Source organism: Lissotriton vulgaris, chromosome 6 (genome assembly GCF_964263255.1).
Source record: "Lissotriton vulgaris chromosome 6, aLisVul1.2, whole genome shotgun sequence".
NCBI classification, from domain to species: Eukaryota; Metazoa; Chordata; class Amphibia; order Caudata; family Salamandridae; genus Lissotriton; species Lissotriton vulgaris.
The window spans coordinates 1,871,456,635-1,871,528,723 of NC_141694.1; the positions used below are offsets into that span (position 1 = coordinate 1,871,456,635).

Here is a 72,089-nt window from a genome sequence, read left to right on the forward strand (position 1 = left end):
CATTTGCGCCATACGCACCAAAACTCCCCTTGATGATGGTCACCATTGGGCTCACGGGAGTTGGGAGGCCCGTAATATTCATGTTGCTTGAGAAGACTACTGACCCGGCATCTTTTAGGAAGGCAAATTTTGATTTTATCTTAGGTTGGTTACTTAGAAGTTCACAGGCCAACCTGTCGGGACCTCTCAAGGAGTGTTGGGTACTGCTGTCTGTTGTATTTTCGGAGTCACTCAGCAGCAGGTTTGATGTCTGGTCGGAGTCCGAAGTTGTCTTTGCAATTTTCCCTCTACTTTTCTTTTTCTTTTGTGGACCTGATATCCTCACCCTACCAGATCTCATCTCAGGTGGACTGGATAGGGCTTGAAGGCGAGAGAAAAGAATCTAATGTCTGCTGGCAAATGTTGAGAGCTGAGAAGATGATATACTAAGATTTACCAGTTGCTGTGCCGTGGATATTACCTTCTTTGCTCTTCCAACCACCCTTTGCCCTTACGGGCATGCCTGTAGACTCCTTGACTTCGCTGGTTTCGCTTCGGTGTGCCGTGCGGTGTTGAGGGTTTTGACAGCCCCACAGATTGTGAGTGTAAACCCCTCCTCTCACCTTGCTTCGCCTCCTGTAGCCAGGGAAGCACTGAAGAGCAGAAACTACGGCGGCGACCGTATCGGGGGCTATGGCTACCGCTTGGTTGGCTCTGTCGTCCAGTGTCCAGTGTGCGAGAAATGCACGGAAATGCACGGAAGCCACACCGCGCCGCGATAGTTTTGGTGGTTATATTGTTTTGTAGTTGACCGAACTGACCGAACTGGAAGCGCGGTAAAAAGCTGAACTCCGCTGTAGGCTGTTGGCTCCTCGCTACCCCCCCCCCCTTGCCTCTCAAAATCCTCTTGCAGAACTGGCGGCATGCTCCTAGCACTGGGCACCTACTAGGTGTGGGTATGGTAAGACGGGTATGTGCTCCTCGGTGTGTGCTGGTGAGAGCCGATACTTCTCACTGCAGCCGCCACCGCCGTGTGGGACCGACTTAAGTTGATTGAGTTGTTTAAATGTTTGTATGTTTGAATAAAGAGTTTTCTTGGTGCTGCTCGTGAATGCACAAACCAGCCCAGCGCCCCCACACCATCAGCGAGATCTACCTCTGCTTCAGCGGTGAACTCCCTCGCAGATCAGTTTGGCGTTGTTCCTCTCCTCTCCTCTCCTCTCCTCACGGCTCTCCACAGCTCCCGCTCTCGAGTCTCGGGTCGCGGCTCCGTCTGCTTTGTTTACTCGACAGCTCCGCCGTTTTCCGTTTTCCGTTCGCCGTTTCCCCCGCTAGTGTGGGCTGCCACCACCACCACACAACGACTCAGCTACTCGACTGCTCCACAAACAGCGGCACAGTAACTGCTCAACAGCGCCTTTCTCCAACTCCGGTACTGCAAAAGACTGCCGCTCCGGTACTGCAAACGACTCTCCAACTCCGGTACTTTTTTTAATGAGAATCAGGAATGCACCTGTAGCATCCCAGGTGCAGCTGAAAGGATCACTCAGGAGGCGTTTAGTGAAGAAAAGAACAGGTTTATTTCCAGGAGAAAGAAGGAACCTATCCAGTCACAAAGTCAGTCCAGGTAACAGTATGACCATTTGAACACTAACATTCCAACAGCAAGGATACCGGAATACAGTAGAACCATGTGGTACCCATAGCAAACAGACATCAGAATATATGCAGAATACCACACACCTTCCCTCTTTACACAAAATAAAACAACATGCACTTAAGATACATAGTCTTTAGATAATTTGATTTCTTGACCACCCTAGAAGAAGAACGTGAGGAGGCAAATGAATTATTTCCAACTTGAGAATTAGGAACAGAATTCTCACCCATCATAGGACCTGAATATACACATATTCTATTAAGATTCCAGATTCTGTGATCCTGAGTTCTTACCACATTCTTAAACACCTTTGCCACTTATATAAGAGAAGAGTACTTGACTTTGGACCCAGGAAGTCTGATAACAACTAAGTCACCAGTTTTGACCAATGTATTCTTCACAGACTTCTTGGAGTCAAAATGTAACTTCCTAGCCAAGCACTTAGCTTCTTCTCTTTTGCGCCAGTCTAGAGAAGTTTCCTCAGGACACGACTTGAAGACAGACTCTTCCAAGAGTCTAACCCAAAATTGTTCAACCAGAGCACAAGCTGTCCTTCCTCTGAAAAGAGCGAATGGGGACTTACAAGTGGAAGTTGGGGGAGTTACTCTATAACTTTCCACTTGCTTTAGAACCTTCTCTTTCCATTTAAGGCCAGAGGATTTGCCCCAAGAAATCGTCTCCTTCAACACCCTATTGAATCTTTCAATCATACCATTGGTCTCAGAGTGGTAAAGAGAACATTTCTTGTGCCTAGTTAATTCCTCTGTTCTTCAAGAATGTTTCCATTTCTTTATAAACCAAATTCACTCCATTATCAGTAAGGATGCATTCAGGGAACCCTTCCCTCGCTATAAGAGTCTCCAAAAACTTTATGACATGAGAGGTTTCTATGCTAGTCACTAAGTAAACTTCAGGCCATCTCTAAAAAAATAAGTCCAAGAGTCCAGAAATAAAGATCTTCTGACCATTAGAATGAACGGGGCCAACAATGATCAAAGCTATATCCTTCCATGGACCACGAGGAAGTTCTCTGACCACCATGGGTTGAACCCTGACTAACTTAGATTTTTCACTAGAGGCACACACCATACAGTCTCTTACAACTCTCTCTAAATGTATTTACATTCCAGGCCACCAGTAAGAAGATCGAAGCCTTTCTTTAGTTTTGGACATGTAAGAGAATGTGAACTGTGGGCCAAGTCGATCAACCCCTTACGGGGTTCAAAGGGAGGTTCAAGTCGTGTCCCACGCAAAAGTATATCATCAAAGACAGTCATCTCATCCTTCACACCCCAGAACTTGGAGGCTTCTTCAGAGTCTTGTTTTTTTGAGTGCCAACCTTTATGAATAAGGGCCACTACCTCAGACAGAACAGGATCTGAAATCAATTTAAGGCGTCATTGATCCTTATCGATAATTTCTTCACTCATTTACGAAACATGAATGTCACTGTCTTCCCAATTATCCACAATGTCATCATCAGGGGAATCCACAACCAACGTTGAAAAGGTATCAGCTACACTATTCTCAACTACAGGAATATATCTAATCTCAAATCCCATTTGGTTATTCTGCTCGAGACCTGATCCATCCCTTTCTTTGTAAAGGTTTCACATAGAGGTTTATGATCAGTTTTGACCAAAAATGTTGTTCCCCATAGAAATTTCTTAAACTTCCTAACTGACCAAAAGACAGCAAGAGCCTCACGTTCGATAACCGAATAGCGAGACTCTGGATCTAGGAGTCTACATGAGGCAAACCTGAAAGTCTCTAAACCATCCTCACCTTCTTGTTGGAGATCAGTTCCTAACCCCTTGAGACTCGCATCAGTGGTAATAATAGAAGTTTTGGAGGGATCAAAAATCTTGAGTTTAGGAGCATTACAAAGCTTACTCTTAAGTAAAATAAACTCTAGATCACAATCAGCACTCCACTTAAATTCTGCCACTTTTCTTAATGGATTCCTTGTATTAGTCAAAAGTTCAGTAAAACCCTCAACAAATTTGTTATAGTATTCAAGCGTGCCAAATAATTTCATAAGTTCCTCCCTACGCACAGGAGGTGGCATGCTAATTATAGTATCAACAAAATCAGATTTGGGAGTAATCCCTTCACCAGAGATTGTGTGACCTAAGTAGTGAATTGAGGAAGTACCAAACTTACATTTTCCAGATTTGATAGTAAGATGTGCTTCTTCAAGTTTCTCCAAGACGACATTAAGCCTGTTTTCGTGTTCCTTGTGATCCTTTCCAAAAACCAGAATGTCGTCCTGATACACATACACCCTTACACCCCTCAAGTATCCTCTCCATTACTCTCTGAAAAACAGAGGCTGCTGACACAAGGCTGAAAGGTATGCGAACAAATCTGAAGGTTCCAAATGGAGTAATGAAGGAGGTGTAATTCCTTGAGGCCTCATCCAGCTCAATCTGATGGTAGGCTGACGCTAATTCAATTGTACTAAACACATTAGCCTACCCCAACAAAGCTACAAACTCTGAGATTTTGGGAAGGAGATAATGGTCAACCACCACACATTTGTTGAGTTGTCTTAAGTTAACACATAAGCGAAGGGATCCATCGGATTTGCGACCTGCCACTACTGGGGCAAGCCAATCAGTACCAGTGACTTCTTCAATATTTCCACCATCCTTGAGTTTATTTAACTCTTTCTTCATTTCATCCCTACCTGCTAAAGGAGCATTCCTAACTTTACAAGAAGAGGGTTGAAATTAGGACAGACAGGAATCTTTAACTTAAAATCTTTGAGGACCCAAGCTAACTTCTCAGAACTTTGGGAAACTTTTGTTTGATACAACCTTCAATGGAAGACAAGAACAGTGCGAACAACCTCCTTTAATTTGATGGGAGAAGGGCTGCTGGGGTCAAGCATCATATCCAGGTCTCCTTGGAGGAACCAGCTAATGATGCTGTCACCCTTCTGTGAGACATAGATCTTTACAGAAACTTATCGACCCTTGTACTCAATAAGATCCATAAAGTAACCTCTCAGTGGTATGGGTTCACCTCCATAGGCCAAAGGGTGAATGTCCAGCTTGAGAAGAGATATTTTGTGAGCTAGTTTACTCTCAAAGAAGACTTTTGAGATAATCGTAATCTTAGCCCATAGTCAAAGAGCACTTTGGTAGATTCTCCCTCCACCTGGACAAAGTCTAGGGGGCAGGACTTAAGTTCTAAACAACAATTTGCCCGTAGACAAAATCCTCCTCCGGGATATCAGATTCTACACACTTCACATTAAAAGAGGGGTTTTTGGTCTTGCAGACAATGGAAAGATGACCTTTCCTTTTACATTTTGAACATATAAACATTTAAGGCAGGACATTTACTGTCATTGGCAAAATGCACACTTTTATCACATCTGAAACACTTTGGCACAACATTTTATTTTTTTAGGTTTGATAGAGCGATCAACTTTAGGCCTGGTATTCTCACATTCTTTTACCACATGAACAGAGATGTGTTTTTCTTTTTTTAAAGTATCCACACATTTTAAAGAATGTTCAACCATTTTTGCAACTTGTATGTCTTCATCTAATGAAGGTTCATCTCGCAGCCAGAGTTCTTCTCTGACTTTTTCTATATTACAGCCAAGCATGAATTGATCCCTATTCCTCTCAACTGTTAAGTCTCTGAATTTACAGGAAGAAGCTTACTTTCTTAACTGAGTAACATAACTTTCAGAAGTTTCACTCTCATTTTGTACATTTTTGGCAAACGATACCTTTCCAGTATCTTACTAACTTTGGGCAAGTTGTGCTTATCAAGTTTTTTTATACACATTTTAAATTCAGTAAGATCTTTGGCTTCATCATCAGAAAGTTCATGCAAATGGTCGAAAACATCTTGTCCCTCTGAGCCAAGACAGTGGAGAAGAAGAGAAGACCTGCGTTCAGCACTAAGACTTACACCGCAAACTCTTGCATAACGTTCAAAAATCTTTTTCCACTTTTGCCATTTTATAGTTGGCTCTCCATGTGACATTAAAAAAAAGGGAAGAGCTGTTACATTTTGCATGGTTGATGACTTATCAAAATTGATTAAAATGTGTTTGTGTCACAGAATTGGCACACAAAATTACAATGAATCCTTGACCCTTTTTTTTAAAACCCCAAAATACATACATTTGAACTGTATGCAAAACCTTAGAATAGCACACTATATTGAAATGCAATATAAAAACTCAAATTACCAATGAGCAATACCAAACAGGGTGGGGGTCACACAAACTGTCCAATTAACACTTATGTTGACGTGAAGTATGTGTGTGCGTGTCACAGATGTGGCACGCATAGCATAACAGCAAACAAAAGTGTTAACTGGCGTTGAAGTGTGGTATAGTCAGCAGTTACACACAAGCTGTAGTTTTCAAGAAAGTGTGCATGTCACTGAAGTGGCATGCAAGCCAAATAACTTGAATGTGAGTGTCACCGCTAACACGAGCACACTATAGTTATCGAAGAAAGTGTGTGTGTCACTGATGTGGAATGCAAAACGCTTAATTGAAAGAGTGTATGTGTCACTGAAGTGACACGCAAGCCGTCGTCTTCCTTGGCAATACGTTGCTAGGCAACCTCAAAATGGCTGACACGTAACGACGTGGAGAGCGCGATGAGAGCTCTTCGAAGAAAGAAGATGGAAAGCTGGAGCGAGAGAGTGCCAAGGTTCCAAGCGCCTGAAGCACGAGAATGCACTCCCCTGCAATCCAGAATGTAGAAGAGCAACGGACAACTAATTCAAACAATGCAATACTTTAGATGTGATCCATGTCACCCTTTAAGTACGATCCAAGTCAAAGGCAAAAGACAAAGTTCTCCGCTGGTCAAGTAAGCACAATAAAGTCAGGCTGACAGTGCGAGCACATCCCAAGACGAGAACACATGCCACTTCAGAAAGTCCACGAACAGAGCAGCAAGGTTCCACACACCAAAGTAGGCCCTGAGGCAGTAATAGATTACAATTACACTTGAGGGGAGAGATGACAGGGGACGAGCCTGCGTCGGCTATCAATCACCCGGGAAAACATCCAAATGAGAAACGCAGTGAAAGCTCCCAGTCTCAGGGTCATGCAAGTCAAGTCAAGTCAAGTCAAGAGATTTATATAGCGCGCTACATACCCATAGGGTCTCAAGGCGCTTGAGGCAGGGTGGGGGATTACTTGTCGAATATCCAAGTTTTAAGTTGCTTTCTGAATGCTAGGTGGTTCTGAGTAAGGCGAAGGTGAGTGGGAAGTGAGTTCCAGGTTTTAGCTGCCAGGTAGGAGAAGGATCTACCTCCCATGGTGGTTTTGTTGATGCGAGGTACAGTGGCAAGGGCTTGGTTGGAGGATCGCAGCTGACGGGAGGGGGTGTAGAAGGACAGTCGTGTGTTGAGGCATTCGGGTCCAAGTTCGTAAAGTGCTTTGTGTGCGTGGGTTAGGAGGCGGAAAGTGATCCTCTTATTAACGGGGAGCCAGTCTCAGAAACATGCAGTGAAACGCACAGCGATAAAGTTGGGAGAGAAGTGAATAAGGTAACGGCACAGTACCTTAGGTAGGAGAGTCCATTCACTACCTGTAACAAATTTGAAAGTTAAAGAAAGTAGAAGAGTTGCTGTTGGGTCCTTCTTTTTTTCCAGCTGCCAACTACGCCAGTGGAGGATCCTAGGTGCAGCTGAAAGGCTCACTCAGGAGGCGTTTAGTGAAGAAAAGAACAGGTTTATTTCCAAGAGAAAGAAGGAGCCCATCCAGTCTTAAAGTCAGTCCAGGTAACAGTCTGACCATTTGAACACTAATATTCCAACACCTAGGATACAGGAATACGGTAGAACGATGGGGTAACTATAGCAAAGAAACATTGTAAATTGTAAATTGATGCTTGTATAGCGCACTACTCACCCACAAGGGTCTCAAGGCACTTGTACGAATACCGCTGTGGAACCCATCCTGGCTTTCCCTGTGAGGCGTCCACTCCTGGGCACCCCCATGGTGGAGGCCAGGCATCCTTAGCGTTGTGGGGGCCGTTGTGGAGATTAAGCAAGCTATTGCCCAGAGTTGCAGAGTGGGACTCCATGATTGGAATAAGCACCGAGGCGAGAATTATCAGCTCCGTGGAATTTTTGAGCCCAAGACCCGCCGAGGCGGGGAATTGAACCCTGGTCCCGGGCTAGACCTCTGCATCAGGGTCTGCCGCTCCAACCATTGAGCCACACTTCTCCAGAATATAGGCAGAATACCACAGCACCCCAACACATTTGAGTGTTTAAACGGCATTCACGCTTTGCGGCTCGAACCCTGGCCGCTCGTACCCAGAGAGTTATATACTTGATTGGCAATTACTTTTATTTCTGTAATGGGCCGTTCTGGGTGACGCATAGACCTACAGTGCCTCATATGGCGTGTTTGTGTGGAGCTAAACATTGCTTTGTGTTGCTGCGTGGTGCAAGGGTGAGGGAGTGATAACGTGCAGGTGTTTGTCACTAGAGGCATACCCTTGAATACTAACTCTCATTACACAGATGACTGCCCAGGGGTCGTTTGCATATTATGTCTATGTTTTGTGGCAAAGACATGCATTCCATATGGGAGTCTCACTCCTGTTGTCATGCAATTCTCGCTGTTCTCATTTGGCTCTAGGACGCCACATAAATCAAAGCCTCCCTTCTTGCATGACTTTAGCTGGTTTGGCTTTGCGTCGAAAAGTTGGTGGTGTTTGTCCAGTTCTCATCCTGTTACACCCCCTTGATATGAACTATGAGGGGATCAGTGCTATGTGACGCAGTCAACCTTATGAAATCAACACCACGGTTGCGTCATCTCCTCTGCAGGATCAACAGTCTTTGCCTCCAGGGCAGAAGGAAGTGGGAATCAGTTGGAGACGTAAAAAGTAATTAGATGGCCTGGGAATGTCTCTAGTAAATGTATCTGACCTACTTTGTTGAATGTTCCAGTGGGAGATGTGTTTCGTAATGACCCAGTTGAGAAACCTTCTGGCAGCAGTTCTGGTTCATACCTACAAGGGGGCCAGGCCCCCTCCTTCCAGCTAAGGCAGAATGTGTCTGCCTATAAATCTGAGCCTCCCACTCCCTGGGCTTCAGATACAGGTCTGGGAGCCAAGATGAAGAGAGTCAATAACTACCTTTCCCTGGCACTTCTGCCTCTGTGCATGTGGCTACTTTGGGCGGCTGATAGCCCCTCAGTCTGTGATGACCCGAAGACAGCAGGTAAACAGTATTTCCTTACTTATGGCTGCTTACTAGGCCCAGCACCACTTGGCTTGACCCCTGACCTCTTGGCCCTTTTGTATACATCTGTTCATGTACCTACCCCATTCTATCTTTGCTCACTCCTTTCTCTTTCCAATACACTCCACCCTTAATCCCACATATATTAGTGTCAGCTCTCATGGCATTACCTGATTCCAGTAACCCAGTCCAGTTACCCCAGAATTCTGGCCCAGCCCCCCCTGCCTTGAATATACCCATCTCACTGGGATTCCAGTTCTTCAAATCTAACCAGTAACCACGTTTTCTGTAACAAAATAAGCCCTTCTGACCTGTATCCTCTTAATCTCCCATTACTCTCATGAGGAATCTGTGTTTACTTATTTCAAGCAATGCTCTGGGGAAAGCACAGTGAACATTCAAATGATTGAATAAATAAATATGTCTAAAGTCATCAGTCTGTCTGCACCCTGCTGTGGGGAGATAGCGCCTTCCTAAATGTGGCTTTTGATTTCCCATTCCCCTGTGACGGTTTATTTTTAAGATAGTATATCAACAAAATGTAAGGCAGTAGAGATATTAAAGACAGTTGTCTGGCTTTGGAAGGAGGCATCTGTTTGCTGACTCCTTCCCTCCAAGCAGAGGCAGAACAGTCCCACGGCCTGTGGTATCAGCGCGCCTGCACAAGAGATGGTGAGTTCTGAAAGACGGGAGCAGGAGCTGTGATCCAGACACACCACCATAATCAATGACTTTAGTTGGATTACAAGACTCTCTGGAAGTATTTGGGGGCAGATTTACAAGAAAGTGACGCATCTGTAGTGCGCCACCCTGAGAAACCCTTGCGCCACCATGGATGGGCTGTATTTACAATACGGCGCACCATGGCACAAGGATTGAGAGATGCTTCAGAAATTCTTACGCATCTGCTGGGGCAAAAGTCACGCATTGCTAGAATCGTGTCGGAAGCACAACGCAACTCCAGCAATGCATTTTGAGGCCTATTCCCACTACACTGCATCACTCCTTACGCCTGCTCCAGCGTGGCGTCATAGAAGTGCCGCAGTGAAATGTTGTAGATTTCCCTGCGTCACTTCTACGAGGCTTTGCTGCATGGGAACGCCCACCCTGCATACATTACACCTGACGCAGGTATAATGTAGGCAGGGCTTTACAACGTGACGCATCTTCCTAGATGCGTCACATTGTACATTGGCCGTATCTATTACGCCACCGCTGCGTCACAAAAGTGATGCATCGGTGGCGCAAAAGTGTCGCAAGGGGCTTGTAAACCTGCTCCTTGGAATGTATTCATATCACGGACATCAGGTACTTATATATAAAGTGATTTGCCAAAGATCAGACAGCTCCACACAGGTGGGGGAAGTAGCCTTGGAAATCAAGTGTGTGTGGTGTCTTATGAGCAACAGAATCAGTATACCCTCATCTCTGTGACCCCTGTGGGGACAACAAAGATGGCGGCTGCAAAGGATGACTGTGTCAGTAGGTGGTTCCCTTCCATTAGTGTAAAGGGATTCACAGCGCTATGTGTCAAGTGTGTGGTTATCTGTCGTTCCTGTCTTTGTATGTGTGTGTCTTGCCCAGTTTCTATCATCGGAATGCTGCAGTGGGTAATGATCATACTTTACAAGTTACAGAAGTAAAAGTGATGGCCAAAGTCAAAGGGAACATGTTTAATCAATGTCCAGGAGTGTTTCTAAGCAAACCACGGTGCATGCATAATGCAGTAAAAAGGAATAGCCATGTTCGTGTACGAACCTTATGTCCAGAGTTCAGCTTGGAGTTTCATGCTGCACAGACCTGCACGGCCAGCTTGATTCCAGTGACACAGCGAGCACGGAGCCCCCGTCTGGGCACCCCCTTCCCACTCAGAGCGAATGTATGGTGGAGGCTGGGCTTCAGTGTGCCTGGAAGCCGGGCAGCATGTGCTGGCACTGAGTCACGCAACAGTAGGGTCGCAGGACAGCAGCTTACCCTGGGGGGCCGGTGCTGGCCTGACCAGTCACAGGGACGTTTTCTTGAATTCCATTCCAAACACAAGCGCTTCGGATAGAACTAAGATGCCACGCCTTACAGCGCTATTAGGTACATTAAACCTACAAACTGCAACAACATTTTAGGAATTCAGTGCATTCCACAGTGAGTGATACTTGCAACCAAAGCTCCAAGCCAGGGTAACTCCGGTGGGAAGGTTTTTAAGGGTCTTGCAGCATGGTCAGGAATATTTGGTGCACCGCTGATCTGAGATATAAAGCACACCCCAACCACAGGGATACCAAGGGGTGTCCCACAATTCTCCCCAGCAACCCACCAAACCGCCTGCTGTGGGGGCGGTGGAGCCCTGGAGGCTCCGAGGGCAGCCCTCATGCAGTAGTGGTCAAAGGGAGTATAAAGGCTTCGCCTCCACAACTGCTGGGAAATGTTATGTTTGTTCTTCGCTGCCCTGTGAGGTCCCTATGGACCATTACATGCTATGTTTATTACAAACTTGCTGCTAGACTCTTGTTAAGACTGATGGTGATGATGACGATGATTCTGGTCATCTTCAGGCTGTGAATGACACATCAGTTGAATTCTCAACCTGCTATCTTCTTATTCACAGACCGACGCGGTGAATGCGCTTATAAAGGACCTCAATGCCTACCGATGACCGTGCCAACTTTTTGCAAGTGCGATGGTGTATGCCCAATAGGACAGAAGTGCTGTCGGATGCTTTGCAACATCAGCTGCACAGATCAAGTGACTCTAGGTATAGTATCCATGTCTGAATTACACACTGTATCACCTTAACCTACACTGGCCCTCCAAGACGCGAGTCTTCCGGACGGCTGGCTCAGGGGGATATTTACAAAGATATGGTGCAGCACCGAGCTGTGTCGTTTAAAAAATGCAGGGATGTGTCGCATTCAAAGGAATAAGTGGCACCCCTGTGCTCTCCCCTGCACCAGTGCTAAAACAGCAACCATGCACCCACACAGGCACCCTTACACCATGGTGCAAGGGTGCCCGCGTTGCAGAGATGATTGTCTTGGTGCAGGAGGGGATACCTTCCTCCACAAAAACAACCATCAATGGTGTTTTGCTCCTTGTCTGTTCGCTGCTGAATGCAGCACAGATAGAAAGAGCGAAACATGATGAGAAATAAAAGTATTTCTCCTCGCTGCGCCACTTTAACGCCTCCCCTTGAAAGTTCCCGGCGCTGCCTCAGATTTGAAAATCCTTTTATATCTGGGACAGAGTCAAGAAGCCATGGGCGTTGCGTGCAAACACCCACAGCATCACCCGTGACACCTCCCTTTAACACAGAATACTGTGTGAAGCAGTGCCACATTTACAAGGCTGGGTAAAGCCACGTAAAGTAGCTTTGTGTGGCCTTGTAAATATGATTCAGTACACAGCGCCACCAGAGCATCACAAAAGTAACGGTCTAGTGGTGCTAGGGGGTTGTAAATTTGCCCCTAAGTCTGAAAAAACAAAAAACAAATGTCTAAAAGAGATTCATTAGCAGATATGGCATGATAAGAAAAATAGGTAAACTGTGGAAATCAATAGTTAAAAGAATATTTAGGAACCACCATACTTGAGAGACTTGGAAATATGAGCTGCTTTGCTGTAAAAAACAATAACCCTAAATAATTTAGTGGCACAATGGAGGGAAAGAGCTCGCCGAGCAATGAGAGATTTTTGCCCCAGAGAAACATGCATTCCTTTTTCGGAGGCACTGGAGGCCTTTGGTGTCTCCCTGGAGCCATTTCTACTATGTGCCAGATTAAAGAAAACCAGCCTGGGTGATTGCATGAGTGCAAGAGTAATGTCTGGGTGGGTACATGAGTGTAGTGGTAGTGCTTGGGTGATTTCATGATTGCATGAGTAGTGCCTGGGTGATTGGAGTAGTGCAAGGGTGGTGCCTGGGTGAGTGGAGCAGTGGATAGTTAAAGTATTGGTGATTCCATGAGTGCAACAGTAATGTCTGGGTGGGTACATGAGTGTAGTGGTAGTGCTTGGGTGATTTCATGATTGCATGAGTAGTGCCTGGGTGATTGGAGTAGTGCAAGGGTGGTGCCTGGGTGAGTGGAGCAGTGGATAGTTAAAGTATTGGTGATTCCATGAGTGCAACGGTAATGTCTGGGTGGGTACATGAGTGTAGTGGTAGTGCTTGGGTGATTTCATGATTGCATTAGTAGTGCCTGGGTGATTGGAGTAGTGCAAGGGTGGTGCCTGGGTGAGTGGAGCAGTGGATAGTTAAAGTATTGGTGATTGCATGAGTGCAAGAGTAATGTCTGGGTGGGTACATGAGTGTAGTGGTAGTGCTTGGGTGATTTCATGATTGCATGAGTAGTGCCTGGGTGATTGGAGTAGTGCAAGGGTGGTGCCTGGGTGAGTGGAGCAGTGGATAGTTAAAGTATTGGTGATTCCATGAGTGCAACAGTAATGTCTGGGTGGGTACATGAGTGTAGTGGTAGTGCTTGGGTGATTTCATGATTGCATGAGTAGTGCCTGGGTGATTGGAGTAGTGCAAGGGTGGTGCCTGGGTGAGTGGAGCAGTGGATAGTTAAAGTATTGGTGATTCCATGAGTGCAACGGTAATGTCTGGGTGGGTACATGAGTGTAGTGGTAGTGCTTGGGTGATTTCATGATTGCATTAGTAGTGCCTGGGTGATTGGAGTAGTGCAAGGGTGGTGCCTGGGTGAGTGGAGCAGTGGATAGTTAAAGTATTGGTGATTCCATGAGTGCAACGGTAATGTCTGGGTGGGTACATGAGTGTAGTGGTAGTGCTTGGGTGATTTCATGATTGCATTAGTAGTGCCTGGGTGATTGGAGTAGTGCAAGGGTGGTGCCTGGGTGAGTGGAGCAGTGGATAGTTAAAGTATTGGTGATTCCATGAGTGAAACGGTAATGTCTGGGTGGGTACATGAGTGTAGTGGTAGTGCCTGGGTGATTTCTTGATTGCATTAGTAGTGCCTGGGTAATTGGAGTAGTGCAAGGGTGGTGCCTGGGTGAGTGGAGCAGTGGATAGTTAAAGTATTGGTGATTCCATGAGTGCAACGGTAATGTCTGGGTGGGTGCATGAGTGTAGTGGTAGTGCTTGGGTGATTTCATGATTGCATTAGTAGTGCCTGGGTGATTGGAGTAGTGCAAGGGTGGTGCCTGGGTGAGTGGAGCAGTGGATAGTTAAAGTATTGGTGATTCCATGAGTGCAACGGTAATGTCTGGGTGGGTACATGAGTGTAGTGGTAGTGCTTGGGTGATTTCATGATTGCATTAGTAGTGCCTGGGTGATTGGAGTAGTGCAAGGGTGGTGCCTGGGTGAGTGGAGCAGTGGATAGTTAAAGTATTGGTGATTCCATGAGTGCAACAGTAATGTCTGGGTGGGTACATGAGTGTAGTGGTAGTGCCTGGGTGATTTCTTGATTGCATGAGTAGTGCCTGGGTGATTGGAGTAGTGCAAGGGTGGAACCTGGGTGAGTGGAGCAGTGGAAAGTTAAAGTATTGGTGATTCCATGAGTGCAACAGTAATGTCTGGGTGGGTACATGAGTGTAGAGGTACTGCCTGGGTGATTTCATGATTGCATGAGTAGTGCCTGGGTGATTGGAGTAGTGCAAGGGTGGAACCTGGGTGAGTGGAGCAGTGGAAAGTTAAAGTATTGGTGATTCCATGAGTGCAACAGTAATGTCTGGGTGGGTACATGAGTGTAGAGGTACTGCCTGGGTGATTTCATGATTGCATGAGTAGTGCCTGGGTGATTGGAGTAGTGCAAGGGTGGAATCTGGGTGAGTGGAGCAGTGGAAAGTTAAAGTATTGGTGATTCCATGAGTGCAACAGTAATGTCTGGGTGGGTACATGAGTGTAGAGGTACTGCCTGGGTGATTTCATGATTGCATGAGTAGTGCCTGGGTGATTGGAGTAGTGCAAGGGTGGTGCCTGGGTGAGTGGATCAGTGGAAAGTTAAGGTATTGGTGATTCCATGAGTGCAACAGTAATGTCTGGGTGGGTACATGAGTGTAGTGGTAGTGCCTGGGTGATTTCATGATTGCATGAGTAGTGCCTGGGTGATTGGAGTAGTGCAAGGTTGGTGCCTGGGTGAGTGGAGCAGTGGAAAGTTAAAGTATTGGTGATTCCATGAGTGCAACAGTAATGTCTGGGTGGGTACATGAGTGTAGAGGTACTGCCTGGGTGATTTCATGATTGCATGAGTAGTGCCTGGGTGATTGGAGTAGTGCAAGGGTGGAACCTGGGTGAGTGGAGCAGTGGAAAGTTAAAGTATTGGTGATTCCATGAGTGCAACAGTAATGTCTGGGTGGGTACATGAGTGTAGAGGTACTGCCTGGGTGATTTCATGATTGCATGAGTAGTGCCTGGGTGATTGGAGTAGTGCAAGGGTGGAATCTGGGTGAGTGGAGCAGTGGAAAGTTAAAGTATTGGTGATTCCATGAGTGCAACAGTAATGTCTGGGTGGGTACATGAGTGTAGAGGTACTGCCTGGGTGATTTCATGATTGCATGAGTAGTGCCTGGGTGATTGGAGTAGTGCAAGGGTGGTGCCTGGGTGAGTGGATCAGTGGAAAGTTAAGGTATTGGTGATTCCATGAGTGCAACAGTAATGTCTGGGTGGGTACATGAGTGTAGTGGTAGTGCCTGGGTGATTTCATGATTGCATGAGTAGTGCCTGGGTGATTGGAGTAGTGCAAGGTTGGTGCCTGGGTGAGTGGAGCAGTGGAAAGTTAAAGTATTGGTGATTCCATGAGTGCAACAGTAATGTCTGGGTGGGTACATGAGTGTAGTGGTAGTGCCTGGGTGATTTCATGATTGCATGAGTAGTGCCTGGGTGATTGGAGTAGTGCAAGGGTGGTGCCTGGGTGAGTGGAGCAGTGGAAAGTTAAAGTATTGGTGATTCCATGAGTGCAACAGTAATGTCTGGGTGGGTACATGAGTGTAGTGGTAGTGCCTGGGTGATTTCATGATTGCATGAGTAGTGCCTGGGTGATTGGAGTAGTGCAAGGGTGGAACCTGGGTGATTGGTGCAGTGGATATTTAATACATTGGTGATTCCATGAGTGCAGGGGTAATGCCTGGGGGATTAGAGGAATCCGTGGGTAATGCATGGGTAATTGCATGAGTGTAGAGGTACTGCCTGGGTGATTTTATAAGTGCATGGGTATTGCTGAGTAATTATAGGAGTACAAGGGTAGTGCCTGAGTAATTGGAGGAGTGGAAGCATAGTGCCTGGGTGACTGAAGGAGTACATGGATAGTGCATGGCTGATTGGAGGTGTGCATGGGTAATACCTAGGTGCATTGAAGAGTGCATAAGTAGTGTGGGTTAATGGATGAGTACAAAGGAAGTACCTGGTTGATTTTATAAGTGCATGGGTACTGCCTGAGTGATTGAAACACTGCAAGGGTAATAGCTAGGTGATTGAATGAGTGCAGGGGTAATGTCTGGGTCAGTGGAGGAGTAAATGTGTGATGCCTAAATCATTGCATGAGTGCAGGGGTAATGTGTAGGTAATTGGAGGGGTGCATGAGTAATGTCTGGCTGATTGCATCAATGGAAGAGTAATGTCTGTGCATTGATACTGGCTGGGTGATTGGAGGAGTGCATGGATAGTGCCTGGATAATTGCAGCAGTGCAAGAGTTATTCTATGATTGTATAGCTAGTTCCTGGGTGATTGCATGAGTGCAAGAGTAATGTCTGGGTGGTTGCATGAGTGTAGTGGTAGTTCCGTGGGTGATTGCAGGAGTGCTTAAGTAGTGCCTGTGTTAATGCATGAGTGCCTATGTAGAGCCTGGATGATTTCATAAGTACATGTGTACTGCCTGAGTGATTAAAGGACTGCATCGGTAATACCTAGGTGATTTCATGAGTGCAGGGGTAATCTCTGCGTCATTGGAGGAATGCATAGGCAATGCATACAGGATTGCATGAGTGCAGGGGTAATGTGTAGGTAATTGCAGGAGTACATAGGTAATGCCTAAGTGATTGCATGAGTGCAGGGGTAATGTATGGGGGATTAGAAAAGTTTGTAGGTAATGCCTGGGTAATTACATGAGTGTATAGGTAATGTCTCGCAGAGTGCATGAATGTAGGGGTAGTGCCCGGGTGATTGGAGCAGTGCACAGATAGTGCCTGGGTGATTTTATAAGTACATGTGTGCTGCCTGAGTGATTAAAGGAGTGCATGTTTAATAACTATGTGATTGCATGAGTGCAGGGGTAATATCCAGGTGGTTGTATGAGTGTAGTAGTAGTGCCTGGATGATTGGAGTAGTGCAGGTAGTGTCTGGGTGATTTTATAAGTGCATGGAACTAGGCGAGTGATTAGAGGAGAGCATAGATACCGCCTGGGTGATTGAAAGAGTGCCAGGATAGTATGTGGGTCATTGCATGAGTGTAGAGGTAATGTTTGAGGGATTGAAGAAAAGTATAGGTAATACCTGGGTGATTGGAAGAGTGTACGGATAATGTGTAGCTGATTGCATGAGTGTACAGATAGTGCATTGGTGATTGGTGAAGTACAAAGGTAGTGTCTGGGTGATATTATAAGTGTATGGGTACTGGCTAAGTGATTGGATAGTGCGTGGGTGATTGCAAAACTGTGGGAATAGTAACTTTAGAGATGAGTGCATGGGATGATTGCAGTAAAAGTGACTGTAAACATTACTTCACATTATCATGCTTATTACATTATTTCACCTTAACTTTTTTATTAAAGAAGATACAAAACTCAGTGGAACTATTTTACAGTAGTTTTGTTGTAAACTGAATTTAAAATCTTTTCAAACTTCACCAGTACCTTTTGTAAAAAATAAGAAAAACTGTTATTGAATATAATATTATAGTTTTAGGAACAAAACTTAATTTTAGAATTTCATAACATTTTCAGTTTCCCTCTCTTGCTGTTCTCAGATTCTACTGAATTTCACCATACACAGTGATTTCAATGTAGTATCATCATACAACAGCGGGAAAAAAAATCAATCAACAAGATTGTAAAAAAAGAAAAGCATTGAGCATTATTTAGAACAAGTGTAACTATCTGTTTACTTGTCTACAGTTTTTAAATTACATTCTATAACTACATTAAGTCTTTTATGTCTCTCAAGTACATTTTCTAAAATATACACACTCATTTACATCGAGTATAATTTAAAGATCAAATATATAAACGACTTCTTTCAAACACAATTTTCCAAATGCAATATGAATTAGCACAAACAATAATATAATCCAAACACAAATTGTTCACATCTTCCCAATAGGCCGAATAATGTTTCCAAATTGTTATTTCGTGTTCAAATCTTACCAATAGAGATATGAATTTGGTAATTCGAAAGGCAACCTACATTTGAATTCCAAATGAGCATCCTTTATTGCACTTTAAATACACATTATAGTGTTCAGATGGTGTAGTAGGTCCATCATGGACAATAATAGCCACTGCTTTGAAAGTTCTTCTTGAAATTGAAACTTGACTTGCCACAACATGTTTTAATATTAATTTCGGTTTCCAATTTTGTTCCATTTGCTCTACAACGTTGTAGCGTTAAAATGATATATTTTTCATATCTTTCTATACATAATGTTGACAACATTTCTGATTTACAATGAAAACATTTCATATCCTGATTAGCTGTTTTTACTAATTTGTTAAAAGACACTGATTTGCAATCTGATATCGTCAAGTATATGAATTGTTCAGTGTCTATTTCAGTAGTAGAAGAAAATTAACACTCTTCACATTTATGATCCCATCTGTAACTTAGTCCCAACAAAATTTCAATTTATTTTTCTTCATCATCCAATACTGCAAGCATAAACATACGAAACATACGAAACTCTTGTGTATCTTGTTGTATATTCAATGTAAATTTCAATGAAGCATTACATATATCCAAAAGATGCCGAATGCCAGGAACAGTATGGATTTTAGTTCTATCAGTTACCAACGTTTGAAAAATATAATGCAGTAAAGAACAGAATATTTTTACTTGTTTTTCCATAATTTCATGATGAAGATCTTCTAGATAAAAGACAACATTTATAATGACATTAGTGTAAAAGCTGATACCTATACTATTTTCCCACTGGTATCCTACAATATCATCACCCGCGTCCATTTGCATTTTCTTTGCAGTTTCATCATTCTCTTGAATTGTTTTCTTTTTTTGAATCTCAGTAAAATATTTGTCATATTTTCATTTTGGACACACTACGTGTTTCTCATACACGGCCTATCCACCAGTTAGGAGCATAAAGTCTTCTTAACAGATTGCACTCTTTTACACAATTGGACTCCATCTATAACAACAATATATGTTTTGATGTGTATGACATCTACAGAAGTGATGGAGTACACTTCACAGAACCGTATTTACAAGTAGCTACAAAAAACTCATAATAAAAACAAGGGCTCTTTTTAGTGCCACATTATAACACAATATTGAATCTATATTTTTTGTTCAAATCTGTTTTTATTGTGAACACAGCGATAAGCCTACAACCCCATGTTGGGGCCGGCTGCGCAAAGTAGAGCTGGTGGGCGTAGGAAACCAGGGGGGGGAATGAAGTATTAACACAGCGCCCGCCTACAACCCCCGGAGGGGCCGGCCGCGTGGCTTAGGGGTAGTAATAGCAAGTGGCGGTCGTGTGCTGGTGCAGTATCGCTGTGCAGGGGGAGGTGCGCAAGGGTTGAAGAGCCGTAGTGTCACATTTTCCAAAGGCCCAACGGGGCCCAAACTGCCCCGTAGTGGGGCGGAAGCCAGGATGGCAAGTAGGAAGGAAGGAAAAGTCGGAAAGAGAGTGAGCGATAGCATGGTGGGGAATGGCAAGGGGGGGGAACTGCAGTCGCCAGTCGGGGGCCAAAAAGCGCAAGCTGGGAGAGCGGGGCGCTGGGGCGCGCTAGTGTCTGCGCCGGGGGGAGCAGCTAAGGGTCTAGTCTGTGCGGGTCAGCAGAGATAAGGGCGTCCTCGAATAGCTGCAGAGCGCGAAGCCTGGGGGGCATGTGGCGGGCGTAGCTGAAGGAGCACAGATGGCGCACGAGGGGTTCCCATATTGCCTTGAAGCGCACGCCTCGCATCTGTATCCGCGCTGTGAGCAACTCCATAGTCAGGACCTGCCAGAGGCGTACAAACCAGGAGGCGATCGGCGGCGCCTCAGTCCGCTTCCAGTACAGGGCAATGAGTTGTTTAGCAGCGCCTAACATGTGGAGGGTAAGAATCCAGTCGCTGCGCGTGAGGGCCCTAAGCGCAGGGGGGCGAACACCCAGCAGGAGCGTGCAAACCTCTTCAGGCAGAGGGAAACCCAACACCCTCTTGATGTGACTGAGGACCTCCTTCCAGAAGACAGCCAGAGTAGGGCACGACCACCAGATGTGTACAAAGTCGCCAGTCGCAGTGGCACACCTCCAGCATAGCGGTGATGAAGTAGGGAACATTTTGCTGAGTCTCAGGGGGGTATAGTACCATTGCGTTAGCATCTTGTACGCGTTTTCCCTCTGCGGGATGCTACGGTAGGTTTTAGGGATGTCAGCCCATAGTCGGGCCCATTGAGAAGGCGTGATTTCAGCGCCGATCGCCGACTGCCATTGTTTCTGATAGGGATGTGCAGGTGGTGCGGTGGGGTGTTGCAAGATGTTATAAATCTGAGAGATAAGTCTTTTCAGCCCCCGAGGGAGCGGGCCAGTTTCTCGAATGGTGTATACGCCCTGGTGGCCGCCCGATACATATCGTCCCCCATAGTCCAATGACGCAGTTGCGCATACTGTAGGCTGGCAGTCGAGGGGAGACCGAATTCTTCCCTGCAGTCCGACCAGGATTTAGGCGCCCCTCCGAGGAAGAGGTCCCCTACAACTCTGCAGTCCCCCTGTGTCCAGCTCTCGAAAGCATGGGTCCGAGCCGCAGGGGGGAAGTGTGGGTTGCCGGCGATGGGGGTGTGTGGAGAGGGAAACGTGGTCAGGCCCTTGGACACTGCCACTCTGTCCCAAATGTCAAGAACTGTCCTAGTTGGGATCGCCATGTACGCACTCCTGGAGCGCGCCACGCGCGGCAGCCAAGGCAGGTCCCAGATGGTGCGCCCCGTGACCACCCGGTCCATGTGGAACCAATGCTTATCGCTCTCGCGGACACCCCATTCTATCACGCACCGAAGATGCGCCGCCCAGTAGTAGTGAAGAAGATTCGGGCAGGCGAGGCCACCCCTGTCCCTCGGTTCCATTAGTACTTTCTGTGAGAATCGGGGTCGCTTGCCACCCCAAATGAAGGACGTGAGCTTGCGTTGGAGACTCCTTATGCAGTGGAGCGGGATCGGGGTGGGTAGACATTGGAAGACGTAGAGAATACGGGGAAGGACCGACATTTTGACCGCGTTGAGACGCCCTAGCCAGGAAATCATCAAGGGTTTCCATCTCCGCAGGTCCGTCAGGACTTCCTTGCGGCAAGAGGCCCAGTTTCGTGCGGACCACGAGTCTAGGTGGGGCGTTAGGTCCAGGCCCAGGTATTTGATGTGGTCCCCTGCCCAGCGGTAGGGTGTTACCCCTTTCAGGAAGGTGACCTCCTCTGCAGGGATGGTGAGGTTGAGCGCCCAAGATTTGGCGTGGTTGATCTTAAGGCCAGACGCCTGTTCAAATAGGGAGAGGGCTTCGTGCACCGCCGGAAGGGAGTCCCGGGGGCGCGTAAGAGTGAGAATCAGATCATCCGCAAAGAGCGCCACCTTGTTGGCGCGCCCCCCGTGGGGGATTCCATGGATGTCACGGGCACGCCTAATCAGTTCCGCCAGAGGTTCCACCGCTAGGGCAAACAGGAGCGGCGAGAGCGGGCATCCCTGTCTCGTGCCCCTGTGGATCGAAAGCGGCGACGTCAGTTGGCCGTGGACCCGAATTCTGGCCTGTGGTCCGATATACGGGGCCATGCATCTAGAGATCATGTTAGGGCCAAGACCTAGTTTTTGGAGGACCGCCCGCAAAAAGGCCCAGTCGACCCGGTCGAAAGCCTTTTCTGCGTCCAGCGAGAGGAGTCAGGCCGGTATGTCCCAATGCTGTACCTTCCCCACTAGATGCGCCAGCCTGCGCACGTTGTCGGCCCCCTGACGGTCCCGGATAAAACCCACCTGGTCCGGGTTTACCAGTCCCGGCATGTACGGGTCAAGTCGTTTAGCCAGGATCTTGGTGTATATCTTAAGGTCAGTATTCAAGAGGGCAATGGGGCGGTAGGAGGCGCACAGAGCTGGGTCCTTCCCAGGCTTGGGTATCAGGGCAATTTCCGCCAGGCCCATGTCGGGAGACGGGCCAGTGGTGTCCGTGAAAGAGCCATAGAGCCGCAGCAGGTGCGGGCGGAGTTGAGTCAGAAAGAGGCGGTAGAAGGTCAGCGGCAGGCCGTCCGGACCCGGAGTTTTCCCAGTGGGGAGGTCCTTGACAGCCCCTGTTATCTCCTCCTCTTGCAGGGGACCCTCTAGTGTGGCTGCACACGCCGGAGAGAGCGGAGACCCCTCAAAATCAGCAAGTACGGCCTCCCGCGCCTCCGCAGAGGTAGGCTCCTCGGCATACAGGGAGGAGTAGTAGGCGACAAAGGCGTCCCGTTTGGCCTTCTCGGAAGAGGCACAGGTGCCATCCTGTCGCTTGATGTTGGCGATATGGGCCCTGGCTGCACGTGCTCGCAACCTGCCAGCCAGCAGGCGGCCGACTTTGTCCCCACCCTCGTAGTAGCGTTGTTTAAGCGCCAATAGGGAGTGTTCTGCCTTGTTGGTGCGCAGGGTGCGGAGTTGCCCCCTGAGGTTGGCGAGGGTTCTCCTAGACGCCTGTGAGGGGGAGTCCCGGTCCCGGGCCTCCGCTTGCTTGAGCTCAGTAGCCAGGTCGGTTTCCAGCTTAGCCGCTGCCTTCCTCCGCGCCACCGCCAGGGAGGTAATGTGGCCCCTAATGGTGGCCTTGAAGGCATCCCAGACCGTATGGAAGGGCATGTCAGGGGTGTCATTAAGCGCGAAGTACGAGTCTATGGCGTCACGGATGCTGGCAACATCCTCCGGGTCCCGGAGGACACTCGGTGGGAGCACCCACTTCTGCTCGCGAGAGGCGTGGGCCAGGGGATCCTGTAACAAAAGTTCCACATGGGCGTGGTCCGATAAGGAAATGTCGGATATAGCGGCAGCCAAGGAGTCTCGGGCCAATGCAAGGGAGAGGAAGAGGATCTATATTTTTTTAACACATACATACTCTTTTTAATTTTTTGGTGGATTCGCGCACCCGTGGCAAACATGCAAAAGCATGAATTCAATTACTACAACACAATAAACTTTTGAAGTGTAAGCATACATTTTTTATTTTATATATTTTTACTAACTCTATCAATTTTAATCTTCTCATTAACTTCAATCATACTCCCTTTTTAAAATAACTTTACAAATGTACAACTACCATCTAAATTATATTCTACTAAATTATTTATTTAAGGAGGAACTGCAAATCGGATGCAACGTTACAGGGGGGCTGCGCTGGGAGCCACGTTAGAGTCACAAATCTAAACTGGAAAGAAAAAAAAACACCTCAGTTCAATTATTAAAAATCGCCTGGGACCTCATCCCCTGGGGCATTACCTCTTTCTTTTAAAAAATAAAATAAAATAAGGAAGAAGGGCTGCATGGCCCCCCTTCCCTTGGCCACTTTTGGCCTAGGGACCTCATCCCCAGGGGTCTAGCCATCTATTTTTTAATAATATAATAGTATAATTATAAAGATGTTGACCGCATGGCCCCCCTCCTGAGTCATTTGTGGCCCGGGGACTCCATCCCCTGGGGCTTTGCCTCTATTTTAAAACTATACAAATAGGGGAGGGGGCTGCATGGTCGTCCTCCCCTTGGCCACTGCTGGCCCCTGGACCCCATCCCCCAGGGCCTGGTCTTATGTTGGGGACTGTGTGGGGACCCCCAATGCCCCCTTGGTCCCAGGCGGCACCCGCCTCCTGCAGGAGCCGGCATTGCTTTTGCAGCTCCCCTTGTCCAAAAGTAATCTGCTTCACTTCATGGAAGTGAGAGCAGGCTTTCTGCTCTCGCTTCCATGAAGTGAAGCACAAGTTTGCAATGACAGGACGGGAGATGTGCTCCCGCCCTGTGATTGCAAACTGCAATGTAACGGGGTGGGCACACGAGGACATTGCTGGAGCCAACCCTTGGGGGTGGTGGTCTCCAGGGCCGGGCCATTGAGGGCTTCAGGAGTGGGGGCGCATGGCCCCCCTCTCATCATTTGCACAGTCCTGGGGAGGTGGTGGTCACATGGGCTCCCAACAGACCTCTGTATTTGGTGCCCTGGGGAGGTCATGCTGCCTCGTCGTATACTTTATCCTTTTCAAGCGTGCGTTTGTTGGACAACATAAATGTTGGACTGGTTCAAGTCTGATTCTGAACACCCCTAAGGATATGTTGGCCTGTATTCCCGCTAGCTCACAGTGCACCTTCTGTACCCCTAACCTTACAAGGTAACAAATGGATGTGCAACCTCAAAACATGACTACCCTGATCCCCAAAGGAAATCATGATAACAGATCTAGAACCCTTTCACTCAGTTACTTATGCATGCCCAAAGAGTTATACAATAAATACACTGTATGCAGTTTCAATATTTATTGAAGCATTGTGATTCTTGAGTAAAATACTTGCACTGCAATGATTGATAAGAAGGAAACAGAATAATGTGATTACCATTACGAGACTGGTGAAGAAGATGAACAATTCAACTATTTTGCTGATTACAGAAACCTATATGCATGAATACAAGTATTGTAATGTAGTGTAGTCCTACTTAGCGCATTCTACACTATTGTGTTCTAAGTTGAGTGGATCTGCCAAATCCCAATCTGGATGGTTTAGCTCCCCATTAACTGTGGGTAGGTTTGAGCAAGCCAACCGTCTTGGTGTAGAGTTGGACAGCGTCCCTCTAACAAGGTGACAGGAATCATCTAAGACGGACATCTGGCATGAACCAACCTCTCAGTGCCAGCCAAATGTTCCACAAAACAAAGGCTTGATATCATATATATATATAATAGCATGCTCCATGAAACCATCTAAAACTCCAGTCAGGCCGCCATTGTTTATTCTATAGTAATAGCTCTATCACCCTGCGGCGAAAAAGAAATAACAGCATCGTGCATTCTGAACTTAACCTTTGTACAGAATGTCCAAGGTGTTCAGATAGAGTGCCTACAAAGTGGTACTGTAAGCAGACTGAGTTTGAATGTGTGTCAATTGTCATCATGTTAAAGGAAGAGATGTAATTTAAAAATGTGAGCATGTAAAGATGGAGATTCTTAACCAGGCCTAATACCTCCACTTGACAGTTCCCCATTCAAGGTGAGATGGAATGGCAAGTGATACATACTCATCAGTGCTTGAAAAGGAACTATAGAGTATCTGTTTACTGATGAGAAGTGCTGTTACTCCCCTATTAAAAGTATTGCCCTGAAGTGGGCAGGTGATCCAGTGTGATATCTGGGTTTATGGCTGCGTCATGATCCAGAAGAACTACGGCATGCAAATTATGGCCATGTGCTCGCTAGAGAACAGAATACCTTTGTGGGCCAAACTTTCACTCTCTCTAGCTGACCGTATTACAATTGCGAAGAGGGTTATTCTCCCTAAGTTCCTTTACTTTTTCCTTAATATCCCCCTCCATCTCATGGCATAGTTCCTCAAGCATTTATGATCTCATTTGGTGACTTTGGCATGGGCAGGTAGGCAGCCACAGGTTTCTTGGGAACTCCTCACTTTACTGCTCACTCAGGGTGGACTGGGGGCACCAAACATGAAGCTTTAGGGTCTATTCGCCAAGGCCCAGTTTCTCTAATACTGGCTCTACCCTACTTCATTCCAGCCACACATGGCAGCTGAGACAGACCACACAGCTCAATGGCCCCTATCGAATGAGCTGTTTTTACAGTGCAAAGCTCTAAAGGCTGAAATCAATGCCATTGAATGTGTGCCCCGGGATTGGGAGGGTTTGAAGAAGAGAGCATGGCTGACACTTCTTTATGCTCCCTCCATTCTGCTCGCCAATAATCCCATGATACCACCCCTCTCTGACGAAAGTTCCATTGCTCCTGCACACATACCCGGCATTAGATTGTGTTCAGTCCTCTACCCTGATGACCAGTTCCTCTCAATGTTTGATCCTGTGGCATCTTCACCCCATTCTCTTCTTGATACACTGGTATATTACCAACCATACGCCACATGCTGCACTCTACATGACATATTTCCTTCCCGGCCAACTCCCCTCTGTTTCCTCCACTCTCCTGCCTAAGGCTGTTGTTGTATTGTTTATATTGACAAATGCCAATAAAAACATTAAAAAACATTAAATTGCACTTTTGCTGAGAAGTGTCTTTCAAATGTAAGAAGTGCAGATATTCTGTGTTTTCGAGTATCTTCCCATTTAAAGCCCTGCTTCTCAGCCAATGGCATTCACTCCTAAATGCGCAGAACACAGTGAGAGGACCCAGGGAGAGGAGTGTTCGCTGCTTACCAGTGTGTATATACGCCTTTCCTTTCTTTAGCTGACTAATAAGAACTCTCAGTTCCCTGTCATGATAAATCCAATGCAAATAAAAGATATAGGGAGTCACTCAGGCTAAGGATACACAATGAGTTTAGTAGGGAACCTGGAACTGAGATAAGGGTTTCCTCTAGATTAACCCATAGACAGCATCTCTTATTAAAATACAGAGAGGGAGTAATTAATATGAATTAACCAGGCAGTGCAAGGCCTGAATTCAGAAGTGCAGTCTGAGGTTGTAAGTGCAGGTACTAAACCTTTTTTCATAATGAATCATACCTTGTAAAAGTAGTTTTTTCTCTCTCCTTTGCAAATTCTGGTCGTAAAGTCTGCACTTTAATTAGTTTTTCTTTTTTTCTTTTAAGTACACTGCACCAAGCACATTTTTTGCTAGGTTTTAAATTGTTAGATTCGCAGCACTTGGCTGCTGTCAAGAGCTAGCTGAGAAAATGTAATTGTGTGCCTTAAACATCAATCTGTATGTGGCGCCTCTGTCTTTCTTTGACTACAGTTGGGTTAAATGGATTAGTGCCATGGCATATCTTAAAAGTGAGTTCCCCTTTTGATTTCAGGCAGTGTTTTTGCCACATGGCACAGGTTCGGCAGTTGTCCTGCAGCTCTTTGTCTAGAAAGAAATCACATTAGCTTACTGTGCCTGAATAGAAAACAATGTATAGAGTAGCCCAGTTCTGCTGTACATAGCTCTAATACCCTTGTTCAAGTTTTGCGCTATGAAGAAAATAAAATAACACAAAATCAGTCGAAAGTGGCAGTGACTGCTGTTGTGTGACCTACTGCCGTAGGTGGAGAGGCTGACACTATCCAGTACAGATCCAAGTCATTCGTGACATCAACAATTTGCACAACTCACTAACCGTTCTCTTTGCTTTTCCCCACCTTAGAAATGTTTCTGCTGTTGGGCAACCTTTCAGGATGTATGAAAATGCATTTTCTCTTGATGAGGAGGAAATATACCGAAAAAAACAAAGGTTACAGGGATGTTATAGCTAGGAAATAACATAAAAAACATTTGAAATTCACTGAAAACAACAAAGGTTAAAGGGATGTTATGTTTAGGTTCAGTTTACTAACCTAACTATAACTTATACCCCCTCAATGCTTTGCTAATCCCCTCAATACTTTGCTAATGACCTCACATGTTACATCACTGATGACATGGACAGTGACATTCCAGATGACATCACTAATGACATCTCAAATGATATCACTGACGAATACTTCAACATTCTTCATAAAATACCATTTAGATGCCTTAAAAATAAGAAGAAGACATGTGAGAGATGTACAGCACAGAGCTCAATGGGAGTCAGTTCTCAGTTGATATTTCTGTCTCTTCTGAACAACCACTCTAATCACTAATGACCAAAGTAATATGTCTAACCATATAGGCTAGTCTATTGCAAACCATTCATGAACTTGGAAAGATGATGAACGGAATGTTGCACATTGGTAAAACATTCACCCCCAGTCACAGATCTGGGTTTAATCCGTTGTTCTTTTGCTCACCACAATACCCTAGTTCAGACATGGCCATATGCAAATCAGTTTTGACCCTGTGCCTCATGTGGCGTAGTAAGCACAGGACCCATGTCTGGACATACCCTTCCCACATAGTGCGAACAGCAATACACACAAGATGATGGGCGGAATTTTGCACATTGGCAAAACATTCACCCCAGTCACAGATCTGGGGGTAATCTGTTGTTATTTTGATCACCACGATACCCCAGTTCAGATATGGCCATATGCAAATCAGTCTTGACCCCGTGCCTCACGGGAAAAGTCCAGCCTGAACTGCCAACCCATGTCTTTCCTGGACCGGAATCAAGCATCCTAGGACCGGTTCCTGGCTATCGGCCGTCATTAGCCAGGATAGCTTGACTACAGTGGCGTAGTGAGCATGGGACCCACGTCTGGGCACACCCTTTCCACATAGGGCCAACAGCAAAACACTTAGGATGATGGATGGAATGTTGCACATTGGCAAAACATTCACCCCCAGTCACAGATCTGGGTTTAATCTATCATTATTTTGCTCACCACGTCACCCCAGTTCAGACATGCAAATCAGTCTTGACCCTGTGCCTCATGGGAACAGTCCAGCCCAAACTGCCAACCCATGTCTTCCCTGGATCGGAATCAAGCATCCTAGGGCCGGTTTCTGGCTATCAACCATCATCAGCCAGGATAGCTTGACTCCAGTGACGTAGGGAGCACCGTACCCCCATCTGGGCATACCCTTCCCACACAGGGAGAATAGCAAAACACACAGTATGATGGACGGAATGTTGCACTTTGGCAAAACATTCACCCCCAGTCACAGATCTGAGGTTTAATCCATCGTTATTTTGCTCACCACGTCACCCCAGTTCAGACATGGCCATATGCAAATCAGTCTTGACCCTGTGCCTCATGGGAACAGTCCAGCCCAAACTGCCAACCCATGTCTTCCCTGGACCGGAATCAATCATCCTAGAACCGGTTTCTGGCTATCAGCCGTCATCAGCCAGGATAGCTTGACTCCAGTGACATAGTGAGCACCGGACCCACGTCTGGGCATACCCTTCCCACACAGGGCGAACAGCAAAACACACAAGATGATGGACGGAATGTTGCACTTTGGCAAAACATTCACCCCCAGTCACAGATCTGAGGTTTAATCCATCGTTATTTTGCTCACCACATCACCCCAGTTCAGACATGGCCATATGCAAATCAGTCTTGACCCTGTGCCTCATGGGAACAGTCCAGTCCGAACTGCCAACAGATGTCTTCCATGGACCGGAATCAATCATCCTAGGACCGGTTTCTGGCTATCAGCCGTCATCAGCCAGGATAGCTTGACTCCAGTGGCGTAGTGAGCACGGGACCCACGTCTGGGCATACCCTTCCCACATAGGGCGAACAGCAAAACACACAAGATGATGGACGGAATTTTTCACATTGGCAAAATATTCACCCCAGTCACAGATCTGGGTTTAATCCGTTGCTATTTTGCTCACCACGATACCCCAGTTCAGACATGGCCATATGCAAATCATTCTTGACCCTGTGCCTCATGGGAACAGCCCAGTCCGAACTGCAAACCCATGTCTTCCCTGGACCAGAATCAAGTATCCAAGGACCGGTTTCAGGCTATCAGCCGTCATCAGCAAAGATAGCTTGACTCCAGTGGCATAGTGAGCACGGGACCCACGTCTGGGCATACCCTTCCCACATAGGGTGAACAGCAAAACACACAAGATAATGGACAACATTTTGCACATTGGCAAAACATTCACCCCAGTCACAGATCTGGGTTTAATCCATCATTATTTTGCTCATCATGTCACCCCAGTTCAGTCTTGACCCTGTGCCTCATGGGAACAGTCCAGCCCGAACTACCAACCCATGTCTTCCCTAGACCGGAATCAAGCATCCTAGGACCGGTTTCTGGCTATCGGCCGTCATCAGCCACGATAGCTTGACTCCAGTCAAGCTATTGGTAGGCGCCTTGATACCTTCGGGTTTTAGTTGCGCAATACAAATTGCTTTTCAATTCAATTTCAGTGTGTGTTTTGTTTTACTGCAATTGACAGATTTACACAAACCACTACAGCATACAACCAGTAGAGAGGTTTTAGTGGACAGGCCACTGTGTCACAACCCACGAGGCAAATTATTCCTCATCCTGGACAAAGGTGTGAGCATTGAGATGAGTCTGTTGTCTACTACACTGAGCCATCACCCTAGAGAAAGTTCTGCGTTAACAGATACATTTATTGCAATCTACTATTACAGTAATTCATCACAAGGAGAGAGGTCTAAGTAAAGTAACATTTTGCATGAACAGATCCCCTATGTTAGTGGTTACAAAAATCCCTAACTATCTTATAGGCGCTGCCGGGGAGTAATGAGATTGCATAGTTTGAGGTAATATGTCTACAGAACAGTTAAAAAGAAGAGTTTCTGAATTCGCATGATTTATACCCTCCAAATTTAGAAAACTTAACTAATTTTTCCACTGCGTTTGACATATTAATTTTATCCACAGCTAACTACAGAACCATATTTTTTGCAAACAATTTCATTTAGCTATCTCGGATATCGGAGCTATAATATTAATGTCCTAGCGGATAGAGCAGGCAAGTGGCTCAATAAACAGTGAAAACAAAATTGGCGAAAGAGATCAGCCCTGGGGTGTCCTGCAGCTTATGTTGATATCTCCTACTGTTCTGCTATTTATGATTATGCTTGTCTTTGCTCCTACATATACATTTTTTTCAAACTGAAATAAATGCACCTGAAAAAGCAAATATTTCTAGAATTGTAAACAAGGCATTCCATTGGACGCTTTTGAATGCTTTCTCTGGGTCCAGCATTATAACAGCTACCTTCCTGCTCTGAACTAAAAATGATCTAATCCCTGAATTAGATAATGCATTTTATCTACAATCTGTCTATCCAAAATAAAACCCTTTTGATCATTATGAATGATTGTAGGAGCTACCAAGGCTAGACGATTCGCTAAAATCTTTATAAACAATTCATAATCATAATTTAAGAGGCTAATCGAGTGATAGGAGTTTGCATCCTTTTTTGACTTGGCCTACTTCAAGAAGCTAATCATCACTGTTTCAGTAAAGGAATTTGGAATCTGGGCTCCTGGCAGTATAGTGTAGCCCAAACAACAATCATCCCTAGTTCCTTCTGCAGACGACGAGGGATTTAAAGGATTGTGACTTGCTTCCAGCATAATTTTCTTCACTGCTAAATAGCCCAACCCTTGAGCCATTTAGATTAAAGTCCCCACAAACAACAAATGGCCCAGGTCAAGATGGGAGGTTGGCTACCAAGAAATTAAACACACTGTGGTCATCTAGTACTGGGGCATACATTGTACATAGAGTAAAAGACCATCTGCCCAGCTTGCATTCCATTATTGCCCATCTTCCCAGCTTATCTACAGCATTACGGCTGGGGGTGATAGAATTTCCTTTAACTTTAACTAAGATCACAACCCCCTGCTCCTAGTTTCTTGTGTCATATGGCAAACTGCTGTTAATCCAAAAGTGTTCAGCAGAGCACTGTCCTTATCGGCAATGTGGGTTTCTTGTAGCGAATACACATCTGCTCTTAAAAAGCTTAAACCCTCTTGTACCTGCATTCTTTTTACCTTATCATTTAGCCCGCAGATGTTAATAGAGGCAATTCGCAATCCAGCCATTGCTCATAGCATCTGTCAAAGCCAGCTGGCAATACCACCCCACCGAAGCATATACCATCCTGTGTTTTGTGCAGGGTCTACTTTACACTTAACTACTAGATACACGCTATCTTGGCTACATCCATATTCATAGTCCCGGTGTTTAAAAAAAAAACATAAACACACTAACACATACATCCACTTGCTGTGTATTCATTATCACACCATCACTGAACCATCCACCACCCCCTTTGAAACCCCCTCCCCCTCCGTGACAAGCCCCCAGACCCCACTCAGCCCCACACCTCCTCCCGTCACCCCCAACTAGTAAAAGCCACCAGACCAAATAGGTCTGTGTGATGGAGACCAGAGATCAACACCGCATGGCTCTCCCCGTCCCCTCTCAGATGTAATCCCTCTAGTTACCACCTCAAAACAGTGCTTAGTGAGAATAGAGAGAAAAAGAAAACTAAAAAAAAGGAAAGCCATCACTAATATTACTGTAATCAGGCTAATTCCTAAAGAGACCCCCTGCACGTATACATTGTTACAGCCTGACAAGACCTGACACAGATATTCTTTGGCTTTCATTTCCAGTGCAAAGAATTTAACAGAACCATTAACAATAGTTTTCAGTGTGGCAGGAGCCAATAGATATGCCTCAAAGCTAGCATCCTGAAATGATGAGATCACCTGCCTCAAATGCCACTTGCATTCGACAGTTGGATGGCAAAAGTCAGGGCACACGAAAAATGAAGATCCTAGGTATGCCCATCTTGCATCCGGGCGGGCTTTCTCATAGATAGCCTGACAGAGTAAAATGTTGCCAAAAAATACTAAGATAGCCCGTTGTTGTCTTGAGTCCCTGTCACCCTGAACTTATTCACTGCAGGTCATCGGGAACAAGTGTACTCTTTGAACTTCTGTAGCCCAGTCCCATCCTAACAATTTGGGAGAGGCAGTCTTTAGGAGGAACAGCATATAAGAGCGTATATTATCACCCTCGAGGCCCTCATAAATTCCTAGACACCGAACATTATTCCTATGTTGTCGGTTTTCCATGTCTTCCAGCTTCCACTGTACATCTGTTAATTGAGACTCATGCATCTTGGCTTACTCTTTCACATCTGTGATCTCAATCTCAGTGCATTCCTTCCCCACCTTCCGAAAGGCGACTTCAAGTTTTTACGTTGAATGTCTTGCCCTCTTGCTGTCTGTCCATGTCTGAGCCCCATGTTCTTTAATGGACTCCAAAATTAAGCTTAACTCAGGGTTTGCAGACATGGTCACAGTTGGCTGTGCAGCAGATGAAATGGCAGATGCAACTATTTCGTTCAGAGTTTGTGCTTCCTCCAGAGTCCCAACCATCTTGGTATGGGAATAATCCCATTTCAGACTGCTACTGGTTGAATTCTTCACTCTCCTCCTCTGAGGTTCTGTGCTGCCTTTACAGGCCTTTTGGTGCTTGAGTGCTGTTTCAGGTGCTTCCAGTGTTCTGGACTTCGTGGTTAAAGAGTTTGTACTGTTTGTTTTGCTGAAATATGAGTTAGCAGAATAATTTATCTACCTTGTCCAAGGTGAGATCAGTCACTACTGATGTTCTGCACTAATCTATGCTGTGCCCCTTGCTGCACCCTTCCTTGCTGCACCCTGCCCCTTAGAGAGTGACTGGCTGAGGGATATAGTTGACTTGTTCACATGGCCCAGGCTATGTCCCGTCTGAATCACATGGGTCTGAGTCTGGCGCAAACGTTTTCCCTGCCAATCATCAGGAGCCAGGTTGTCAAAGAGGTCTGACTCACGCAGCTTCTCAATAGTGCCAGGTTGACTTGGCCACCCACAGGATTCTTGATGGCAAAGAATTTGGTTATTGCAGGTTGTGGCATGGGCATAGCATAATTACCAAGACCTACGGCTCCTTCCTCCGTGCCTAAACCTGCCCTGGAGCCTTTGGTCGCAACTTGATTTCGCCTTTTTCCAGCCCCATACTCTCAGACCTGTGCTTCCAAACATGAGGATCAGTTGGCTTACCTGGCGCTACGGCGATCTGTCAGGAGAAGATTCCTGTATGGTTGCTATTGCACAGACAGCAAGTGTTGAAGATGCAGAAAGCACTTCTCTACTGTCTTTCTGGAGTTTGCAGGCTTTGATGGCATTTTGAAACAGGCAGCCACCCAGGCAGTACCGGATCTGAAGCCAGCCACCAATCGGGAAAATCTTTGGTGAGTCCTGGCCACCTTCCAAGAATGCTGAGACACAGTCATGAAGCGATCTCCAGCACTGATGAGCACCATCCTGCAATCCTGTCTTCTCCAGGCACCAAGAATCTAGCCCGCATACCGCGGTAAATTGCACAAGGAGGAGAGCAGCTCTTCCCGTTGCAGGAAAATCCTTGGCACAGGTCAGTATCTGCAGGGCTAAGGGGGGGTGAGAGAGGTCCACGGAGAGCTCCGCCGCGCTGTATCTCTGCGGCCGCCATCTATGCTTTAGAATGTATAGCCACTTCATTACCATCCTCTGAACATCTAATTACATTTTTGATCTGTTGCTACTTCTGGTGTAGCAGTTCTGGATACAGATATGTAGAGTAAATGTGAGAGATGCACTAAGATAATAAAATACCCCTCTGCAGCTTGTTATCTTTTTTTAAACCCACTCCAAGCATTTTGATCTCATTTTTGAGGCCAGTTTTGTATTTTACAATGTCTGGAGAAAACATAAGGTTCTCCTGTAGTAAATTCCAAATAAGGAAACAGAGTACCATGAATCTCTTTTTTTTTTTAAACCTTTATTTACGGAGCATTCAGAAACAGTACATCTCTTACATATGAAACACATACATACATTGTACAGATCTGTAATGGCTGAACAATACTGAGCGGCTTTTCTAGCGGGCTAGGCATCAATGTCAATTCACATTATCACATCAATATTCACAATGCGCAATGTGCACTAATACATCTATTTTAGAAAAAAATAAATAAAAGGAAAAGAAAGAAAAAAAAAAACGGTATGGGCCAGCAATTATAACATGGAAGTCATACTTGGTGCCTCAGGTATCGTAGCAGAGCTCTTAGTTCATGTGCTATCATCATGTCGTTTAGGAACACAAAACAGTCCTCCTCGGATATTCCTGCACAATCAGATCCGAATCGGCTCAGTTCTCAGCAGGGCAAGCAAAGCACCCTATTCCCCATTATATGAAGGGCCCAGCTGTATATCCTTATGGTGTGTAGTGATCACAGTGTATTACACTCACCCATGTCTGGTAAGGGGATCAGTCAAAGTGCGTGAGTATGACACCCCTTTACCATCTTAAAGCGCCCACAAGGGTAGCCCGCCTGTGCTCTGAGCTACACCGTCTGAGGAACCTTCACCTCGCGGCCGGGCAGTGGATGTGTTGTCAGTATACCCCTTAGTGATCTCAGTACAGTCGTATAGCAGCAATATGACTACTCCCGGGGCCCATCAGTAGGACGGGCGGAGCCCCGCCCGCATCCCCAGTGATCTATAACCTAATCCTTAGACAGCTCCCTGCTCAGGACCCTCCTCTCAGACTATCATCATCAGAGCTCCCATTCTGGTTCGCTTGAGACAGCCAATAGAGCTGAAGCGGACCCCAGATATCCTTAGGCCGACAGCGCACAGGCATAAGCTCAGCATAGATATTGTGTTGTTCCTGACAGTACGTCATATCATCAATCCATTCCTTAAACTTCGGAGCCCTGCTCCTCCCCCATCTGCAAGCCACTCTCCTTTTTGCCAGCAAGAGCGCTACATCCACAAATCTACGAGATGCTTTAGGGACATCTTTAGTATAGCCCAGTATCATCGTGATGGGGTCCAGTGAAACCACTCCGTCAGTCATGACCTGAAGCGCCGCGTGCACCTGGGTCCAGTACTCCTGAACCACTCCACATTCCCAAGCAAGGTGGAGAAATCCCACTCCTTCTGCGCGGCAACGAGCACACCTGTAGTTATCCGCCAAGTGTAGCTTTAGCTTCCTAACCGGTGTAAAATAAAATCTCTGCACAAATTTGTAATGGATAATTTTGAGTCTGCAGCTAGACGAGATGTTCGCCGTGACGGAGCAGCAATATTGCCACTGTTCGTCAGTCACTTCAGTACCAAGTTCTGAACTCCAACTGGCACGCGCTCGGGGTGTAGCCAGACACTCTGTGCGATCTGATGTTGTTGTACAGCTTCGACACCAAGTGTCGGCCATTGGATATCAGTAGCACATGAAGGGGCAAGACCACACCTAGCTCATCAGGAAAGTGTGGAAGGATCTCTCGCAACCCCTGTCTAAGTCTAATGAAATAGAAAATCTCCAGCGGTGTCGGGGAACCACTCTGAAATATCTGGTCTTTAGTGCGGAACTGCCCATTGAGGAACATATCACCCCACGTGTTCAGTTTGATGCGTTTGCACATTGAACAGAAGCCAGGTTCCTGTAACAGGGACAGTCGTGGGTGGTACGTGAGTGGCATGGCCGGTGAGTATAACAAAGGGGCGTCAAGTGCCCTGACAACTCTCCGCCAGGCGTCCACAGTACACGTAACTGTGGTAGCTGGTGTCTCAATGTCTCCTGTTCTGCCCTGTAGCATACCATTGAGTGGGAAGGGGTGCACAATCCATTCCTCAGCCGCAACTTGTGGCATGAAGGGCTCAGGATGAATCTAGTGGTATGCATGTTGTGCCTGCGCGCTCAAGTAATAGGTTTCAAAATCTGGCACGTCAAACCCGCCTTTGTCATATGGCTGCGTCAGGGTGGACCAAGGCAGCCGCGGCTGTTTACCCCCCCAGAACAGTCGCAGTATTTCTGACCACATCCTCTTAAAGAAGTATGAGCCCGGGTAGTAGGGGACATTTTGAAAGATGTATAAAAAACGGGGGAGCACCACCATCTTTATCAATGAGGTCCTGCCCGCCATTGAGAGCGGCAAGGACATCCATCGTGTTACGTTATCGGACAGTTGAGAGATAGCCACACCATAGTTAAGTCTAATCGTTTCCTCTCTATTGAGCGAGATCGTGATGCCCAAATATCGCAGGTCTGTGCTGCACCATTCTAGGGGGAAGTCTAATTGGAAGTGTTGCACCGCCGCCGTGAGGGGGAAAAGTTGTGATTTTTTCCAATTAATGTGTATTCCAGAGAGCCTGCCAAAGACAAGGAATTCCCTCAGCAACGGGTTAAGATTCTGTTGTGGGTCCTTCACATAAAGCGTTACATCATCAGCGTAAAGCGTTATCCCTATCTGCCTCTGGAAGCAGTTGAACGCGCTAAGTTTATGCAGCTGCCGAATCCGACACGCCAATGGCTCAATTGATATGGCAAACAGGAGGGGGGGCAGCGGGCATCCCTGTCTGGCCCCCCCATGATCGGCAATTGGGAGGAGAGCACCCCATTAATGACAACTCTAGCCACCGGTGCGGTATATAACAGCTCCACCCATGTGATGAATATCTTAGGAAACCCCATCCTGCATAGTATGGCCATGAGGTATTTCCATTCCACCGAATCAAATGCCTTAGTGGCATCAAGAAATATCGCAGCCACCGGTATCTCAGGGGTTATGGTGGAGATGAGAGAAAATAGTGTGCGAAGATTGTGCGACGTGGCCCGTCCCGGGACAAATCCAGCCTGGTCAGGGAGCACTATTGTGGTCATGAGTAGCGACAGCCGAGCCGCCAACACTTTCGCCAGTATCTTCGCGTCACAGTTAAGGAGAGATAGGGGTCTGTAAGAATCAGTGTCTAGAGGGTCCTTGCCTGGTTTCAAAAGAGAAGTAATCGCCACCTCTCTCATTGACCCCGGCAGTCTCCCCACCTCCAACGATTCTTCAAAAACATCCTTGAGTACTGGCGCCATCATGTCCACATAACATTTATAAAATTCGGCCGGGAGGCCGTCTAGCCCTGCCGCTTTGCCATTGCTCAAGGACAGGATGGCATCCGTATTTTTTCCACCTCTAGAGGACCTCCAAGGAAAGCTAAATGGCCGTCCGTGAGCCAGCAAAGCGCAATGTCATTCAGAAAGTCCCCAAATTCCACTTCTCCCTCTTGCTGTGTGGAGTACAGTTGCTGGTAGTGTTGTAAGAAAGCCTCCCGTATCCCCCCAGTGTCCTGACGTCTCTTGCCCTCCCTAGTGGTGATTTCTATGATATAAGTGCTGAATCGCTGGTGTCTCGTGATGGCAGCTAGGACTTTACCCCGGTCGCTCCCCTTCACAATACCTCCTGGCTGTCCAGTATTTCCCTCTGAATTTCACTTCCCTGGCTGCCTCCTCCTCAAACTCCGACAGCTTCTCCCTGAAGGCCTGCTTCAGTACCGGGTCACCACCCCCAACCATTCTATCCTCGAGTGCCTTAAGTTCCGACTCCAGTCTGGCCAGTATTCGCACTATGTCCCTCAGCACACCACAGCTTTTAGCGATTGTGAACCCTCTTATAGTGACCTTAAATGCCTCCCAGATCACCTCCACGCTATCCACCGATCCCTTGTTTCTCGGAAAAAAGGCCTCTTTTTCTTCACCAAGCTCCGACTTAAAGACTGGATCTAGTGGAGCCGATGGGAACAGACGCCAAGGCGGACAAACCCTATTCAACCCTGGCACACCTAGTATAAGCAGAACCGGGCAGTGGTCCGAGTAAGTTCTGGGCAAGTGTTCTACCTTGTGTATCCCACTCCCAAGCCCCCGCGATACAAAGCAATATTCAAGACGTGCCCATGTTTGCGCATGCGCTGTGAAATGTGTGCCCTCTCTGATCTCAGGATGTGTAAACCTCCAGCTATCTAGCAGGCCTGCCTCAAGAAGTATACCCTGTAGCGTGTCTCGCGCTTGGACATTATACTGACCGCTCCCGTCTCATCTGTCTGCACCCGGCCTAAGTGCAAGGTTGAAATCTCCACCCCAGATAATATGTGTGGCATCTATTTCGAGTATGTGCCCCCAGAGTGTTGTGAAAAACCCTGGTTTATCAACGTTGGGTGCATAGCAATTTACAATTATAACAACATCCGTTCCCAACCTCCTCCACAAAACAACGTATCTCCCCTCAACATCCAATTTCGCTCCTAGTTCCTGAAATGCAAGCGATTTCTTAATCAATACAGCAGTCCCTCTAGCATATGTAGAGTACGATGAGAATTTCCTAATGAGGGCCCATTTACTGGCAAACCGGGGTTCACTCCGCGGACGGAGATGGGTTTCCTGCAGTAAGGCTATTTGCACCTGATGACGATCCAGATACGCAAGTACATTCCTACATTTCCTTGCGTCATTGAGGCCCCGCACATTCCAAGATATCACTGATATTCTACTCAATGCGCTAATCCCGATCACACAAGTTGCGAATCAAGTTAGCCAGCCCTTGTAGGCGCCCAGCCCACCAGTCACCCAAAGCATCCACCAGCCGCAATGTAACATATATCTCTTGCAATTTCCATTCTGTACCCCAGCATGATCTCTGAAAAACATCCCTCCCAGTCTCTCCATTTGTAACTCTCGCAAGCCAACAAAACCGGAGCAAACGTGCCCCACTAAGAGACAGCTCCCTCGCCTCCCCCCACCAATAACAGCCCATCGTCCCCATACTCAGGCCTCCCACCTCCCACTGAAGCAACCCCAACTTGCCAGCAATCCATCCCCACCCTCCACCCTCAGATCCCACTTTCGGAGATAACAACAAACAATGAGGGGAACTCCCTTCGAGGGACATCCAAGGTGCGCACCGACTCACCCCCACATCTCCTCCCTGCCCCCCATAACTCATAAGGGAACAGGTAGAGAGGAGGGGCGGTGCCTGGTAGGTATCACCCTCTGCAGTGCCATACCCGCCTATGGCATCTCAGTCTCTCGTGGCTCCCCCTGACAAAGGGGAGACTCAGTATGGTCAAACTGAGTGTGCCGTTGCATCGCCACTCTAGTACAGTCTGTTATTATAAATCAGCTATCTTCTTGTTCCGCCGTATGACTCTCAGCTTCATCCTCGTCAGCATTGCGCTGCCCCCCTCCAGCTCGCCTCAGTTTCTTTATGTAGTCCTCCACTTGTTGCGGAGTTGTGAAAAAGTGTTACGTGCCCTGATGAGTGACCCTGAGTTTGGCCGGATAGAGGAGGGCATAGTCTATCTGCATATCTCTAAGCTTTTTTTTGACGTCGAGGAATTTCCTACGTTGCTCCTGCACAACGGGGGTGAAATCCGGGTATATTGAAAAATTCACTCCATCGCATGACAAGTGTCTACTCGCCCGCGCCGCTCGAAGTGCAGTGTCGCGATCTCGGTAGTTGAGAAGGCGGGCAATTATAGGCCGCGGCGTGGCTCCTGGCTTGGGTCGCGGACCAAGGGATCGATGTGCTCTCTCAACTATGAATTGGCTGGAGAAGGCGTCCTTCCCCACCGCCGCCAATACGATTTTCTCGACATAGTCCTCCATACGACCGGTGTTGGTCGATTCCGGCACACCAAGAACTCGTATGTTGTTGCGCCGACTGCGTGCCTCCAACTCCTCATTTTTTGCAGCGATTACCCTCAGTACGTTGTCCATCCGCGACAGACGTGTTTCATGAGACGCAGTTGTGTCTTCAGTCCCCGAGATGCGCCTCTCCGCCTCAACTAGACGTTCCTCATGTACTTCTATCTTTTGAGCGACGGCATCCATCCTTGATGACAGGCGGTCTACCTTATCGACAATAGTGGCGAAGCCTTGTCTCATCTCCTCCATCATTAACCACATCTCCGGGGATGGCGACGCGGTAGAGCTGGCTGGAGTGGCAGGTCCAGCCAGCAGGTTCCGCTCTCAGCAGTGTTACGTGTGACTTTCTTTACAGTGGCAGATTCAAAGGACAGTTTCGGCTGCTTATTATCTTGTTTCCCCATGGCACTCCTTTGATAGGGACTAGAGGCCGCCGGCAAGACACGACTGGTGCGATCCTCCCTACTAGGTGAAGGTCCTTTGTGCATCGACACCCTGCGCGGTCCCAGGTCAAAGCGCAGTCTCGAGTGAAGCAGCGGGCCAAAGGCTCCAGTGTAAAGGGCTGACTTGTGCGCAGTGTTCCCAGATCGCACCACCCAAGGCCAGCTCTACGGCTCCACAGGCAGTCTCCTCAGGGGCCCCAAGTCGTGTCGCAGGATGACTGCAGGAACCCAGCGTGATTAGCGCCTCCAGGGTCAGGAAGGGATCAAAGGCAGGCCTCCGGTGCGCACACTCACTATCAGCCGGACCTGCAACGTGGAGCCACCGCACGCGGTCAAGGGGGGCGCTGGGAAGCGGTAGCACCCTCTTCAGCCCCAACCCGTTACCCACGTCAGGTCAGTGCGTGGAGGTCACTCACCGCACACTGCGCCGGTGATCCGTGGTGGTCCGCAAGTCTCTCTCGCCAGCAGCCCCAGCGTGGCACTCCGCAGCAGTCACGATCCCTCTGCTGCGCCAGTCACTCCGATAAGCCACATCCCCATCGAACTCTCACCAGCCTCAATGTGTTAGTCCGCTCCTCCCTGTGCAAGCGGCTGGCTCTTTCCAGTGCGCACTCAGTTAACGTCAGGGCACCGCAGTCAGCTCCCCACGTGAAAGCGGCCCCCCATCGAGCAGCACCACCATCGCCCGCAGGATCAGCGCGGGCCCGCCTCACCAGCGCATCAGCGTGTGTCCTCCTCCCCTCCGCGGCTCTATCTGGGAAGTGCTGGTCTCGCTCCCTGGGTCTGCTTTCTGCCCCGGCCCACAGCGGAGTGAAGGTCGGAAGGTCCCGATCAGCAATGCTGCACCAACAGGCCTGCGGCGCAGGCCTGCAAGCTTCTCTCCCCCCCCCCCCGGGAGGTTCAGGCTAGGTGTCCTCTCCCCGAGTGTCAAGGGTGTGCTGGGTGTGCTAGCAGCGGGGGTGAGGGGGGTGCACCATACCTCTCAGCAATGTTCAGTCTCTCGGGCGGCTGCAGCTGCTCAGGTTTACCGCGGGCGCCTTCTCGGCCTTTTCCCTCGTGGCACGCCCCGGTCTCGCGTGAATGTCCGCCCGGCCAGGCGCAGCAGCAGGCTCCAGAGGGATGATGCGGTCAACTTTCAAGCAGCTCTAATTCCGACATACATCAGCGCAGAACCTCTAAATTCACACCAAGGCCGCTTCTTATCTCGGTGCACACTCGTGCCAATTTTCAGGCGGGCAGCTGCAGGTTAGGAGGATAAATTTAGGATTTTAAAACCAGGCGGCTGGAGCCTCATAGGAGTGCGGCCATTCAGCTCGTGCGCCCTCTAGCGCCCCCGGAGTACCATGAATCTCTTATTAGCCAAAGACAAAAAAAAAAGAAAGAGTGAGGAGTTCCTCTTTATTTTAGGTGGTATTTGCAGTTAATCTTCAGACCCGGAAGATGCTATTCACATTATTGTCTGTCTATGTCAACCCTACTGTAGTGTCACTTGTATGAAGAATGTGTTGGCACGTTTTATGAACAGTGCCTGCATACATCCATGTATTGGGAAACCATCCAAATGTATTGTTTGTTGCTGAGTCATTTACAGTAGTGACATGTTTAGTTAAACTTGGATGTTATTACAGAAGCCATCTATTAACTGTTTCACACTAAACTGCCACTGGTACAATCCTTACATCTACTGAGTACTGCTGATGTGTTTCTTTCTATAGATCCCGGGACTTATCCACTCAACACCTGAAGATGGCCCCGGTTCACACAGCAATGAGGACCCTGTAACTTGAGGCTGGGAAGACCTTAAAATTGCTTTAATAGAGAATACTTGGACACAGCTTGTGTCATCTGATCTATTTCAAGTGCTTATTTAGTACATTTCAAAATGTAGTCTCTTATTTTATTAATTGTCTAAAATGTGATCATGTCTAATGTTTGATTAGTTCATCTCTCAGCCTATTGAGCCCTCGTGGTGCCGAAATAAAACTATTTCCTTCTATGCCTCTCCTTGATTTTAGTCATAATTGCTTTGGTCTATCATTTGTTTATGATTCTTACACCACAGAAGTCTTCAGGGCATGCAGAGTGAAAGGTTTCATGTACAATAAAAAACAGCATTTTCTATTTCAATTATTAAAATGTAAAGTTAAAAACACGTTTTAAAATTCCAAGGTAAACCATGCTAGCCAACAGAAATTTACCAAATGAGTTAAAAAAAATCAAAATGAATACATAATTATATACAATTAGTTAGTATGGCACAGTGCTCAATTTGAGCTGGTGGTTTCCAGTTCTCAGCACCGTCACCTATTTGTCTGCACCTGTTCTAGTGATAGTCCAGCACATATCTAAATGTGAGATGAGCAGAACAACGGTGTTTAATATGTCAATATCAATTTAAATTGAATAATACCTGGCACTCACGTCAGATAAGTCTATTGCCTTTGTATGAAAGGGTTCAGCTCATCAGTGTTTTGTATTCATCAGGCTATATATCTATTCATCTGTATATAGATGGATATATGGCCTGATGATAAACTTATAGAAAAAAAATATATTACCATGATGTTATAGTTAGGTGAAAATATCGGTGACATGGTAAAAAAAAAATCTCAATCTCAGGTAACTATAATTTGTGCCCTAAAGTAACTATTACTCACGCCCCACCATGTACAAGGTTGTTATTATTGATGTTGTTTCAGATCTCATTAGGAATGTTATCAATGCAGTTTATGAACATGTCATGAGTCATGTATTATGTGAGGATGTAGGAAGTGCATGGCAAGGGTCTGAGTCATAGTTTTTCAAGATTACTTGAATTAATTTCCTTTTAACCTTGTTTTTTTCTGTGAATATTGTAGGATAATGTTAACATAAATTAACAATGTAAAGGGTGTAATTTTAAGTAAGGCGGAAGTTCTGGATTTATCAGAGGATCAGAATACCAAAATATAAAATGCAGGTCTATGGCTTTATCAAGGAGTTGGCACATCAATATATAAAGGTCGACCCATTGGCTTTGTCAATAAATCAATGCAATAATTTATCAGTACTTATAATCAAATGTATTTCCATGTGGATGAAAGAAAAAAAATTGACTGTTACATAATACTTTAAATAAAGTCTTTTTCTTCAAAACAACCGTAAACATGTGTTGAGTTACCTTAACTTTATTCAAAACACAAAATGTAGCCTTAGAACTAACCATAAGAAGTTCTCACACCCCAGCTAAAGAGCATACCGCTTCAACTTTGGTGTGCTTTAAAAAATATGGAGAGCACCCCTGGGGTCATGATACTTATTGCAACTTTCTAAAATAGTTCCTAGTGTGATGCTACACTCCCTCAAGTGCCCACAACATTTTATTAAAGGTTAGTGATGTCCCTGCCCATTCTAGGGGAACCATAAACATAGAAAGAAATTGCTAAAAAGGAGGAGCAGTAAATATGAAATAACTAGCTACTCTGTTCATTTCACATTCCTGCTTTATATGTTTTGTGTTTTGGAAGAGAAGCATGCAGCCACCCTCTTCAAGCCATTTGAGTGCCCCAGGGACCGCATCACGATGACCCGATTTATTTATTAAATTGTAAAGAGCTAGGGGGCCCCCAAGGCCCCCATCCCCTTGGGCCAATATTTTCTTTCATTTGGAAGAGGGGCATGTGCCCTCATCCTTAAACCTTTCAAAGACACCATTGACACCATCCCCGAGACCAATATCTGTTTATGGGGAGGGAGGCGCACCTCTGCTTCTTGAGTCCTTTGAAAACCTGGGGACCCCATGCCCAGGGCTGGGATATTTTTGTTTTTATGAGGGAGGCAATGAACCCCCACACATACAGTGGTCCCAGCGACCCTATGTCCTGGGGACGATGGCAGCAGAGTCTCAGGGACCCTACTTCCTGGAATACTGAGCTGCTTCCTGCCCAGGAGAGGTCAGGCAAGGGACAGAACTCCAACTGCCTGACCACACTCCGAGCAGGAACCAGAGGTCCACCCCTGCCCAAAGGGAGCAAAAAGAGAAGCTGCTTAGGCTGGGTGGGAGCAAACCAAAACAGCCAGCTCCCATTGCACCCGGGATGGGAGCTGTGCGCTCTCCTCTCCTCAAAATCATAATGCAGCCCCAGGCATGGGGTCCTCCATTGCCTAATGTAATAGTATGCCCAGCCTGGACGATTAGATTTGAAAACGTGTATTTTATACACTTTTTACAAAACAGGAGTGAATTCGTGAGTCTTAAAATGGCTGCTGCAGCATCTTTGTTGATGTGGCAGCCAATCACATTCACAGATCCTCTGTGGAGTTAAACACATTTACCTTAACTTCTCCAAAGATACTGAATGGATTTACAGCAAATCAAAAATAGCATGCTTTCTGGATCAAGATTGAGCTTTCTGTCAGCGTTAGTGACATTCTGTTCAGTTGCTTTGCTTCGCAGTATCGCTGTTCGTTTTTCATGTGGAAAACTGCTATGAGGAAACGTGTTTTGAGACCTCATTTGATAGATCATTCTGAAACTCAACAGGAAGAAGAAAAGTGGATGAAACTTTTTTTGATAGTTTCATGAAGATTCATCAAACAGCTAGTGAGTTATGTATGTTCTTGGAAGTAAGGTTGCAGGATGAAAGAGCAAGCAGATTTGGTTCTTTCAGAAATGAAGAATACACCACCTCTGGAGTGAAGCAGCTTTGGAGTACAGATACTGTCTTGATGTCTGAAACCAATTTGAGATCAGACTAATCACAGTTAGCTTAGCAGAGGGTTGCATAGATGTTTGGCCAGGCTGAGAAACCTAAGAGTGACATACCACAGGTAAGGGAAATGTGGCAAGGGGACCGTGAAAGGCGAATACCTCTCATGAATTTACAAACAAGGGAGGCTTTATCCAAGGGCCGGAAATATAAAGTACAGAGTCCTGAAATGTGAAAGACATTGATAGTTCACTACCAAAGGTGGTTCTAATAAAGGCAGGTGAAGAAGTTGGTTAGGATGAGTGCAGAGTCATAAGGGTGATCAAAGTCTTCTTCCATGGTCCAACAAACATAGCCTGAACAGCCTAAATGAAAACTTTTTTGGTTCCTGGGGCACATGAATTGTCTAGGAAATGGGAAGCTGCACCAGGTAGGTGGTTATTTGAACTGTTAATTCAGAGACCAGTCAAGCCAGTAGGTAAACATGGCTGTTCATGACTAAGGGGTGAGTGTTTCTCCTCTTGAAGGGTAACACATGACTGAAGGAATTAAACATATTTATGGTGCTCTCCGGGAAAGGAGCAACCCTGTGAGGTCCGCAGTTTTATGAACTATTCAAGTCCAACAGTGGCAGAATTAAAGGGAAGGTGCAGAGAATTAGACAAAAGGGGGAAAAGGCATAACCTGTGGGAGAACCCATGTCTGGGATGAAGACAAGCACTGAGCAAAAATTCTGGTTTGGATGCCTATTCACACAGGAGGTGCTTCTGATAGTCCCAGAGAGTAAACATCTCTGAGAAGTTTGGGTAGTCCTGCAGCCATTTGCTGGAATTGTGCAGGCAGAGGGAAATTTAATCCACCTCAGGATTAACTTTAACCGAGAGATACTTCTGCTGTGATGGTGGGGTAGAGTTGCACAGAAGACCCTGTATTTCCTCATGCCTTCTTTCTGCTATGATGCCAACGGTGGAGCAGCCTCCATTTGCAGTATGTTGACTTTGTGGTGTTACCAAGAATCATTGGCATGATAAAAACCTTTTTTTTCTTTGCAATGCTCCCTTAATTTTAATAAATTGTACTCCAACTTAGGTGTAACAAATCCCACTCTTCGCAAAACTCCTTCCGGAAGATTAACCCACCCTCATCTGACATGAAATTGGTGCTTTCACTCTGTAGCACTTCTTAGAGTTATACATTGTAGTCAGAAAGATCTCAGCATAAGATATTTCAGAAAACAATGTGAAAAGGACTGTACCAGAGAACTTTCAGTTTTGTTGGCTCAATATTCTGGGCTTGAGCTCCATTGACCTTGAATTTCTCCATCATTTGCTTCAATTCTCAGCAGCAGCGCTAGTGGCAAGTTGAATTGAATTTCATTTAAATTTTTCTCAGATTCTCAAATCTTAAAAAAACTAAGGTGCTCTGAGATTTTGTTTCCTCTTTCAGCAGGTTAACCCCTTCCGTGCGGCCGCGATTTCCCCCGTGTGCGGCCGCCGGACGAACACGGGCGGGCCGTGACGAACCCCAGCCGTCATCAGCACACGAGCACCGTAGTGCATGACGGCTGGGGTTCGTCACCAGCATGGAAGGGGTTAAAGGGCACCTTGTGAGCTCTTACAACTGATACATCTCTTTAGGGTCTCTCAAGCACACCTACCAAAGGTAAATTTGTCCTCCGAGATTGATTTTCAAGATCTTCATGTTTGAAATGATCAATTTTCATTTCTTTTTGGCATTGCAAAACAGCCACCTAATGGGTAGCTTGTATGTCATCTATGCCTGAGGCTCTCTTTTCAATTTTCTCACAGCATGGCTTTAAATCTTATAATCTTTTGTCTAGTATATCCAGCTTTGAATCTTTTCTTCTTGTTGACATCTGTCCTTATGCAGCTTTAATCTCATATACTTCCGAAATCGAAAACTGGAGCAATGAGAGCATCGGATTACTGGATTTGGCAGAGTTGTCTCAAGGGTTATGAACAGCAAACAAGAGAAGCACTCATAAAGAGGTATTTAGAAAAACAGTCCAATAAGGGTCTAAATTAAGGTCTGATATTGCATATAGGAGTCAAAAATTCAGTTACAATGCAGTCAAATCACTGGATATAGACATCAAAAACTACATATCTTGAAGAAATGTCATTATTTATTTGCTTCAAATGTAAAAGCATGGACAAGGACACAGCCAACGTGTTTCATTCAGTCACATTAGGGTCATCTTCTGGACAAATATTTCTGACACCATAAAACTTGTCATTCATGACCATTCACTTCTAGGTAGGTCCTCCCTGTAGTTAGAGAAAACATTTTCTGTACAACACACATATGCTGTCTGAAAAAGTATTGGCCATGTGGTTCAGAAGGGTAGAATTGTCCCTCCATCAGGTCCTGGTATTTAATTACAGCTGAATTAATGGCCCTTTAAAAGTCTTTGCACCACAGACTGCACAGAGTGCAGCGACATTCACCATAACTATTCTAGTTGTGTCTTTTCAATGTCTGGTGGGTTATAGCCATTTTTTATAACTTTCATTGCCTCTTGAACATAAATATCAGCTGTCTTATTCAGGCTTAGGAATGTCTTATTGCAAAATCAGGATGCATCATATGCGCCCTCATTTAGGTGATTTCATATACAGATTCATTGCCATATGAGTGCATTAATTGGAAATATACAGAACATTCAAAGTGAAAACTGTAATTGTAAAAGAACCACTATTTCCCTACTTTCCTCTGAATTATTGGATTACAGCTATGCATACTACATAACTATATAGTTGATTATTCAGTTGTGCGTACACACACTGAGTGTATATTGAAATGTTATACACCATATTTCATTCATACTCCTATTATCATTTTATGAATTTTCATTGATCCCTTCATATCTACCTTTGGTGTAGTGTTTCCTTTTCATTCTTTCATATCATATCATATCATACTACCATAAGAAATTTGACTCCTGCCCAGAAATTTCTCAAATGCAATGGGGATCTCTCAATACATTGAAAAAGGAAGGTAGACTATCTAATGTACATAGTGCATCTTGATGCCAACAGATTTCCAGTTGAGTGGAAAAAGTGCATCTTGCTGTCTCAGAAGGAAAGGGGATCTTCAGGCCTTCACCTACAACACTTTCTGCCTACGTTGAAGGGGATTTGAAGGCTTTTGATGAAGCCATGAGAAGACGAAAACACACGTTCAAGAAATCTATAATTGAAACTTCAGAAAATCACTTTTACAGTCATGCACAAAAACCCAATGTAACACTAGATTAATTCCTCACAGTACTGAGGGGATGTAGCGAGTTACAGGAATATTGGTGTGTCAGTGGATGAGATAATCAGAGGTCAGCTCATAGCCAATGACAATTAAATCAAATGCAGAGCTCCTTGTGGGCAATGCATGACCTCAAGTTAGAGGATTATGGGTTAAAGTAGTCAATCAGGTTAGTCATGAATGTAAACAATTTGAAGTTTGTGTAGTAGATGGAAAAAGTTGCAAGTAGTGCACCCAGGGACTGACATTTAAATGCTGCTGGTGGACTGCAGCAGCTATTGTGCCCTTCACTACTGTGGCAGCATAAACATGGCTGCAGATCTACACTGTGTGGTCTGACTGTTGCAGTGCAAAACATGCATTACAACCAGTTTGACAGGAAAAAGTGGCCTTTACAATATTAGGAACTCGCCCTTATGTAAGCCCTGTAGCCCACATGGTAGGGTACATGGTATTTAAAAGTGGGCCATGTAGCAGATTAATGTGAGAATGTCCTACAGTGACAAGGCCCTAAAAGCTATTTTCACAGTGACAGGCCTGGCTATACCATGTAGAAAATCTGAGTAGATTAAAATACTACTACTGTATCTCGTGGATGATACCAATTAGAAAACTAATGAAACCACTCATTTAATAGCTATTAAAACTTGAATTAAATTGTGAAGCCTGACCTTTACTAATATTAATGAAAACTAACGTTTAGAAATGTACTCTTTACCCGCCTCAGCTTTCAGAAGATGAATTATCATTAGCATTAGTTGGAAGGATGTTTTTTCCTTCCTGCAGTTTCCCCCCCAGCAGAACAGGAGGACAGGCAGTCCGAAGGGCCTTGAAATTGCAGCTGGCTTCCTTTGCCCTGGGTGAGAAAAATTGGGCCTTGACGGCTGAGGAGAAGGCAGATAAAGTCTTGGCTGCCAAGTAGAAAAATGAGATCACAACTCTTGTACCTGCGTTGGTCTTAGAAAAGAAGAATCTAATGCTGAACCATTGGAAGAGCCAACGCAAGATGGACTTGAGGTCCTGAAGGGCCTTTGAGTCCAGTGATGATGGTGGCAGCAATTCTGAAGCACCTACAGAGGTAAATATAGATGTCAGATCCCAAGAACCTGGTGTCTAGTAATAGGATGGAGGATAACACTAATACATGGTTTACAGCCTATGAGATGATACTGTATATGCTTAGAGTCTCAGAAGAGAACTGAGGATTAGGCTTTGGATACACATATGCTCATTGTTGGCCTTATATGCAGTTGACAATGTTACGTATGCCCCTATTAAGGAGGCTCTCACACAGAAAGTTGGATTAACCCCAGAGAGGTAATGCCAGTAGTTCAGGGTTAGCCAGAAATTCCTCACCTCTCTTGTCAATAAAGGCATTGAATGGCTGTGTGAAGGATTGTGATGGGCTAAATATTTTAATTATGTAGGAGCTCATCTTGAGTAATCGCGCTAACAAGTTATGCCAGTACCAGTTAGCTTTGAAAATACCCGTGCCCATAGTGCTTGAGCATGAAGAAGACCTCTACCTCAACACCAAAGTCTCCAGGAGTGACCCCAAAAAGAGTCGTCCAGGTTCCCCTCTGCAGAAAGAAGTATAAGGCCAGGATAATACAGCAAAGATCTCCAAAGGGCTCAAAAACAGTTTTCAGAGGAAGGATTCCCAGACCCCTTCTGAGTAGAAGGGTAGATTTGGTGGGAAGAAGCACATTGTGCTATATCACCAGGCCTGGCGTTATAACTTTTTACAGACAGGGTATGAGAGAGGGGACTCTGCGTGTACCTGGACACCATACACAAGTGAGCACACCATAAGCTTACTAGTGTAGCTCTAGGAGTAGATTATTCTCAGGAGGAGAGGGTAAAGAATCCTTTAGTTTCCTTCAGCTGGAAGGAGGACCAAGAAGGTAGACTGGTGATCCTGAAGCTTGGCCGACAGCACTTCCCGAGATCACAGTTAATGGGTTCCCTGTCACAGCTCTGTTGGATACCTGTGCCAGACAGACTGTGATGGTAGCAATGCCGGTTTCTTCAGAAAAGTATCTGCCATGACAGATCAGTAGGACAATGCAGACGCATGGGCAGGAATCTGTCCCCCTATGGCCATGATATCCTAAAAATGGGATGTGGCACTTTCCCAGAGGAGGGTCATTGTCAGAGTCCAGATGCCCGTTGACTTCATCCTTGGCAATGAACTCTCCCCAGGGAGAAAAGAGCTGGGAGTGGCAGCTGCCTTGGGCCTAAGCAGAGTCCTGAAGGACAGGACCTGCTACTTTTAATATCCAGGACAAAATAGTGGACTCCATAGATCGGTAGGCTACAGGGACACAGCAAGGTTCAAGATACCTTTTTTTCTAAAGAGCCCTGCTAGCCAAATGCAACTGGACATGGACTGGACTGTGCTGTTAACCCCTGCTGGATACCTTGAATGTCTCGAAATGCCCTCCCCTGAGGTCCTTCCTGGGGCCCTGTGATTATGTGGGCACAATAAATTTGGAACCTTTGAAAAAAGTTTGCTACAGATCTTCACTTGTACACTGTATCATATCAGTAGTACGGCGCGTCAAGTGAATTTGAGCTTCGTCCCATACAGACTTGTCCAGAACTCCCAACAAAACATAGATGGTTCTTTCTGCGTTTGGACACATAACATGTTTTGGCTGAAGCTTTATAAGCTCCAGATGATTAGAAGGGCCAACCTTCTTTAATTATCCAGCATGCGGATCCACAACAGTGGCTGTCGGTTTCAGCTTCAACCCGCGCAGAGAGGGTTTTCAACTCCAAAACTGACATGATGAGTGTAAACAATAAGGAAGAGCGAAGGCATCCTTGTCAGGTACCTCACTCAATATGTAAGGCATGTGATATTGGCCCGTTACCCTCAACTTAAAATGAGACCTAGATACAAAGTTGCTGCATTCTGCTAGGAAACGTATGGCTAAACTTGATCTTATCGAGTACTTGCCAAAGAAACTGCCAACATCATGTTATACTCAGGTTTCTCTTCAAACCAAATAAATCTTTAATCTTTTACTCTATGTTGACAAGCTTGGGGGTACAAGGTCCCTCCAGTTCTTCCACCCTAGATAAGGCCATTTATATTCGATGAAGGCAGTGTTATATGCTCTTCTCCGGGATTAGAGTACTAACTACCCTAGCTAAAATATTTGCCAATACCTCGTGTGGTAGGAGGTGCAATGCTGAAGGGACGAACCTGGTTTCAGAATAGCCAAAGCACTGGGCCTGCTGTCTCTTACCTGAGCAGAGCCCCGAAGGACAGGACCTGCTTTGTCCAGTAACCAGGACCACAAAGTTAGGGTTAGTTGGCAGACCTCCTATGTGGCTACAGGGAGAGAACCAGCTGCAGGAGCCCTTTTCCTGAAAGTACTCAAACTCTCCTGGACCTGCTGTTGGCCTCTGTCTGACACCCTGTGAGTGCTTGAAGTGCCTTTCGTGAGGTATAATTTTGTGGTTGTTTGGGCACCAGATGAACATTTGAAATATTTGAAAACATATCCTCCATACTAATGGCACTTAGAAACTTTTTGACTTTAGCCAGGACCAATCCTACATGGACTCCATCGCGGTTGGCCTTAAATTGCACCTTGGTCTTTGTCTACCATGACCATTAACTATCTTTGACAATATTATACCTACAACTTTATAAATCATATTTCCAGGTCCCAGTATTGAATGTTGCTGTTTTGGTGCCATTTTGTTTATAAAATTGTACGCTATGGGATTTTCATTGCTTGATGTTTTAACTTTATTACTGTTTTGGTAAATATTTTAGACATTGCCTTAAGGTCAGCCTACCTGCTCTCTTCCATAGCTATGGGGGAGGGTTGAGTTCAGGTAAATTAAGAGGCTTCGGTGGTCCAACCTAACAAGATTTGTGATTGTTCCTTGAGGTGGGCAGTCATCTATCCCAAATAATGATATCATTTCTTACAGAATGTAACTCAAGTTGGCTCATTGGGAGAATCAGATGAGAAATGTCATAAACTCAAAGATGATATGAGGAAGGAATACTTTTAACAGCATTTTTGGTGACAAGATTTAGAACATCTATGCTTCTCATTAGAACAGAGGAAGTGAATTAGTAGTTATGGCAGACTTAGTTTCCTTTCACTGTTATCTCAAGAGAGTATTTGGAATTCTAGCTTAAAGATGTTGTTGAGGAGAGAGGGAATGTGAGCTTCAAAGACAGAATGACTCAGATTAAAAATATGTTTCTCAAAAATGTGTATTTGTTTGTGAAAGAAGACACCAGTGTAAGTTCAGGATATTCCTTAACAAGTGATGGTCATTGAACCGGAAGCAGATGAATATCCTGGTGCAGCCACTGACTTGATAAGAGATTCCTTTCCAGGCCAAAGTTCCAATGGTCTAAGGTGAGATAGGCAGGGTTTATGACCTGGCCCTTCCCAGTTTGTTCACAAAGTGAACTTCTGAAATGCTGTGCATCCAAAGAAGGATCCATTATTTGTTTTGTGGCAGAGTTAATACTTGATACCAAAGGTGCCAGCTAGCAGCTCCCAATAGTTTTTTGTCTGGAGGATTTTTTCAAAGTTCAAGAACAGCCAGTAGAGAGGCATTGAGAGTTGATGTAACCTTTCTCACATCAGACTCAATAATGAAGCTTACAGTGGGGCTGAAGATGTTTTTGACATCAGGCCTCCATTTTTGTCAGTCAGCATTTTAGTTCCGTATGACAATCCCTGTCTAGGGAAATCTGAGCAGAGTAAGGTAGGCCTGCTAAGAGGTGGAGAGCTTCCCACCCCAAAATGCTCTGTAATGTAGGGGTCCAGAAATTTTGCCTGAATGGAAAAACAGAGCAGACACAAGACAGGCCAGCTGTTTGTGGGATAGTGAGGGATGGAGTAGGGTTTGATAAATTTCTTACAAATGCGCCAAAGCTTGTTTCATTGGAGCAGTAGGAGACATGGTTACATACCTGTTATAAAGGCCATTAGGTGTACGAGCTGAAATTCACTATTATTCCTAGAGAATTAGATAGCTTGAGTGTAAGGGAGAGATGGAGGTAAAGTGTCTCTGGTCATTGATCTATCAGGTGAATATCATCCAAGTAGATAATTAGGAAGATGCCACTCATCCTCAGGAAGGAGATAGTGGTCCATAGAAGCCTGGTGAATGACCGTGGGTCTGAGAAGACACCAAGGGGAGACACTTAGATTTGTCTGAGGCAATGTTTCCGCTGGTACTTCAAATATTGTTAGTGACTAGTATGGATTGGAATGGAAAAGAAACCATCTTTTAGGTTACAGTAGACCATCTAGTCACAGTGCATGAGTGTGCACTGGAGGAGATGGATGCACTCCATCCATATGTGGTGAATGATGATAAAGGGGTTTCTGGATTTTTACCTCCTGATCTACCAGAGGAGTTCTTTCTGTAGAGAAAGAGTGAAGGAGTGAAGGGAAAGGCAGCAACGTTGGACACAGGGTTCTAAAGGAGTAGGAGAACATGGGATGGACAGCTGACCCAAACATCCACTGTAATGTTTTCCCCATTGGGGAATAAAATGGTGATGCAGCCTCCTATGCACAGAGAGAGAAGGGAAAGAGGAGGGAAAAAGTGGAAGAAGCTTACCTGAGATGGAGCCATATGGTGTCTGAGACAAATGGTGTCTGGCACAACCTCCTCGGCAGAATCATTCCTTTCAACAGCAGTGCATCTACTTCTGAAGAAGTACTTCCAGCAATGCCAGCCAAAGCTTCCAAAGAAATAGAAGCTTTGGCTGGCATTGCTGCATGTGAAGAAGCGGTGGGATGCCTGACCTTGATGGTCTTGTGGGACATACACACTATCACTGGCTAAGCCAAATACAAGCTTCAGGATGAATTTTGAAATGTTCTCCAGGAAAATATTGCTGAAGAGACGTTCTCCAAGAGAGTCAAAGTGTGTATCAGCACTCATGTCAGCAATCTTAAAGTTAGTGATCATGAGGACATAGCTCTTGTGCTTAAATGAGACAGTAGGGCTGGTATTATTGGGGAAGCACCCAATCCTTGGTGCCCAACTTCTAAGTGAAGGAAGGTCAATCACATCAGGGTGTGAAGCATCGCACTTTAGCATGTCCAGCAGTTTCATTAAGTAGCCAGTGCCATGAAGGATGTGCTCCGGGCAGTGTAATAGAGCAGGAACAGAGAAGAAAGGAGACCAGGTTACAGTCTTCCTGAGCAGGAAAACATTCTGCCAGCACCAACACTTAAGAGACCTTGCTTAAGTGAGGAATTCCTTCTGCGGACAGATGCTTCAGAGCATGGTATTGGGGCTGTTATTTCACTGCTAAACAATGAGGTCCTGTACCAACCTGCAACCATCATCAGCAAGCGGCTACTACCCAGGGAGCAAAGGTGGAATGCAATTGAGCATGAAGCATTTGCAGTGGTTTGGGCGGTGAAGAATCTGAGACCATATGTGTATGGCACTCATTTCTGGGTTAAGACAGACCAGAAGCCCCTCAGCTGACTGATGCAAATGCAGGGTGAGAATTCAAAATTGTTTAGGTGGTACTCCAAACTCCAGAAGAAACTCCAACAAATCCAAAACGCCTCAGCCAGGATCATATTAGACATCCCGCGCAACGAACACATCTCTGGTCACCTAAAAGACCTCCACTGGCTACCCGTCAATAAGAGAATCACCTTCCGACTGCTAACCCACGCACACAAATCACTCTACGACATCGGACCAGAATGCCTCAACTCACGACTATCCTTCTACACCCCCTCCCGCAAACTTCGCTCTTCCAGCCAAGCCCTCGCCACTGTACCTCGCATCAACAAGACCACCATGGGAGGCAGATCCTTCTCATACCTGGCTGCTAAAACATGGAACTCACTTCCCGCTTACCTTCGCCTCACCCAGAACCACCTAGCATTCAGAAAGCAACTTAAAACGTGGATATTTGACAAGTAATCCTCCTCCCATTTCTAAGCGCCTTGAGACCCTCTGGGTAGGTAGTGCGCTATATAAATTATCTGACTTGACTTGACTTGTATGGTCTTTAAGTTGGAACACAATCCTGGAACTGATAATGCCAATGACATTGGTATTTCCATGTTGTTCTGCCTTAGCAATGAGAACTCCCATGGGGGTGGATCCATGATGGAGAAGGCTATTTTGTGCCTGATGTACCCCAGACTTTTGCCTTGACTGTCTTTGCTGGGTGTAGAACTTTGAGTACGTAACCTCTACTGCCCAGTGCAAAGTGCCTGCTCCCCTCTTTTATCATGATGAATATGGCATACCTGTGATTGACATATTTAGTTTACCTATAAGTCTCTAGTATGAGGTACAAAGGTTTACCCAGCACTTAGAACTCAAATGTCACAATTGTATTGCAGCACCAATTGTGACATTCAGTACAATGACAATATAAACATAACTGATGGCCTACCACATGTTATCCGACCATGCAGTTTTAACTCCAAATTTGACCTTTGAAAATAATTTTTTTTGGCAAGCCTAAATCTTCCTTTTATGTAATAGTAGGTCACCCCTAAGTAGCTCTACTGTCCATAACGTAGGGGCATGGTATTTAAATGTGGGACATGCAATGATTTAATGTTAAATGCCCCAAAAGCTATTTTCACTCTAGCAGGGTTGATTAATCGAGCGGAAATCATAGAAAATTGCTTTACCCTGACTAAAGCCTCTGGGAGAACCATGTGCATGAACTCCTACTGTCACCTGGAAACTGAATACCTTCCTTGATGATGTGTGAACTTTCTCCTAAAGCTGAGACAAAGCCCTTGAGTGCGGGCATGTGCTTTAATATAAAGCAAACTTTACCCGAAGGTGTCAAAGCTCTTTACAAAAGGACAATTTATGTTACATAAGGACTTTAGAGTATATAAGTTACATATAAGATACAAACAGAAAAGCTCTAAGTTCACATAAGAATTGTAGTAAATACAAAAGTCTACTACAGATACTAGTGGTTAGAGTTACATATATAAAGTTGCAAATTAACTCAAGGAAAAGATACAAACAGATAAACTCTAAATTCACATAAGAATGGTAGTAAGTACAAACATCTACTACAGACACTAGTGGTTAGAGTTGCATATATAAATGTTGCAAATAAACTCAGGGAAAAGATACAAACATATACACTCTAAATTCATCTAAGAATGGTTGTCAATGTGTAAGACTACTACAGATACTAGTGGTTGAAGTTACATATATACAAGTTGCAAATTAACTCAATGAAAAGATTCCATCAGATAAACTCTAAATTCAAATAACATTGGTAGTAAGTACATAAGTACATAAGTCAACTACAGATACTAGGGGTAAGATTTACATATATATACAAGTTGCAAATTCACTCAAGATTACATTTTAATGAAAGTTTAAGCTGTTTGGGTTGGACAAATATAAAATACATCTTTATGCTGCATGACTTTCTCACCAATATTTGGGTTCTTGCTTTCAGCCAGGCCTTCATGGGGTTGTTACACTCACAGGCAATGATCTTGGGCCTGCAGGGATCCCCAAGCTGGTGATGTCCAGAGCATTCCACATGCAGCAGGGGAGGTCCACAGCAGGGCTCCTCTTTGCCATGTTGTTTACAGGGACAGGCAGTCACCCACCAGCAGTGAGCGCAGCTCCCCCAAGCTGTGGGCCACCAAGTGCGCCCCTACAGCAACTACCAGCAGAATGTTGAAGTGCGGTACAGGCAGTCCCTGCCCACAGGTGAGCATGGCCCCTCTTCCCTGATCAGCTCTGATGTCTCTGCAGCAGTCGCAGCATGTGTACCGCCTGGGACTCCCCCATAGCACCTCCGCCGTGATGGGGATAGTCTCGCCACCCAGCAGCCATCTCAAGGCCTGATGTCCGCAAACCTTTCCAGTGACTGGTGAACAGCTGCTCCCACATCTTTGCGAATCGGCAGGAGGGTGTTCCAGCAGCGGCAATCATTCCCCATCATGCGTGTTCTATAGGGGGTGGTCTGGGACCACACTTGTCGAACCCTTCCAGGTTACAGTAACTCCTCTCCTCACATAGCAGGGCTCACCGGGCCTTCCATCACTCAGCTCCTGAAAATGGTTTGGAGGAGTGCAATGGAGGAGAGTGCTGTCCTGTAGTCTCTGAGGGCGTTTTGCGATCTCCCACCTTACCCCGCTTACCTTTGGGTGGTGGGCTGTGTCCATCAAGGGGGGATTGCCTGTTTGCAGGGCCCAACTAAAGCTTAGGTGCAGGCATTAATCGGGTCCCCGGTGTCTGATCGGCCTCTCCGGGTAACGTTTGGTGGGAATGAGCCTCACTCCTCTACACAGCTGTGTCCTCCTTAAATGCACCACAAAGTCTCCCCTGTAGCAGCCACTAGGACCCACCTCAGGCTTCCCCCCAATGCTGTGCGATGCTGCGATGTAGTCCTCAACTGAATCAGCCTCTCAGTAAGGTAAAATGTAGTGGCTGCTCGAGGGCTGGATGGTCCTGCCCCTGTGCACGACTGCGACGCGGCCACGGGCCGGGCCTTGCGTCTTTCTCTACCGCATAACCTGTTTGCGGCCTCGTCTACACTGCCGGGGGCCAGTCGAGACACCCTTGTGCGTCAATGGTTGTAGGGGGGGGCTCTTCATTTTCAGGGACTCGTAGAGCTAATAGTTGACAGGATGGTTGTAGAATGGCCCACTGCATGACGGAGCGAAAGGGTGAATGCTCCCAGCGCCATCTTCCCACAGTGTTCTGTTCCTTTGGCAGGAACACCATCTACCCTGTTACAGAAAAAATGCTAGCTGATACCTGTGCAGTGTCCTTCATTGTTGCTCCTCTCAGGTACGTACCAATCTGAGTGAGAGAGGAACTGCCCCGAGGACTGGTTTACAGTGACCAAAGGGAAGTGGTTGCTCATTTCCCTGGTCACATCTCAGGGTGTTCAAGAGGAGAAGGGTTTCACCATATTGGATTTAGGCTGAGAGGGGCACTGTGGCAGTTTCTACAGAGGAAGTAATGCAAAAATGGGTATGGTTGACCCTGGGGTATTTGACTGTATTATTCACACCAGGACCACCTCCACCCAAAATCTGGTGCCAGGCACAAATGTCAGATCCGAGTACCCTTGCCAGAGAACTTTCTAAACCTATGGAATAACAAATGAGACCTGGACGTGCAGTATGTGATGTGAGAAGAGGCTGAAAGACTAGCACTATTCTTTTATTGCACCCATTGGACTAGAAGGGTCTTAAAGCTTGCCTCGTGTTCAAGATACAGGCACACAACAGGCTATATAAGGCCTTTTCCTGCAACTGCGCAGCTCACCTGTTCCAACCGGACCTGGCCTGGACTGTACTGATGGCCTCTGCTGTGTTGAGGCTTGACCCCCTAGTGCTGTCCATAAAGTCCTAGACCCATTGCTGGTGTTGAATTGTTCTACTCCTATCATATCCTGAAACAGAGAACCAATATTCCGGAACTCGTTACCATCTTCCATCAGAAGAATACCTTCTATGTTAATCTTTAAAAAGGAAGCTAAAACCTTCCTAATGAGCAAATTCCTCCAATACCGCTCCTTTTTCATGCATACTGCTTTTTGTCTTGGCTTTTGTTACTGTGCATAATTTTCTGTACTGCTTAGTCCTTCCCGTGTACCAACTCTCACTCCTTCTAATGTTCTGCTGGTTCTCTCTGCCTTTTGCTATAATATCTCCCTTCTTATACGACTGCTGGTTTTCCCTTTTTATCATTGACACGTTGCTCTGCTGAATATGGTACTGTACTTATTATTGTATACAACTCTGGCTTTTGTCCTAGTGTAGTCAATTCCTAATCCCCATCTTTGTGTTTGGCCTGTACCTATTCTGTATGTAAAATGTTATCCCTGTAAAGCGCTTTGACCGTAACAGGTCACGTTCGAGCTCTATAAAACCTAAAATAAATAAGTGTGCATGACTCATACATCTTCCACCAATCTGTCATCCCCAGCGGTTCCAGAATGGCATCTATGAAAATGGACTGCTTGTTCATAAGTACAAATTGAACACACCACACACCTCAAGCCACCAATCATGTAGCACAACTCTGTGAGGATGCACATATAGCAAATTAAATTATGCATATATTGTAACTGGGCCAACTACTATAAACCAAAGAACAACATATATGTAAGTAGACCCAAGAAGGGAGTAGGCTAGAAATACACTCACAAACCACAAAGTCCCTCTAGGAATACAGATTAGAAAAAAAATATGGCCACAAATCAATGCAGCATGTGCCCTAACACATATACTTACGAAGTGCAGCATTAATTCTGAAACAAACACATTTGTCATATGTACAACAATATGACAGATCACTCTGCTATCCCCTGCACTGGTGCACAATTAGCTGATATGCACCACACAGGCACCCATACACAATGGTGCAAGGGGGGCTGCATCATGGGAAGGAAAGTATTTGTGCCTGAAGGGATACCTAACTGCACACTAACAATCAGAAAAGGGAAATTATCATTACTCTGGGTCGTGTCAGACTGTAGCATGCATAAAAAGAGAATACAAACAAGACCAATCTAAATCCCACTCCATGCTGTGCATCCCTACGCCTCCCATTGTGAGGTGTATCAATCTGATGAATTTCCAGGTGTAAAATATTATCAGATGCACAAATGTAGCCCCAAAAACAAATATCATCTTATTGCATGTTGCATTTAGCACAACATCTGTGTATGGACCAAAACACCACTGCCAGAAGACCAGGAGGAGCAGGACAATCCGGAGGATAGTCAGGACGAAGAAAGTGATGAAAGACACAACACAGCTTCTGCAGCTGGAACAGCAAGAAGTAATGCGGTCATCCGCAACTTTTTTTCATAATCACCATTCACTAATGTCTTGTTACAAACATTGCTTTTAACCAAAGTTTACACCTTGTGAGTTTGTAAAATAAAATATCACCACAACAATGTCTTGTATGCTTGGTTTGTGAACAATCATGTAAAGTCATGTTACCAAAACAACTGTGTCACACAGATCACTCACCTAGTAGGAGGTATGACAACAATTAAAGAAATAGTGGGAATGGGACAATGTATCGGGCATCTGAACTTATGACGGTGTATGGTATCTCATTAACCCCTTTAGCACGCCGCAAATTCCGCCCCAGTGCGGACGTTCCATTGCGCGGGCGGGATCGGAACGTTCAGCGGACGTGCGCAGCACTAGCAAGGTAGTGCATGCGACGTCCACTGAACGTTTGCCGCACTTTAGGGGTTAAGAATCAAAAACTGTGTTGTGTTTTCACAGAAACACAATCAGGTCTGTTTTCACACAAGAGCGTAGTACAACATACAATGTGTGTCTGATGCATCATTGTAGCTGGAGACACACAGCTCTTAACCATCATAAAAAGGTAAACACAACATATCTGTGAATTCTGTACCACAGGAAAAAAGGTAACTGCCAATAGTCACAAAGATACATGATAATTGTGGACAGGATCCACTAGCAAGTGTGGACGATGAAAATTGAAAGGATAGAACAGCCAGTCTAACATATGCAGCAATACAGTGCAGGGAATGCTTCTAACATTAATCATACCCATTCATGAAAAATTAGCAAGTGACACTACCTCCTTATCTGACAAGTGTCACTGTAATGACATGCCCATGTCCTGCATCCCTATAAGTTTGCATGATTCATCCATTGACACTGCACTGAACTAACAATGCTATATTTCCATAAGCACAATGACACATATGTCAGCCATGAGACCGTCAAGACATTGACAAGCAACAACGTTTATGGAGGACTATAGACATGACAATTCAGTGGCATGAAAGTGTTGAATTAACATGTACAACAACATGAGTGTGGCACGGCAATGAAGGTGGGGAATTGGCTACACCCTAATCAAATAATACTTACTCTGTGTTGACACCCCCAAGACAGAGAACAGACTTACACATGAGTGAAGTGCAACAGGTAAACCAATAAGTACAGCAAAACATGCAAGTAAACATACAACCAATTACACTAGAAATGGACATGTTATTGGGTTCGACGGACGTGAAAAAACATTGTAGCACCATGAAGTTGCAACACCTCTCTTTGGATGGTCACTACAAGATCACTAATGCCAATTGCATGATACATGTAATTCAGTGACTAATCACAACTACACCTATCAAAATAGCCACATATCTGCAGGCAGAGTTTAAAACAGATGTAAACATGCCTTTCAAAAAGAAATGTCAATGTCACATATTATTGAATCTCTCAAGGAATGTATAAAATACTTTAGAAAACACATTGTTGCGCTAGATGGCCATGCACCACGTATGGCATGTGTTGCAGTCCAGTGTGGCCAACCAGCCCCTCAACTTCAGTCAGGTGTATTCTATACATAAATCTCTGTCCGGATAGCACCAAGGGAAATCCACAGTGCACCCAAGAGCTCAATAACATGTGCTGATGGAAAGCAGTACCACCTGGTTGCCTCATGGATGCCAACTTTGGAAACCAAATTACATATTCCGCATATCCCCGTAAATCTGGGTTGTACAAGTGTGTCCATTGCTTTTGTCCAGATACCACCCCTGGGCCTCCTTTGCTTCACAACCAACCATCTCCCAACCTGGACAATGACACCAGGCCTCAAAACGCACCACCCTCTCCAAATTAGTGACTCATTCAGCTGAATCCTCTGTCAGTCCAGATTACACAATGCTGGGTACAGCAGGGTACTCTGAGTATGCAGGGGAAGCCACAGGTGCAAGAGATGCATTGGCCATTCTAAGTTACCCAATCACAGGTTCCCTGCCACACAAGATTTGTCCAGGTCAGGGGCCTCACCCTCAGCAGCTAACAGGCAGCACAAACTCCTCCTTCAGCATGATGATGTCATTCCAGTGTAGTGTTGGTGTATGTCATGCAATGCAGACTACCCTTTGTTTCTGATCAGGAGCACCGTGATTGCGCACCACCACAAGGTGCAACTTGCGGGCTTCTCATGTCAGCAATGTGTCTACATCTGACATGCTAGACTTTGCCACCAGGTAAGGGTCATTGCTGACACATCAGTGTCTCCAGCAAGAGCCCAAAGGCGTGTGCATGATACAGACACAGCCTTCAACATCAGTCTACAGTAACTCTGCAGTGCCTGTGTCCACCACTATGGCTCTCATACAAAAGAAAATTGTGGTCTTAAGTTAATGGGGACTATCTGTGCTTACCAGCATCCAACGCCATACTGTTGTAAAGCGCTGCATTGTCGTATCCAGCAAACAATGTCCTGTCCACCTGGGACTCTGGTTCTTGAACATGTTTTCACATGGCTTTGTGTGGCTAGTTGACTTCTTCCTATTTTGGTCATGGATGCTCCATTCTGCATTTTGGTGCATACATTTCTTGAAGAAACATCAGAGGTGCCTCTAAAAGCTCCTGTACCCTACAGAGGCAGAAAAGTGATACAGTGTTTACTCAAATCAAATATCTTGACCTCTACCTGTCCAGCCATCATATCATTTGCTCTCCTAGCTTTAAGCTGTGTATCGCCGTTACGCTAGACTGATAGGCAATTGTGTCAGACGCAAGCTGATCCTTACGCCATGTAACAAAGTAGTGTACATATGTTGCTAACAGGACAATGGATCTGGTTGATAGACACAGTCTAAAAATATTTTCAGATTTGAAAACTCTCAAATTCGTACCAGAACCACTTAGAATCATGCCCATGAGTGATTTTGCACAGTCCGCTGTAAATGTGCACAGCTTCAACTACAGTGAAGCAAATACTCAAATGTGGTCAAGCCTTCGCATTGTTTGCTGCATCTCAAATCTGAATTTCAAATAGTGAATGCCTGATGTTCATGTTCCTGTGTGTTGCAAGCCCGTTAAACAGATACCTTTATGACTACCACTGATGCATGTATTTACAACCACAAATGACTAGATGCAGGTATGCATCAATGTGAGGAACAAGGGCATGTTGACAGCTCTAGATTACTGATCTCATGACATATCAGAATGACTGGTCACCTACACAACACAGATTACATCCCATAGTCATATGGTGTAATTAGTCATGCAATATCATGAAATGTGGTACATCTGATGGTGAACTAGCACATAGCGTTAAAACGTTTGCTATGTTAACACGTAAGCGATCATTTTTTTCATAACCACCATTGAAAACAATTGCAAAATACATGTTGCAACAAGGAAAATTCCCGCTTAAGCCTTTAGTGGGTGAAATTTTCTTGCAGAAACAAAAAATGTGCCGCAAACGCACAGGAAGTGATGTCAGTGTGCATCCTGTGTCATGGAGGATTACTGTATACTTTCACTTCATCTTTTAACCACACTGCTAGTGTCTGGGGAGAGTGTTGGAGATGTTTGGAGTTGTGTGCTGGTGTTGTTGTGGAAGGGTGGTTTGGTGTCCTGTGAAATGTCCCTAGGGTCTCTGTTAAGATCTGTGTCTTAGTCTTTACATGTTTTTTGCGTCTTGTTGATTATCTTGTCGGGTGTCTGTCCAAGGGGTATATTTGTGTTTATTAAGGTTTTTGGGTAGTTTTCTTGGGTTTTATTTTTCTATAGTGGGGTCATGTGTGTGTCTGGAGATGCTGGGTGTGGGTTAGGAGGGCAGGATGTCAGAGGGGGCATTGGGGGCTTCCGCTGGCTAGTAAAGTTTTATCCACCACTGATGGTGGAGAGTGGGGTATGGGTCCTGCAGGGCTATGGTGTCTGTGTCCAGAAGGTGAGGTGGGAGCACATATGAAACCACATCATGCAGATCTTCGGGGTGGACAGAACTCTCCACCAATGAAAGCACAGATGGCAGGATTGGATGGGACATGAGGGAGACCTTTTGGATACACTGAGCATCATCGTTAGCGGGCAAGGTGGTAAGTACATGAGAAAAGTTACATTAAATCACAGTGTTTTTTCTCTGACAACATCTGTAGTCAGTGACACACTGTAATAAACGTTACAGGATGATGCCATCCATCTTTTTACCAAAGCAAAGCTGCCTTGCTCGAACACAATCACACTTAACCATTGTGCAAGTGTGCCTATGTTGATGATACTGATTGGCCATGTGCAGGAATGTATTCCCCCCCTGCACATAAAAAATGCATGAAGTGATGTATCACATTTCAATGTGTGCTGTGCAGTGTAGCATATAAAGATAGTGGTGAAGGATATTTGTGTGTGAGGACTCACAATGTGCATGAAGTGCCCAAGTGAGCTGCACAATGCAGCACACATGACAACATGCACAACCTGATGTACTAACTTGTCCATGCCCGTTGTGCAAGGGTCTAATCATTTGTTAACAGTTCCCAATGTAGGCACTGGATCACATGTATACCACACTTTAAAATCTGCTACAGTGCAATGTGACATAGGTGTTGTTGTGTAGTGTCTATCGCAAAACCCATTCCCATTGGAGCAATTTTCTGTGTGTAAGTCTGCCTCATACACAATGTGGGATCAGACCATGTCGATTGTCCGAACACACCCTTGTGAAATATGCTAAGCACATTTTGACTACCCAACGTCTCTAGAAAATGATGTTGTGGCTGGAAACGGGGCTTTGTGAATCTGTCACTCAAGTAGTGAGTGCAAAATGATAATGTATACCTACAGGATTGTCCAATAGTCTAGTAGTCCACAGGACCGCAATGGTCATGTGTTGTGTGTCAGACAGGCAAAGCAGATACCTTCATGTATGCAACATGAACAGAGACAGAATTGTTACAGGCCATCCAATCCAATTGAATGTAATGAATTTGAAAATGACCATGCAGAAAGTCATGTCTGATTCTAATTCATGTTTTTTACGTGTCTCACAGCAGGAAAACCATTGATAACTCGAAGTGACGTAGATGCCTTCATGGACCCACACGCTAGGCCTGGGTGGTAATTTCCGTTCCGCTCGCGGAATTTGCGGAATTTTGGCATTTCCACGTCCCGTGGAGAACGTGGAATTGCCAAACCTTTTCGCGATTCACGGCTTCGCAGGATTCTTTCCTTGTTTACGCTTTCCAAATGCGTGTTTGCAAAATATTTCCCCCCGAGCACGCAAACAGTTTTCGCAAATAGGAAAAAATCATCGTGAACGGGCAGAAAAAGCAATTCTGCGTGTTCGCGGAACTCTGCATGCTCGCGGAGATTTTTAACCATTTCGCGGAGCTTTGCGTAGCGCAACTACTCAAATTTCACCCACCCCTACCACACACCACTGAAGAGTGCTGTCCTCATATATGTAGATTAGTTGGAAAGGCTCCTGTATGTAGTTGAGCACAGTCTTGGTGAGTATAACATGGACCCCCTAAGCACCTTGAGACCCTCATGGGTGAGTAGCGTGCTTTATAAAATTGTTTGACCTCACCTATAGTGTGATGAGGCATCCCAAATTGAGATGTATGCACACATTTATGATGTTCTGATGGAGCACAGCATTTGTATTCTTGAATTAAGGTTGCACATCCCCAGTTATTATATTTATTACTAGCGGTACCCGGCCACGTGTTGCTATGGCTCAGTCTGGTTAAATGGAAGAGAAAGAAAAGAGTGAGCGCACTTTTCTAATATGTTTATTTCACAATGCTTGTGGGTATACAATATGTTTTTTCCATCCTAATATATGTAGACTATTGTTTATATGCGTCCCTTGTATTTGTTGCGCAGCAATCAAATCGAAAGGGTCTGTTCGGGTTGCAAAGTAAACTAACTCCTCCCCCCTCCCTCCACCCACTTCCCGGTCTGCCATCCTGACACCAACTGTCAACCTAATATATGTAGACTATTGTCTATATGCGTCCCTTGTATTTGTTGTGCAGCAACCAAATCGATAGGATCTGTTCTGCCTTTCGATTAAAAACACATGCGTATTGAACACGCACGTTTTCGAAACCAAGGTTGTGTATATATAAAAACGCGCTAATGTAGCAAAGTGAACCAACTTCTCCCCCCTCCCTCCACCCACTTCCCGGTCCGCCATCCTGACACCAACTGTACATCCTAATATATGTAGACTATTCTCTCTATGCGTCCTTTCTTAATGTTGCCAAGTGAACTAACTCCTCCCCCTCCCTCCACCCACTTCCCGGTCTGCCATCCTGACACCAACTGTCCATCCTAATATATGTAGACTATTGTCTCTATGCGTCTATTGTAGTTGTTGCACAGCAACCCAATCAATAGGGTCTGTTCGTCCTTTAGATTAAAAACACGTGCGGATTTGACACGCGTGTTTTCTAATCCAACGTTGTGTATATATAAACACGCGCTTATTCTAATTCAACGTTGTGTCAAAATTTCAAATCAGTCTGTGAAGAACTTTCTTAGATTTAAGATTTTTATCAAACGCACCTTGACATTTTTATGTGTCTGTTTGTGCTTTCGATTAAAAACATGCGCGCATTCGACATGCGCATATTCGAAATCAACGTTATGTGAAAATTTCAAAGCAATCGGTGAAGAAATTTCAGAGATTTGAGATTTTGAACAAACAAACAGTTACATTTTTAATTATATAGATATATACAGCGTATTAGCAAATATCCTGCTTTTCATTGGCTTTCGCCCTGTCTTTCAGCAATTTTCACGGCACAAACATGTAGGCACTCTGCCTGCTTTGATGCTAGCCATCGCAAATGGACACTGTTGTGTATGCAAATTAGTGTTGGCAGGTTATCATGGCACCTTGTTTGCCAACATGCATTAGCAACATGTCGGACCCGTATTACTAAGATTTTGTTATGTCAATACACTACAACACACATTATCATAGGGGTGCCCATCTTAAATATGTTTTATCAGATGTTTGATCCTATGGTATCCATTTTGTCCACATTTGCTTTTTTCTTTGTTTGCTGTGGCTGTGGGTGCTCATGGGAAAGATAAATGCTGATTGCCAATTTCCGACTGTTTGGAAGGAGGCTATGTTAGTCCCCATTCTGAAGAAAGTGGATGCGGACCCGGCGCAGTTTTGTAATTATCGCCCCATCTCCCTTCTTCCCAAACCGGCGAAAGTCCTGGAAAAGACTGTGCAGTTAAAACTGGCGGATTACTTAGAAACGAACTCACTGCTTCATGATTCACAGTCGGGATTCAGAACTGGTTTTAGCACTGAGACTGCTCTTTTAGAGGTCTCTGAGACGATCCGGGAGTGTGTGGATAGGGGCGAAGAGGCCATGTTGGTCCTCCTCGACCTATCCGCCGCTTTTGATACGGTGTCCCATGAGATACTACTGGACCGTCTGAGGCAGTTTGGACTGGGTGGCGCCGTTCTGTCTTGGATTGCCTCCTTTCTCAAGGGACAAACTCAGAAGGTTCTTCTCAAACCGTTCGAATCAGAGGGTAAACCCCTCCTATGTGGCGTGCCTCAGGGCTCGGCGCTGAGCCCCCTGTTTTTTAACGTATACCTTGCCCCACTGGCTAAGGTGGTGGAGTCCTGGGGGGTCAGAGTGATCTCTTATGCTGATGACACTCAGCTTGTGTTTTCCTTTAGAGATCGCTCTGACTCCAGCTTCGCCATTTTTCGCCACTGTCTTGGCAACATTTGCTCCTGGATGACATCTAATCATCTCAGGCTCAACACAGATAAGACGGAGGTCTTATTCTTCAATCAGAAAACTACTCTACCTGCTATTCTGTGGTGGCCGACTGTGCTCAACCCTCCTCCTACCCCTGTCCAGACTGCTCGTAATCTGGGCTTTCAATTCGACAACGCTCTTTCCTGTAAAGCTCAAATTAATAAGGTCACGGCAGCTTGCTTCGGGAAACTGCGTATGATTAGAAAGATCTTTCCGTACCTTCCTTTAGATGCCCGTAGAACTGTCATTCACGCCCTGATCACGACACATCTGGATTATGCCAACAGTCTCTATGCCGGTGCCCCCTTGTATCTAATTGAACGTCTACAGATCGTTCAGAATGCGGCGGCGAGACTGATAGGTAACATCCCCTACCGTCAGTCGGTTGCAGCCTACTGTAAGAAGCTACACTGGCTTCCCATCTTCCATCGCATTCAGTTCAAGATGCTGACTCTTGCTTATCTGACCCTCAATGGGTCTGGCCCGGGTTACTTGAGAAAGAGACTTGTGCTTTCCCAATCGGTCAGATCCTTGCGGTCGAACAACCTACATCTCCTTACTGTTCCGCGCTTCCGCCGCTCCAGAATGGGCGGTAGAACATTCACCGTAATGACGGCTAAACTCTGAAACAGCCTACCACTTGATCTTAGGTTTATTCCCGCTGAATCTCTCTTTCGTAAAAAAATTGAAAACTTGGCTGTTTTCCATTTTATAAATTCATTTCTTTTCCAAGTCTGCAGTCTACAGCGCCGGGACACCCCCTTGGGGGTAGCCGTGGGCTTTACAAGCTTCAAAATAATAATAATAATTGCAACTGTCACACAATGTGCCAATAATTTCTGTAAGACTGTGATATCATGTGTCAATTCATATCTAAATCACCAGTGTAAAATGCCTTTTTGGTATTGCATCATGTGTTTGCGGCAGCTTAGGCTCTCGTTGCATGGTTACAGCTAAATGACATATCATGTGTTCAGTTTGTATTGACTGATTCAGTCAATGAAACCTGTGAAGTTCAACAGACACTTTCACTGAGGCCTGAACTTTAAAAGGGGTAAGTCACTCCTGTTGATGCATGTAGATTCCACAGTGTAAATATAGGAGAGGAAAAATGTGAGTGATGTAGGTGATGCGTATGAGCAGACATGGAATGCATTGGACTAAAATAGCTGTCACTGATGATCAGATCATTGGAACACCAGTTGTCAGTTATAGGTATCAGTCCAAAGAGTCAGTCTCATACACAAGATGAGAGCTGGTGTAAGTGAGAAATCATTTTGAGTGGCATGAGCCAGAGTCACACCATCTTTGGATGAGCCGACATCCCCGTAAGAGATAGTTAGGTGCCGGAATTTGATTCATGTCTGTAGTCACTGTCTTGCCTCTAATCTGGTGTATTTCTGACATGTTGGTGCATATTACAAGGACACCATTGCCTCTACGTTACTTGGAACAACATTGTGGTAGCAAGACTGGCTTAGCTTTAGTCACAATGAAGCGTTAAGCCATGTATTTATGATTAATGCACAATTGTGCTTTAGACCCCCTTTTCACACCATATTTTGGGAGCAAATGAATGGCAATGTCTACCTGCAAAGCCAAACTTTTGGTCACCTAGCCCCTATCTACCAGCCCAGTATGAATGTGGTGGAGTGTTTAATGTGCAAAACCCTGGCATAAATGTGATAAAAATGCGCAGAAATGATGACGGTTATTTACTCATCATCTCTGCTGTTCCAATATGTGCTGTATTGTGCGGCACACACAGAAACAGCAAGAGACCATTGATTGTTCATGTGCAGGAAGGTGAGGCTAACATCACATAAACAATCTTTGAAAAAAATGACATTCTGTGACTTCAATATGTGCTGCATTAAGCAGCACACAAACAAGTGACAAAAAACGTAATTTAAAGATTTTGTGCAGGAAGAGGCACCTTCAGGCACATAAACAATCTTCCCATCAACACAGACACCTTTGCACCATGGTGCAAGAGTGCCTGCGTAGGGGCAAGGCTGCTAAATTTGGCACCAGCATTGGGGTAAACACAGGTCTCACCATACTGTTGTAAATATGGTGCAGACCTGTGTTCCTGTAGTTGCAGGGCATGGCGTTTAGCCAGGAAGGGCAATTCCAAGCTACACCTCTTCTTTGTATATGCACCTATGTCTTTTTTTTGGCATGGCATGGCATGGCCTGGCTCTGCAATGGGCCTGTCAAGCTGTCTCTTTGAGGTCATTCACCTGGTAGACTCAGTCTGAGTCTGTGTCCACACCATCATTTAACTCTACTAATCTGCAAATATTGTAACTCTACTCTGCCCATTATATGTCCCATGCTACACATTGACATGCCACTATCACTATCTGGTTGTAATTGGTCCTTTAATTCAGATTGCTTTGTTATGGTTCTGTTGGAAGTACCAAACATTTGATGAGAGTGTAGAATCCATGTTTTCATGCACTTGTGTTTTAAACTTACATGGTGAACATTGTCATTTATCTTGGATCTTACATAATGTCATATGTATCATTTTTCAGACAACATGTCACCTGAGGAGGTATGTAAATTCAAAGTTAGGAAGGAATGGTACCTACATATCTGACGTGTGGCCAAGGGTCAGAACGCAATGGCTAGGAGGTTCCGAGAGGACTAGGCAGCCGGAAATCACGGACTGAAAAGTGGAGGGAGGGACACAGAAGCAATGCCAGGCCCTTCAGGTAAGAAATGTGGGTCCATACGTCGTTACACAGCTGCTGCTCACAGTCAGACACCACATGTCCATCCTGCTGCACCTGCCTCCCTCGCAACCTTACCCCAAAGCACTGCATCGCTGCCAGCTGTACCCCGGACACACATTTTTGCACCAACAGGGACCGTCACTGTCCATGGACCTGAATGACAGATTGGCTCAAGTTGATAGGGACATTTCTGACATGAACACCCACCTCCAGGGCATCAAAGGTGCCCTGGGGCTCCCCTTGTGAGTCCCCAACTTTGTGATCCTTCCTCCTTGTTAAGTACCCCTATTCATTTTTTAATACTGTTTAATATTTACTGTAGGATTTTAGTTGTTCTTAAGTATAGTTTTTGTGTTTTTATAAGTTGGTGTAAGGTGTAGGTAAGGTTGTAGATATTTTATTCAATATAGTGTTATGGTGGGCTACGTTTCCTTTTCATTTGAGTGGGGGGGTTGATATATTTTTTTCTTGTTAAAATCAAAAAAATATGAATAAATATATATATATATATATATATATATATATATATATATATATATATATATATATATATATATATATATATATATATATATATATATATATATATATATATATATATATATATTTGTTTAGGATATATGTATAGTTAGTTCATGTTTAGGTTAAGCTGTCTTTGTTCCATCTATAGATGTGCCTTAAGGAGGGTAGATGGGTTAATGTCCCATATGTGTTGTTGACTGTCTAGTATTAGATAAGGTGGTTAATTTAGGCTACAATTTATTTAGTATAAATTCGTTTAGATTAGGTTAGGTAAGGTAATTATTAGTAGTTTAAGTTAGATAGTATTTTCTATAATGATTACATTGTTAGTGGTTAATGATTTGGGGTGGCACTTATGTTTGAAGTGATTTGATGGATTGGTAATTTGGAAGTTGGATACAACAAATTCATTCCCAAAATAATCACTTGAATGTCTAAGTGTGAACAGGATATCATCATCAAGGGAAAGGCTACTGTCCTACATACTGTTGGATTATGATTAGAAAACATGCATGAAATTAAGGCTAGCAAAGTTGACTTCTGACCTTGCATAGGGATAGTCTGTGATTTAGTTAGTATCGTATGAGGAACTGATGGAGTTGTTAGACACATTATGAGTCATCATCTTTGTGAATATGGTGAGGGATTATTTATTTAGTGTATTTTGTTATAGTCACAGATACCCCAACGGGGTGTCCCGGCTCTCCTGTGCGATCTTATGCAGAATTAGGTGTTGTTTAAAAA

The 72,089-nt window shown here is 45.3% G+C and overlaps 1 long non-coding RNA gene across 1 annotated transcript; it reads left to right on the forward strand.

Annotated features, from left to right (window-relative positions):
* The first annotated feature begins 8,732 nt into the window (after positions 1-8,732).
* LOC147709710 (uncharacterized) lies at positions 8,733-42,538 on the forward strand. The gene is made up of 3 exons (XR_015296726.1): positions 8,733-8,860; positions 11,484-11,630; positions 42,258-42,538. It is a non-coding gene; the product is annotated as an uncharacterized LOC147709710 (long non-coding RNA).
* Positions 42,539-72,089: the final 29,551 nt, after the last annotated feature.